The sequence below is a fragment of the Rosa chinensis genome, chromosome 2 (assembly GCF_002994745.2).
Source record: "Rosa chinensis cultivar Old Blush chromosome 2, RchiOBHm-V2, whole genome shotgun sequence".
NCBI lineage: Eukaryota > Viridiplantae > Streptophyta > Magnoliopsida > Rosales > Rosaceae > Rosa > Rosa chinensis.
Window position 1 is genome coordinate 74,149,462 of NC_037089.1, and position 60,948 is coordinate 74,210,409.

General features: G+C 38.0%; 5 protein-coding genes across 5 annotated transcripts; 1 reads left to right on the forward strand and 4 right to left on the reverse strand.

Moving 5' to 3' along the window:
* Positions 1 to 18,805: 18,805 nt before the first annotated feature.
* LOC112185957 (probable serine/threonine-protein kinase WNK11) lies at positions 18,806 to 21,421 on the reverse strand. Its single transcript, XM_024324296.2, has one exon. The coding sequence runs from the start codon at positions 20,605 to 20,607 to the stop codon at positions 19,033 to 19,035; it is 1,575 nt and encodes a 524-aa protein (XP_024180064.1). The 5' UTR covers positions 20,608 to 21,421; the 3' UTR covers positions 18,806 to 19,032.
* Positions 21,422 to 21,578: 157 nt separating this feature from the next.
* Positions 21,579 to 25,350, reverse strand: LOC112190591 (protein disulfide isomerase-like 2-3). Its single transcript, XM_024330037.2, has 9 exons — positions 25,132 to 25,350; positions 24,569 to 24,727; positions 23,840 to 23,953; positions 23,403 to 23,560; positions 23,188 to 23,287; positions 22,615 to 22,791; positions 22,385 to 22,530; positions 22,009 to 22,155; positions 21,579 to 21,919 (listed from the first exon to the last, which is right to left on the reverse strand). Exons 1-9 carry the CDS (start codon positions 25,267 to 25,269, stop codon positions 21,745 to 21,747), a joined length of 1,314 nt encoding a protein of 437 aa, XP_024185805.1. The 5' UTR covers positions 25,270 to 25,350; the 3' UTR covers positions 21,579 to 21,744.
* Positions 25,351 to 35,129: 9,779 nt separating this feature from the next.
* On the reverse strand, positions 35,130 to 37,215 carry LOC112184977 (triacylglycerol lipase 2). Its single transcript, XM_024323195.1, has 9 exons — positions 37,075 to 37,215; positions 36,763 to 36,876; positions 36,512 to 36,652; positions 36,314 to 36,424; positions 36,094 to 36,237; positions 35,945 to 35,985; positions 35,746 to 35,825; positions 35,540 to 35,635; positions 35,130 to 35,449 (listed from the first exon to the last, which is right to left on the reverse strand). The coding sequence occupies exons 1-9, from the start codon at positions 37,213 to 37,215 to the stop codon at positions 35,130 to 35,132; spliced, it is 1,188 nt and encodes a 395-aa protein (XP_024178963.1).
* A 3,811-nt stretch (positions 37,216 to 41,026) lies between these two features.
* Positions 41,027 to 53,471, forward strand: LOC121051333. The gene is made up of 8 exons (XM_040513582.1): positions 41,027 to 41,071; positions 42,820 to 42,946; positions 49,056 to 49,186; positions 49,259 to 49,334; positions 52,648 to 52,699; positions 52,812 to 52,896; positions 53,010 to 53,136; positions 53,229 to 53,471. Exons 1-8 carry the CDS (start codon positions 41,027 to 41,029, stop codon positions 53,264 to 53,266), a joined length of 681 nt encoding a protein of 226 aa, XP_040369516.1. The 3' UTR covers positions 53,267 to 53,471.
* A 3,357-nt stretch (positions 53,472 to 56,828) lies between these two features.
* On the reverse strand, positions 56,829 to 59,992 carry LOC112184978. Its single transcript, XM_024323196.1, has 3 exons — positions 59,453 to 59,992; positions 58,828 to 59,332; positions 56,829 to 56,884 (listed from the first exon to the last, which is right to left on the reverse strand). Exons 1-3 carry the CDS (start codon positions 59,990 to 59,992, stop codon positions 56,829 to 56,831), a joined length of 1,101 nt encoding a protein of 366 aa, XP_024178964.1.
* Positions 59,993 to 60,948: the final 956 nt, after the last annotated feature.

The following is a 60,948-nucleotide window of genomic DNA, read 5'->3' on the forward strand; positions in this document are numbered from 1 at the left end:
ATTTCATTGCATGCTTTTAATTGATTACATTGAGGGTAATGCAATATTTAAGTGTGGGGGAAGGGATTTATATTTTTTTTCATTTTGAGTCCTATATATATATTTGTCTTTTATTTTTGAGTCCTTTATATAAAAAATAAAAAAAATAAAAAAAATATAAAAAAAAAAAATTTGCATTCATTCAGTCTTATTAAATTCAGCTATTTACAAAAAAAAATAATAATAATAATAATAATAATAATAATAATAATACTCTATACTAAGCTATGTCTGCATTTCCGTAGGAGTTGAGGCTGAGCTCAAGGGAAATGCGAGAGCCACCGCCATAGCCGCTACCTCCCTCGGAAGTAGTCTTCATGTTGCCAAAGATGTCCTCACCATGCATGGGGAATAGTGGAAGGGTTTCAATCTCCTGATGATATTCTCCTCGTTGTTCCATGATCGATCCATCAACACCATAGCCGACACGTGACCCAAAATTTAGATCAATGGATCTGTCAGTACTAGTAGAACCAGTGGAACCAAAGTTTAGATCAATGGACCTACCATCATCAGTAGAACTAGTGGATCCAAAATTGAGATCGAGAGAGCCACCAACCCGAACGTTCCGAAATTCCTTCAACTTCTGCCTCTCACGAGCCTTGAGGTTCTGGAACCAAAAGAAGACGTTCTTGTCCTCGATCTGCCCATACTGTTTTAGATGAAGGCAGATCTCTTGAATATGCTCTGGAGTTGGGTACTTAAAACCCTTATCATAGTAAAGGCCCTTGAGGATTCTTAGTTGAGGCGGTGTGGGAGCCCACCGGTTATTAGTCCCGGCTGCTTGGTTGTTTCCTCCATCCTCGATTTGTTGCTGGGTCTGTTGCTCCATTAGTTGCAGAGTTCGTGGTTCCATGTTGATGAAGAAAGGATTTGAGTTTCGAAAGAAAGGCTGAAGGGTTGAGAGAGAAAGGCTGGAACTCGGAAGAATTTTCTTTTGGAGTGAATAGTCGCTCCCTCAGAATGCACCTATTTATAGAACGAGTGAGCGGATCTCCACCGTTGGATGGACGATCTCTGAGATTAAATCTACGCGTTGGATTAAAGTCACCTGAAAACACGGAAAAGCTGTTGGTGCGTGGAAGACACGTGGGGGAACCAAACGAATCTCGAGGAGCTGTGACAGACAAGCTACAGCAGAAAGCAGGTTTAATTGCCGTGAATCCAGGAAAAGAAAGGACACGTGGGGGAACCAAACGAATCTCGAGGAGCTGTGACAGACAAGCTATAGCCGAAAGCATGCCATAAATCCAGGAAAAGAAAGGAATATTTACACGTGGGGGAGTTTTTTGGGCCGTGAACTATCATAACTCTTCTCCTTCCCGGAGAAGCTTTGTTAAAACCGTGTGCCTGTTGAGATTTCTACCCTATTTTGTGCTTTACATATACATCATTTTTTGTCTCCTCCAGATTTTACTAAGGTTTGTCTAAGCGTGCAGTTTCAAATTCCTTCTACTTCCTCATGGCTCGAACCAAGGTTACCCCTCCCAGGGGCGTCAATCAACGCCGTGTTCTCTCTTTGGAAGAAGAAGGTCGTCAAGCGGCCACTAGAGCTGGGCTTACTCGTCCATGGGACCATCGTCCTATCCGTGAGCGTACCCGCAGTCCCCCTCCTCTGCCTCGTCGCTCTCCCAGACTGCATCCCGGAGAGTCTTCTTCCTCACCAGCTGCTCGTGCTCCTCGCCCTGTGGCCACCCTGGAAAGCTTGTCGGATTCGATTGATGATTTGCGTTCCTCTCTCCGCGATGGTATTATGGTGACAGATTGGAGAGTCAATTGCATGATCGATTACATCTCTGAGATGAACTGCTCTTTGATCCGTTGTCACACTGCAATAAACAAGCTTGCTCAGGAAGTCAATAACTTGCAGAGTTATCCTCCTGGGTTTCCTCGCAAGGACGCTACTGCATCACAACATGAGAACTCTCCTCCGGAGGCTGAAACCAGCAAAAGGGCTGCCACTCGCCCGCATACCGCTCCTCCAAAGGAGTAAATGGAGATACAAGTCTAGGCTGAAAGACTTTAAACATTAAGCGCTGCATGGGAGGCAACCCATTTCAACTGTAGCTGTGGAGGAGACATCAAACGCAGATTTGCTTTCTTGAACTCTTCCTTCTATTTTATTTTCATGAATTTTAAGTTGTTTTAGGTTTCGTTGTGTTAACTTTCTCTTCTATGCTTGATTTATGCTTTGCATGATTTATATTTATTTATACATTGAGGACAATGCATGAATTAAGTATGGGGGAAGGATTATTGCTTTATTGTGTTTTTAGTAGTTAGTATATAAAAAAAAAAAAATAGTTGATGTTGGATTGTGTTTTTATTGTGTTTTTAATTGATGTTGTGATACACCAAGGTATATTGGATTAAACATAGTCTTGAAAAAGGGTAGCTGTTTCAGTCCCATTGCACATCGAGACTCCCTGTTCCCGTACCTAAGTGTTGAAATTAAATTAAATTGTAAAAAAAAAAAAAAAAATGTTGGTTTTAGAGTGTTTTTGTGTGTTTGAGTCTTAGGATGCTCTTAACATCTAGGATGAACATGTCTCCGAATTCATGGCTGAAGGTTTTCACAATCAAAATAGGACTTAATTGAATTCTGTGGTTAATCGACGTTGTGATGCTTGTATGAAGATTTGAGATAGGATTGTAACTTGGTTCATTAAGCATGCTAGGATTAAGTCTGATTCATTTGACCCAAGTGAGCTGTTGAGCTAAAATACTTTCTTTTTGAGTGCTTACTGATAATTTCAGAATTTCATGGTTGTATTTGCAAAACCTCATCTTTCTTTGAAAATCCAATGATCATGTGCCATAGATTTTAATGGACTATTTAATGGACTAGAGAGTACTAGAACTCGGCTGTTGTGACTGTCAAAACTTGTATGCCATAATATGCACTAATCCTGGATAGGATAGAAGGCATTAGGGTAACCACCAAAGCCAAACAAGCATGTGTCCCCAATTGTGCCCGTCGTGGGACTCCTTAGAATGAACCCCTTTGAGCCTACGTTGAAAACCTTTGTTTCATCACCCTCACTACCCTACCATGAGCTTAGTACAGGATATCTCTACCCTTGTCTTAAGGACTTAGTAGAGCATGACATAGTATGTAGGGGTGACGATGAAAGACAACTGTGGGGTGGGGAAAATCCAAGAAGAAAAAATTTTGCCTTGAAAAAAAAAAAAAAAAAAAAGAAAGAAAGAAAGAGAAGCGGCAAAAGAGAAGAAAATTGAAAAGACAACTCTTGGGAAAATGTTGAAGTGTGGTTTTGGACTTGCAAATTTGTAGAAGGCTCAAGGTTGAAAATTATGCCTTTGTCCATTTCCATATTTGTTAGAGTGAAAGTTGGGCCCAAAAACAATGATAAGCCCATAAAAATGGTGACATAAGGCGGTCCTTATATGCTCTGCTAGGTCCTTAGGATTTTTTTGTATCCTTAATCTTCATTTCGAAAACCCTAGCTTAGCCCCATTACAACCTGTTTTAAGTGCTGACTTGATCCTTGAGATGGGCAGTCTTTGGTTAGTGGAGTCAGTTACGCAGTCGAGCTTATGGTTTAGGTCCATTTGTGCACTTAGTCATTTCATGAGGTCTTTAAAAATTCTTCACAAAATGTGTTTATTGATGAAATATGCAAGCTGTTTGTTGCCTTACAATTTGTTCTCTTGCATATACTTGAGTGTGAAGCTTTTAAGCATAGCCATTTCTGAGAGAAAAATCGAGAGTATGCCCTGTAAGTTTGGATTGGACTTGTTCGAAACATGCTATCATTCACTGTATAACTTAAGTTCTCCATATCTTGCTTAGTCATATGAATGTCACAGGTTTATTAACCATGGAATTATCTTTGTGATTTTGATTAAGTGTTTAACGTGAAAGCCATGAGTTTGGAGTCTCTGAGACAACAGTTAGGAGCAATAGAGTCATTTACTTGCCTTTTGTCAAGTCTTTGTTCTGTTTTGGATTTTTTTGTTTTGTTTTGCTAAGGGACTAGCAAAAGCTAAGTGTGGGGGAATTTGATAGGAGCATTTTAATGTGATATTTTAATAGTTAATTCCTCACATTTTGCTTAGTTAATTCCTTAACTGAATCGATTTTAATTCAATTTCTATTTTTAGGTACATTGGAGTAAATGAAGGTGAAATGAGCGTTAGGTCCATAATTACCTAGAAATGATGGAGAAGAATGAAAATGCACTAAAAAGTCAACCTTGAATATTTTCTTACTCCGGCTAGGAGAATCAGAGCCAAGCAAGGAAGAAGGAGCGGCCGCCTGACCAAATGAACTTCAAATGAACTGAAACCTTCCAGATCCATTCTAGACACCCAAAGGATCATTTCTTATGAAGAGTGCCAGAGAAAAATATGAGTGGAAGGCCTTCAAACAATCAGCCCAATTTTCTACAGAAGCAAAACCGGAAAACTGGACCTGTAAGAGGTCCAGCAGAATTTCCGGCCCAACCACATGGATTGAAGCTCTGAAAATTTGTCAGAATGATCTACACTCATAGTGGAACATTTCATATGAAGAAGTCAAAGGCATATAATGAAGTCTTGTTGGAGAAATAATTGAAGGAATAAAGGGGAAGAAACTGACCTGAAAACAGCTCAACACCACATATTCATGTTTCCCACCCACATGAAGAAAGCTAGATGCTTTTCTCTTTTTCCTTGGATATATTTTTTCTACAATCTCTTTAATAGATCATCATCACTTCCATGTTGCTGCACCTTCATGCTTTGCTTTCATTTCATCATTTCTCTTTCTTTTCCATATTTTACAAATCACTTTCATACTCCACTTTCATTATTTTTCTTCCACTCATCATTTCACTCTTCTTTTTCTTCCCTATATAAACACCTTCTCCTCTCATTCTAAAACACATTCCTTCATCCATTTCATCTCCTTGTCTCACCATTTCCTCTCCACTTTCCTTAACCAATTCCTTCATCCATCTCATCTTCTTTGTCTCTCCATTTCCTTTCCATTTTTCTCTCCATTCTCTAGTTTTAAGTTTATGCATTTTTAAGCAAAGAGAAGAAGAGAAGAAGAAGCCATGAAGCCTCCTAGCCGTCATCATCCACCTTGTGCCGTGATAGTGAAGTCTTGCTTTAAAGATTCAAGATCAACGTCTCAAGCTCTTCATCATCCACTCCCTTCATGGTGTAATTCTATCTTTTTCCTTGTAATTTCTTTTGGTTTTCTTTGTTTAGATTTGTAGAACTATGAATTCTAGTTAACAAATAATGTTAAGGGCAAAGTTTAAAGCCCGTTTATATGTTTTGAGATAAAGTTGTGATTTCTATATGTTGATTTTTATGTTGCTTATGTGGGTTTGTTTAATTAAATTTGCATGATAGAAAACTTTTGTATTTTAATCTTATGTGGTTGCAAACACTTAGGATTTTGATATAATTGGTGCTAGGTTTAAGAACATGAAATCGACTTTTCGTTTTGTGTAAACTTGAATCAAAGTAGTAAAGGTTTTGTGCAAAGACCGAATTTAATTAAAGAGGATTGCAATTAGGTGGACTTTTCCATACTAAGTTGTACACTTGAGTTGATAGCCTTTCTCTATGTCTAATGCGTTGAACATGTCATGATTGACTAGCTTTCTAGGGCTTGATTGCATGTTTGATAGGATTAATCTAGGTGCTTTCGCTTAGGTTAATTAGCATTGAAAAGTAAAAAATGGGAATTCATTTGCTTTCGAATGTTTCACATGATCAACTCCTCTCTCATGACATTTAAAATCAACTATAGGAATTGTAATTGGATTTCTTGCATATGGATGTGGTTTTGATCTTTGTTCTCTCACTCCATTTGTATTTTTATGTTTTTGCATTTTAATTATTTTGTTAACTTAGTTTTATTTTCGAAAAAACCAAAAACAAAATCCCCCCTTTTTCGTAAATAATGTTTATACTTGTGAATATCTTTGTGAATATTATACTTTGTTTTAAATTTTAATTGTTTAATTGTTTGACAATGACAGGTGTACCCTCAATCCCCGGAATAGAACGATCCCTACTTACTTATACTACTAACGATATTTTCAGGGTTAAATTGCACGCTTCCCAAGAGCGCATCACCGGGCTTGGGCCGGGCCAGGCCTAGTCAAAGTCAACAAAATTTAGGGCCGGGTAGGTTAGGGCCGAGGCTTAAATATGCTAACCCTTATCAGCCCGAAAAGCCCGAGTCACTAGGGCCAAAAGGGCTGGGTCAGGCCGGCCTTCCAAATAGGGCCGAAATGGGCCTAAAAGGGCTTTAATTTGTTTAACAAAAAGAAAAACATTATTATTTTTTCCTTAAAATGTGGCTCCATGGTCATATAGGCAATATAAGACTCATTGTTTTTTGTTGATCATATTTAATATATATATATATATATATATATATATATATATATATTGAGATCAACTTATAAGTTATAACATTTATAAATATTAGTTAATGAGGTTATATTTAATTAACTATCTCTCTAAATCTCTAAATTAATTTTTATTTAACAAAGAAAACAAGAATTAAAGAAAATAAAGCTTAGGAAATCAATTACCAAAAAAGAGATAAGTTGTATGCTATAGAAAAAATAGAAATTTAATTTTAAAATAGAAAAAATAGGAAATATTAGGGCTTAAACGGGCGGGCCTAGAGGGCCGGGCCGGGCTTAGCCCTAACAGGCTCAAACGGGTAGGGCTGAAGGGCCGGGTCAGGTTTCAATTGCGTGGCCCTTACCCTACTCTATTTGAGAAAGGGTCGGGCCGGGCGGACTTTGGGCGGGCGAAGGGCCAAATGATGACCCCTACCCTTAACTATAACACTGTTTTCACTTTTCTTTTATCGAAAATTAAGAAATAGAATATGAACCATAATTTTAAATGAAAAGAAGAAATTCACATTGAACTAAACCATAATACTACATGCATTTAAGTAGGATAGATCCCCTGATATTAAGAAATAGAAATTCTAAATTCAAACACTAATATAGATGAATTTGAATTATAATACTTCAAAATGCAATTTAATATAAATTAAGAGCACTTGAACTTCTTTTTACCTCATTTTTTGAAAGCTGGAATCCAGTAAGAAGCTACATCACATAGACTGAGATTAGAAGCATAGATAGTGACAAATCTAGGAACGCAAGGAAAATTGACAACTTTAAGAGGCGGAAACGAAACAAAATATCAAATCTGAAATTTTAGCTGGTCTGAGAATGAGGCAGTGAGGCATCATTAAATAGTGAAACAAGAAAGTGGATGTTTAGGGTATAACAGTAATTTTATTTAGAAGCTTGTCAAAAAATCGTGGTAACATCACTTTGTAGTTATCGCCTTTGTGACTTCCAGAAAAACAACCCTTAAAAGATGAAATTTTATGCCCCTTGAAGGGTCTTAGTGGGTCTTAGTTGAATTATCAAACATAGGTTTATGAAAGTTAAAATGGATTAATTGCCCATATAATAATTAACTAATAAAATTGGATAGGGATATGTGTTATGGGTTCACCTTATTTACTCCATTCCCGTTCGGAGTAACGGGGCCATTATTAAATATATATATATATATATATATATTTATATAATACAAAAATTAGGTCATTAATTCCCAATATTTGTTTAGTCCAACGTGATATCGAATTGACAGAGAATCCCAATCAAAATCAGTCACTTTAATTGGTCACTTAATATAATATCTTGAGAATTGAGATCACCATCAGTTTTGGTCGGTCAGTATCATTCACACCCCTGCATGCCACACCAAAAACAATAAAATGAAAAAATCTCGGCAAAAAACCGTAACAACATCAACTTAGCCATGGGAAAATGGTGACATTAGAGCATCTAAAACAAATAGGCTTTATTCAGAAACAAATAAGATGTTGCATTCCCAATTTTTGTCAAAGTGCTACATAAACATAATGCAATAGTATGGAATCAAACTTTCCTTCACTTCCCCTTCTCGAAATTGCTCCAAAATAGTGCAAAGCCACACCTAAGGCTTCCAAAGATTAATAGAACAATGAATCAAAACAACATTGGTATGATGGTATCTAATAGGGCTGGGGATCAATCCTAAGTATAAATCAAAAATGTAAATCTCTTGAATATATTAGTCTTCTACACTACTTTTGTGTATGTCTTCTTCTTTGCTTCCAGTAGTTGCATTTTCAAGATTCCCTTCTTCCTTCCTTGCAGAACTTGACGGAATTGTTTGAGACAGGGTTTCAGTCATAACTCATAAGGTTTCTTGTCCTAAAAAAGAAAGCAAACAATTGTAGCAACATTTCCATGAAGAGAAAATATTTCAAACAGTACTCGAACTTAGGCCGACTCCTAACTTCAGTACCCGACTATACAAAACTATCACTTTGGTACCCCAAATTTGAAGCCCGACTCAACAATGGTACACGCCGTCCATGACAGTGTTAAGATCCCAGCCACGCGGCAATACCTGAAGGGTAATTGGGTCATTTCAACCCAAATTCACTCTCACTCTCTCAGTCAAACCGAAATTCAAGAATTCCACCCAAATCACAGCACCAGTACCAACTCCTCCACTTCCTCCGCCTCCTCCACCACCCACTAACTCAAACCATAACCCAAGAAATCCCAACATCCATGGAATCGCAGTTCACAAACACAATACACAACCAAATCACAGTTCACAAACACAATACACAACCAAATCCTTCATGGCTTTATCAATTTCTCTGTGAAATTCATAAACCATGTTGCACAGAGAGAGAGAGAGAGAGTCCTTTTTTATTCTGGTAAAGCTTCGTATCACACAAACACACATCAGTGACCAAATGGCTGCCTCTTTAGCAGATCCCTTCTTCTTCTCCTCGTCTCCTTCATCTGGGTTTTGTCAGCTTGTGATTGGAAGTTCATGATGAACCGGTATTCAAGCCTCAATAACCACAACCCAGAAATCTTCGGAGTTTAATTCCCACACAGGGTCAGGCCTCGTCCAGAGAAGTAGTCGAACCAGAAACTAGGCAGGAATGAGTCGAGAACAGCCGGAAATGTCGCCGGTATCCAAGAACACGGCTGCGCGAGACCAAATCCAGAAACCAAGTCATTAAAACCCGATCAAATTCAAAAAATAATTGCACAAGCTTGTTGGGCATGACGAGGAGATGAGATTTCATACCACAGGTAGCCAAAATGGTGGTCGGAATCGCCGAGAATTGCAGAGCTCGCCGGAGAAGTCTTGGAGCTTCTAGTCGTCGTTGCTCCTTCTCCATTCAATGCATGAGTGATCCAAAGGCACAGAGACGTAGCCGACGCAGAGATGAAAGGAATGGTGGTTGTGCGCCATCGTGGGGTGGCCGAACATCGTTCCTCCAGTCGGATTTCTTTCTCGGGTCGCGGCTAGTGTCCGGGTCAGAGAGCAACTAGCTCTCCGATCTCTCTCTCTCTCTCTCTCTCTCTCTCTCTCTCTCTCTCTCTCTCTCTCTCTCTCTCTCTCTCTCTCTCTCTCTCTCTCTCTCTCTCTCTCTCTCTCTCTGTTTTTGGTCTCCCGATCTCCTTGTTGGAAAGGCCTTGGAGGTAGGCTGTAATGGCTTCTTCGCTCTTGGTCATCTTGGCCAGAGCTCGCGTAGGGACAAGTGGTGAGACCAAAAAATTGATCTCAATTTTTTTTTAATTAAAAAAAAAAAAAAAATTGGACCGAATTACCCCTCAAAATATGTCACGTGGTTAGCTAGTTAACGCCTTCATGGACGGCGTGTACCATTGTTGGGTCGGGCTTCAAATTTGGGGTACTAAAGTGATAGTTTTGCATAGTCGGATACTGAAGTTAGAAGTTGGCCTAAGTTCGGGTACTTTTTGAAATATTTTCTCTTCCATGAAAACTAAGCAGAACTTAAATAAGACAATTGAATGTGCATGCCTTACAGAAGAGCAGTACTTTTCAACTGCTTCTTTCTTTTCTGCTCCATACAGTATACTCCTCCTGCCATTTTTTCACAGAAAAATAAGAAAGCTTTCTAAAAATCACTAAAGAACTCTAAACTCTCTCGCTGTTTCAGAAATCTCGGATTCAGATATTTCATTTTCTCAGTTTCAGAGTCCACAAAGAACACGAGAACTCTCACTCTTAAGTCTGACACTCTCTTTCAATTTCAGAAACAAACAGAGAACAACACTGAAAGCGAGAATGCTGACCTGATCCTCTGAGTTACGGTTTCACAGCCATTAGAGCAAGTCCACCGGTTCCTCTTTAACTGGGCAAAGCATGGATTTGTTGAGGTGGTGACCGGGCAAGAAAAAAAAAATTCTCTTCCACCAACAGAAGCTTGACCGGGCAAAGGATGAACTTTCTTGACTTCAGTCAAGAAAAAAGGCAAGTGGATGACATTTTCATTGCCCAGCCAAGGCCTGTGCCAGCTCGGCCCACACCCAAACGTGGGTGACGTCTGCGGAGAGAAAAGAGGTGAGGCGACCTCGGGTGCAGCAGCAAGGAGAAACTGAAGCAGCAACAGCAAGCAGACCCGCCTGGGGTTGCTTCGATCTCGGCCTGAGAGCAGCGACTGGGCGGGCTGACGCCACGGAGCGGCAGAACGAGGTGAGGCAACCTCGGGGGGGCCGGGTCCTTGGCCGGAGGACGGAGAAAAATCCGGGTAGGGTCGGACGAAACCAGCCAGGTCTGGTGCAGCTGCGAGAGAGAGAACTGGAAGGGGGGGGAATGAAAAAAAGAAAAATTTTCGTCCTTTGAAACAAAATAGAATTTTTTTTTTTTGCTATTTATAGAAAATTTTCAGATTTCAAAAATTCATAATAAATTCATACGGACTCCGAATATTGCGTTCCATGTATGCACGAGATCGTATCGATGAGCTCTACAACTTTTATGAAGGAAGTTTTCCCAAATTCCTAACGTATAAGTGGATGAACAGTGAAAGATGAACAGTTTTGACCGGTCAAGAAAAAAACGGGTGTAAACCCATGTCCAGTAGCAGTGGATTGACTGGTCAAATTGTTGACTTCTCGACCTTAACATTTCTTAACTACGGTGAACTTGCTCTTATAGAGGGAAGTTTGGATCCTTTCTAACGGTCTTAGACTTCGGGCCTTTCTGACAGAGTTTGAATTTGATCCCACCTAAGTCTTCCCCGATTGGCCAGAATGTGAAGGCTCTGGTGGATAAGCAATATCAGAGTATGTTTCCCACTTCAACTCTCAGTCTCTGTTTCAGACAGAAACAGAGAGAACACGAGGTTGGTGATTGCTTCCAGTTTCTGTTACAAAAATTGTTGGGAAATTAATCCCCCGTCACGCAAGTACTACTAGTAGAGATGGAAATAAGAAATAAGCAAACCAATAAGACAACAAGATTTTAACGAGGTTCGGCCAATTTCCTTGCCTACGTCCTCAGAGAGTTTTCATCTTCACTAATGAGAGAATTACACAAGTACAAGATTACACCGCTCAAATTTATACACAACTTGAGCACTCGTGTTTATACCCAACCCGAGCCTTGTATCCAATCGGATACCCATTGTACACCCTCTCTCAATCCTAGAAGATTACTCTACCCCAAGAGCTATACACGCCCTTGAACACACTCCCCCTATCTTCTACATCTTGAAGACTCCTGGAGTTGTATATGAACCTCTCTCTCTGGAGTTTGGGCTCTCTGCCCTCTCTCACCCTCCTTCTGCCGATATGGGATATATATATATTCCACTCTCCAGCACACTCTCTCTCCAGCACACTCTCTCTCTAGCTCTCTCTTCAAAGCCGGTTCATGCTTTCTCCTTTTCTTCTTTTCCCTTGCATGCCTTTTCCTTTTCTTCTTTCCCTTGTCTCCTGCATGTCTCCTGCATGCCTTGTCTTCCACTTTCTTTACTTCTTTATTGCATACAAGACAAATGTCTCTAACATAAGGAGGGATCCCAACAATCTCCCCTCCCGACTTTGGTGGAGAGCTCCGCATCACCACTTCAATCCTTGAAGTCATCTCAATCCGAGACACAACTTGTTATACCCACAAGTATTCCATTGGCCTTCTAGTTGCGCAATTACACATAATCAGAGTCAATTGCATTTGGTCCTAGCTCCCCCTGATTCAATCGGCCAATACCATGTGTAACTACCCCGAGACAACGATCACCTGTTGACTCTGAAGAGGAACCTTGACTCGACCTCTTCCCTAGCAGGATTACCTTCTCACCATCATCTGGACTCGGAAACTTGTCAACGACGTCTCTGCTGTACCCGCAAACGAGACTCGCCTATGCGCACTCCTGTTTCCCATTATCCATCAAGGTCTGACATACCAGATGATACCTACCACACTGTTCTCCCTTCATTAGGACCATGCCGCCACGTGTGATTTTCATAACTCCCCTGCTGACGAAACCCTGCAGCCTTTGGAGTCTAACTGGCTCAAGGATATTAAATTCTCTGTAACTTTGGACATCGTCACACCACCCAAAGTACGCCAATCCAAATCTAATATCCAGTCAAAGAACATGTGTCACCTATGGAGATTGTGAGAGCATCTCCATATGAAAATCGGTTTCTGCTACAGCAACGCCATCCAAGCCTTTCGCTTCATGTGACCCTAGTCACGACGCTTGTAGCAACCCTGCCTCTGGATTAGACCTGCTATGATCACTAAATCCCCGACAGTTTTCCTTGCATTTTCCGCTGTCTTCTCCGGTTTCACATCCTTCCCCTTCAACACTTTACTTAGCCCTGTTGAACTAGGATGTCTTTCACTCTCCTTTTGCCATAGAGTGAAATTTCCTTTTCCATCAAACTGCTCCACCTCAAACTATGAGGCAATACTTGAAGTCATGATGAGCAATCACGATCAACATGCAAACCTTCGGCGAACGAAAACCACGAACGACGAACAAGCACGATCGCTGACACCACGAACCACCGTAGTGAGATATACACTCTCACCAACCATCATTCCCTTGAGTCATATCTTGGTCTCTTGCAACTCCACTTTAATTAGGATTTTTTTTTCTTCTGAGTCTGGCTCGCACCACCTAGCCTCCGAGTCACTCCACCTATCAACTGCCTTTGATTAGGACTTTCTTGAGTTTTGACCCGCTCCACGTTGCTAGGAATTTTCCTCGAGTTGGCTCCACCTAATGCACTTTTGAGTTAACACCTTAACCATTTAACTGACTCCACCTTGAATGATGAGGTGCTAGAACTTGCCATGACAAACAACCTCACCAGCCATCATCCCCTTGAGTCATATCATGATCCCTTGCAGCTCCACTTTTGAATAGGATTTTCCCGAGTCCACCTTGCTCCCCTTAGCTCACGAATCACTCCACCTATCGATACACCATCGATGAGGATTTCTTTGAGTCTCCGACCCGCTCTTCTTGCTAAGAACTTTTCCGAGCTGACTCCACCTATTGCACCTTCGGGCTGCCACCTTGACCATTTGCTTGACTACACCATGGATGCATGACTTGTCCCAGCCAAACCATCGGCTCTGATACCACTGTTGGGAAATTAATCCCCCGTCACGCAAGTACTACTAGTAGAGATGGAAATAAGAAATAAGCAAACCAATAAGACAACAAGATTTTAACGAGGTTCGGCCAATTTCCTTGCCTACGTCCTCAGAGAGTTTTCATCTTCACTAATGAGAGAATTACACAAGTACAAGATTACACCGCTCAAATTTATACACAACTTGAGCACTCGTGTTTATACCCAACCCGAGCCTTGTATCCAATCGGATACCCATTGTACACCCTCTCTCAATCCTAGAAGATTACTCTACCCCAAGAGCTATACACGCCCTTGAACACACTCCCCCTATCTTCTACATCTTGAAGACTCCTGGAGTTGTATATGAACCTCTCTCTCTGGAGTTTGGGCTCTCTGCCCTCTCTCACCCTCCTTCTGCCGATATGGGATATATATATATTCCACTCTCCAGCACACTCTCTCTCCAGCACACTCTCTCTCTAGCTCTCTCTTCAAAGCCGGTTCATGCTTTCTCCTTTCTTCTTTTCCCTTGCATGCCTTTTCCTTTTCTTCTTTTCCCTTGTCTCCTGCATGTCTCCTGCATGCCTTGTCTTCCACTTTCTTTACTTCTTTATTGCATACAAGACAAATGTCTCTAACATAAGGAGGAATTAATCAAATTATACAGATTACAGAAGAAAACAGAGATACTCACGCCATGTATAAATGGACAAAAAATAACTTGTATGGAATTTGGTCTTATCCCACCCTCTCTTCACGAAACGTACTTCGATTTGGTTGCTATCTAAGAATTCATGCTGTAAACCAGTAAATGTGCACAACTGAAAACTTGAGTGACGCGGTCACGCGAGCATTTTGTTTTTCCTTCAAGAAACCATGCGTCAATAGTCAACACATTTCGAAATCTGAGGAGCATGGAGGCCATGACTGTCAAGCTTTAACTGATAAGTTGACTAACTTGTTCCAGCTTGGAAGTGAATAGAGTTTACAGCAAAAAAAAGAAAATTACTGCAGGATTCATGTTGTCTTCAGTCAATGCAAAAGACATTCGAAGATCTTGATGACTGCAAATGTGAGTTGAAGAAAGAAAGTTCTGTTCACTCACAGAATGATCTGACTTTGACAGAGTCTGCTTTGCTCAAAAGAGCCTGTACTAGTCTTTCCAAAGAGCGGGGATAAAATGCAGCAAAAATATATGGTTTGAGGAGTTAAAAAAAGAAGGTAGTCTAGCTATCTCTGCAATTCTATCCAAATGAAATGGCCGGATCATGTGGAAGGTGTCTGTAATACTTTCTCCAATTTCATCAAATCAGGATACTGCAATGCAAAAGATATCTGATTACTTGGGTGAATCAAATCCTCCTAAGTCCTAACTCAAAACCATCCAATCAAAAACAAAAGACCCACAATCGAAGATCACAAATTCACCATTTCTACATTAAACCACAAACCAAAATTGCTGCAAAGAATCCAATCAAATATCACTATCAAGATTGAACAACACCCAAATTCTTACCATTCTTCAATTCACTAATGAACTGGGTTTGCTGGGATTGCAGTTGTGGATACTATAACTGAGAAAAATGAAAAACTTGCAGAAGAGTCCAGACGGAGTGGGCAAAGTGAAAAAGATGAGACACAGTGGCTATTCTGCTGGAGTGGGCAAGGGGTGTTCAGTATTACTTGGTTTCTAGTATTTTTATATTCAAGTGTTCAAATAATCTCTTACTACAGTTTTCATCAATAGCTATGATTTTGTCACCACATTTTGTCATGGACATCAATTTTCAAATATTTGGGATTACAAATTCATACGTCATATCAAATGCTAGCCTACGTTTTCTTTTATTTCTCAAAAAGTTTAATTTTGGTGGAGTCATTTTAGTCGTTTATAAGTCTTAGCCAGGTAGATGATACTCAACTCCATCATCTCAGTATCTTGAAACTTTTTTTACTAGCGCTCAGTTGACAGTTCTTCCATATCCAACATAGATCTGACCTAATTTGGACCAAACTTAGCCTATACTCGGCCAGATATATCTAATTTGTCTATTCTCGGTCATATCCCAAGACTAGACCTGGTACATCTGTATGATTTTTCGTCGAAGATATACAATGAGAAGGAGAGGAAGAGAAAAAAAAAAAAAGGGTGAGAGAACAATTCGATAATGATGGTCACATCAATATTTCCGAAGGTCTAAAACCGCTTCGAGGCAGTTTAGAGATTTCTTGTTGCCTGAATGTCCACATTTATCCTTCCTTAACTATTAAACAATTTTTATTTTTTTTCCTCGAAAACAAAGAAACAAATGCCAACTAGAAATATATGGAATAGTAATTTCTTTGATACCAGTCACACGAACTAAAATGTCAACTAATACAACAATTTTGCAATCTATATCACATCAAAGCGCTAAATCAAACAAGTCAAACGATGCTGGAAACGTAAAAAAACCCTAAGGCAACGCTCTGTGTGTAGCCGCCCAACCCTAGCAAACTGAGCGACGTAAGTCGCTCCCCCTTACAATCTCTGTACTGCCAACATGTCCAACATCGACGCCATCACCTCCTCCTTTGCTGTGTCACTGGCGCTTGCTAGCAGCGACGTCATTGATGTTTCCAACACCTCCGGTGGAATCCAACGACGGGACAAGCAGTCTTTTCTCTTGGCACGTCCTCTGGTCAAGAAGCCGGTCGCCTTGAATGATCTGAAACGCTTTCTTCGGCGAGTATGAGTCCTGGTTAAGGACTTTAAGATTCAAGAATGAGCACCAGATTGTTTCGTTCTGGCTTTTGATCTGAGGAATGATCGAAATAAGGTTCTAAAGGGTGGACCTTGGAGATTCCACCAAGCCCCGATCGTTTTTCAGGAATATGACAGAGTTGCGCCTATTGAGGACATTGATCTGACCCTACTCTTCTTCTGGGTTCGCATCAACAACATCCCACCGCTGTTTGAAAAGCCTAACATGATTAGAAACATTGCTTCGGTAGCTGGTAAGTTCCTTGAACTGGATGATAAGCTTTTTGCGAATCAAGGCAAGGTTCGAGTGCATGTGGCTCATGATATCTCAAAACCATTTTTTCTGAAAAAAAAAAAAAAAAAAAAAAAAAAAAAAAAAAAAAAAACCCTATGACTTGCATCTGGGGTTGAAGCTGAAATTTTTATATTTTTTTGAGAACTTGGTGGGAAAGTGTGATCATTGTAATCTAATTTATCATGGGGGTGATCATTGCCCTTTGCTTGGGCGTCATACTACACCGTATACGGGTGAGCAGAGAAAAGACATTGTTGGTCCTTCGTTGGGTTTTGCTGCTAACAAGTTTGTTGATGGGACCTTTCGTTTTCAGGGTGTGAAAACACCGATTCTACAAAATGTTTGCAGGTCACTCTTCCAACCCAAGGAAGCAAGCAAACCACGCAAGCCTATTATCCTGCGTGCAAGAGACCTCACTCTCTCTGAGACTGACAAGGAAGTTCACCAACCTTTGGCATTGGCAATGATTATAGCCCCAACTAATCATGCACCAAACTCTGAGTCGACATGCAACTCCGGATGAGTGCTTGGAGCTTGAGAAGGTGTTGCCATATGAACCTGCAGAGAGCACTCAAAGCCTGAAAACTTCTGAAAACACAGGTATACCTGCAGTGGTGGAGGCAATGGCCAAGGAGAATAGGGGTGACAAGCGTCAACTACCTCCCTCTCCTACAAAATTTCCCCCTAAAGCTCACGTTCCTGCTACCGGAGCTGTTCAAACCTCTCCTCCTCGAGGTTCAAGCGAAGAAACAAAAGATGCCAATGTTCACCAGCAGGTTCTCTGCTAGGTCCATAGGGATGGTTGAAGTGCCTGACAATATTCTCGTACCCAAGGAGCTGGTCTCTGCACACTCTGAAGCTAAAAAGAAAAGAGGAAGGCCATTAGGGGCAAAGAATAAGAACCCTCCAAAGTCGAAGAAGGTGACTGATGCACAAGAGACTTGCTTTGCTTATCTTTCTAAACCTCCTAGCCCAACTGTTAAGGGCAAGGAGCAAATTTTATTTTGTTATGTCTTCTAAACTTTGCCTAATTACTATGCGCTAGTTTTCATAGTTCTTAGGCTCCCTTTTGAATAAGTGAGCACTGGTTGTCTAATGGGTGGTGCTAGCATACCATGTCCTAAACTTGTCCTTGGTATGGCAATGGAAGATATGTATCCGTGCCATTCTGGCTTGAGCATGAATGAAATTGATGGTTTGGTTCACAAAAAAACAAGTCAAACGATAAATGACCTGATTCCCAACGAGTAAAAATACTTTCATTCCAAAATTATCAACCTAACAAAATATGAATCCCTTAATTTCAAATAATAAAGTTGAAATTAACATAGATTTAAACCATCATACTACATGCATTTATATCGCATAAATCTCCTGTTACTATGAAATAAAAAATCTAAATTCAAACACTGATATAGATGAATTTGAATTGTAACCCTTCGAAATGCAATTTAATATAAATGAAGAGCACTTAACCTTTTTTTACCTAATATTTTTTATGGCTGAAATCCAGTACGAGGCTAGATCGTGAAACCTGAAATTAGAAGCATAAAGGGTAACAAATCTAGGATAGAAGGGGATATGGATAAGTTTAAGAGGCGGAAACAAAGCAAGCTAAGATTTGAAAGATTCTGCCTCGTTTGAGAATGAGTCAGTGAGACATCATTATATAGTGAAACATGAAAGTGACATTCAGGGTTACAAAGGGTATAATAGTAATTGAATTTAGAAATGTGTCAACAAATTGTGATAGCATCGCTTCCTAGTCATCGCCTTTGTGACTTTCATGAAGACAACGTGTCAACAAATTGTGATAGCATCGCTTCCTAGTTATTGCCTTTGTGACTTTCATGAAAATAACCCATATATTGGGCTATTAATTACCGTTCCCAATATTAAACCCAAACAAGCCCAAACTGGTATCAGATTGATATAGAAACCGAAATACAATCAATCACTGTAGTTGATTACTCGGTCGTTACTTAATAGACTACCTTAAGATCACCATCAGTTTTGGTAGGTTCAGAATCAATCCCCACCCCATAATCTCATATAATGAAAATTAAAAAAATTAAATAAGCAAAAACTAGGAAAAAATCATAGTAAAAGGAAAATTTGGTTTCACTATATCTAAACCAAAACAGGCTTTATTAAGAAAAAAAAATTAAACGTTGCATTCCAAATTTTTCACAAATGCTACACAAAATAAAATGCAATAGGATGGAATCAAAATTTTCATTCACTTCCCGTTCTCGAAATTGCTCCAAAAAGACACACATAAGGCTTCCAAGATTAAAACAATCAATCAAAACAGCATCGGTATCCAACAGGGGATTGATCGATCCTATACCCCATTTTGTTATGAAAATTTCTAAACTAGACTAGAAATTAAAGTACACAAAGTTATTACAAAGAGGATGATCGAAGTGAATGTTATATCATCACATTTCTAAATGCTGCCAATCTGCGAATGGATGCTAGACTACACCAACCAACTTCTTCTTTGCACTTCGGATCGCTTCTTCCTTCATCTTCACCAGCTCAACAAAACGTTGTTGATACTGTGCATCAATCAAGTCAAGCTCCGCTTTTAAGTGATCATACCGATGTTTGTCCATTGGAGATGACTCAGACTGCAAGGAACAAATGCTTGACGTGCTAAAGCTTTTCCATATCTCCATGCTTGAGATAGTAGAGTTCTTTGACGAATCGCCGGAATTAGCTCCACAGCCACACTTTGTAGCATCTGACCTAGTAGTGGTACATGAGCAATATGCTACAGACGAAGTAGGTTTCCACTTGGGCACAAGCTTCATAACCAATTTATCAATCAACTCAGCCACGGCTGACACATCTTCAGTTGAAAGACCAAGCTCCTGATCAACCATCTCCCCAGCAATCGAAATAGCAGTATCGGAATCAAGATAGAAATCAAACTCAATAGTCTTCTTCCCACGACGACCCCGTGGATCAGCAACACTCAAGGTCAAAGCAATAGTATTGCTACTATCAGAATTCCGCTTTGCTCTTAAAGTCAATTCATTACTCTTTGTGGACCTCTGACACTCCAGAATCGAAGAGCTAGATGATGTGGAACTCTCTTTGACACTTCTGCTATCCATTTCCATGGGAAAAGATTTAGGCACCCTTGAATCATCAGCTGCAAGGAATGGATCTTTCAGGAGCTCCATTGCAGACAATCTCATCGATGCAGGAACTAGACACTTCTCAATGAACTGCTTCACTTGAGGATCCTTCACTTTATTCAGAGAAGCCGGCATTACACCATTGATAACCTTCTTGTAAATATGAGCCGAATTTCGACACTCCTTGTAAGGGTACTCACAAGTCACCATTTCTAGCAAGCACAACCCAAAAGAATAGATATCCACCAACTCATTATACTCCTCGTCATACATCTCCGGCGCTATAAACTCCGGCGTGCCAATCACTCTAAACTCAGTAGTAGGCTGCTGCATCACCAACGCAAACCCCAGATCTCCAATCTTCACTTCCCCATTAAACCCATTAATGAACACATTGTCACACTTCAAATCCCTATGAACAATCGGAGGGTCATGACAGTGCAGATAGCTCAGCCCCTTGAGAATCTGACGCGCCCATTTCTTGATGGCCTTGATCTCAACATGGGTGTGCTTCTTTCGATACTGCTTCAAGCTCCCGGAAGTGAACAGCTCCGTTATCATATTCACAGTCTTCTTCTTCTTCTTCTTGTTCTTCTTGGATTTACAGTCACCATTATCGTCATCATCCTCCACAACCCACCAGCTAAAAAGCTTGATGATGTTCTCATGCTTCAAAGACTTGAGCAGATTAACCTCCGAAAACAATCTCTGAAGCTCAGCCTCGTCCTCAGTCTTGACTTTGCTCCACGCCACTTCAATCCCTTCTTCCTCATCAAAAGCCTTGTACACAGTCTTGAACGCCCCCCTCCCCAAAACGTCGTCGTACCGGAAGTACCTCCCGGCCGGGTCTTGCTCCACAAACTCGTCGTAGTCACACTCACTCGTATCAGATTCGGTCCTCTCCATTAATCTTTCAACAATCTTTCTTTCTTTCTTGGTCTTCAAGAAAACGAAACCACGGCGGGAAAATCTTCAAGAAACGGCGATCGGAAACCGGCAGTGGTGTTCGGAAAAGGCTTCACAGGCGACGGAGTACCAATCGAATTCCATATTCCGGTTGGCGAGGGAGCTTCTTGAACTTATCGGAGACTGACCGGCCATATCTGCATAACTTGGATTGCCAAATTGAGAATTGAATCCCAAAATCTTGTTGAGACCTAGTTAAATTGAGGAGGAGCCCTACAAACAGAGACGAAGAAGTCGAAGGAGATTGGAGCAGAAAGAAACCCTAGAAAATTGAGAGCGAATGTAGAGAGGAAACCCGAGAAATAGAAATAAGGGTGATGGAGAATGAAGGGGGTATATATATAGGTTTAGAGGGGAGATGATGATATAGTACGAGACTATCAGGGACCCTGTTTTCCGCTTCCTAATAGGATTCGTAGCAGAGTCGGAGGCGACTTCAGTTTCAATCTTCCCAGTCATGCCACGTCATCATGATTACATGGCATCACCTTCCAATCAAATTTTTACACCTAAACTATTTTTTTTTTAGAGCAGCTGAAATTCACTAGGTAATATTTTCTGAAAGACTTCTATGGTCTTCTTCCTCCTCATATTTCGATAGTTTTTATATATATATATTCAAAACCGAAATGTAATACAATTCATTAAAAGAATCTGTTCGATATTTCACTATTTAGCAAGTTCAGACATATTCTAGAAATCATACTTTACAAATGTTAAATTTTGAATACATAGAATTCAGAAAATGACACCATAGGGGTAAAACATGATTTTCAAAATATATTCCAATTCACTTGTTTGTTTTTAACTATTTTCCTAATTCTTCGATTTTTTTTAATTTAAAAAAAAAAAAAAAAAAAAAAAAACCAACAACAACAACATGCTTCTAGTACCATGTTATCAACATAAAGGGACCAAAAGATGGCACTCCTCATAAGAAAGCTCTTGATCGAATTAACTGTTATCCAAGTATAGAAACACCAAAATGACTGGCAAGACCAGCATCGCTAAAGTCTTCCAAAATCAATCTTACCCTGATACACCATTTATACTCTCTACTACAATGCTTTGAATTTATCACAATTCATCCTTGCTCTTAGTATCTTCCCCCATCAGTTCGTCAAGGGAGAACTCATCCTCTTCAATGATCTCTCCGTCTTTACCATCCCATGGTTCGCTCTTCACAATGTTAGGGGTGCCGTTCAGAGGCAAGTTTCCCTTTCCACCACGCCCAGCTTCTCTCACAAATTCGCTGAGAAAGAAAGTTGCATGAATTAATTTGGGTTATTGTTAGCAATTTGCAACAGTGGTTCAGAATGAGGGTAGAGACACAGGACTTACGTGATCTGATCAAGCTCGAAGGCACTCTTAAGTGGGGCATAAGCACCTTTTTTCACATTTAAGGCAACCAATGCTGGATATCCATAACCACCAACACCTACGCGATTCTCGAGGTCTTGCTGCTTACCAGCTGCTGCCCAGACATAGCTGCAACATCCATGAACATTCATTTTCAGTAACAATATATTTAGCTTCTCAAGCCAAAGAGGGTTTCATCGCAGGTGCTTTATGCATTATCACAGATGTTTTCACTTTTTTCACTTAGCATTTTGGGGTATATGCCTCGTTGCAGATATAATTACTATTAAATTTAAACAAGATTTCTAGTACAAAATCACAGACAGAAGAGTAGTAAAGGGAACTCCTAACAACTTACCTATACGGACTCTTCTTGAACTTCTCTGCAACAGATAATAACTGCTGAAGGTACTTGTTCCTCCCTTCTGCCTTGGAATCCAAGATATCAGGTAGAAAAGCCACAAAACAGATGGCGGCCGAACCACATTTCTCTTCCAATACATCCTACAGGGAAGATCAATGAAAAGCTTTAGTCCGCAGAATACGACGTCAAACAATTTAAGTACACAGAGGAAACCAAGAGCTTACAGGGCCAGTTAGCTCAGTCACTTCAGGAGGTGCAACATTTGTTTCTAGTTGTTCGAGAGAAAATGATTCAATTGCTGAAGCAGTCCTCGCACCCTCATAAGGTACTGGGCTATCTTTGTCAGCTCCAAATACCAATATTGTTGGGAATCCTTGAACATTGAACCTGCTCATAAGAGACTGGTAAAGTGGCACCTCATTAGAACCATATGATACAATACAAGATATAATAACTTACAGGTCCAAAGCATAATACTTCATGCATCCAATTTATAATACTTCATGTATCCACATATAACATGGTCAGGTATATCAAAAAGAAAAACATGGACATTATCTCTCAGCTAAATCTAGTTATCTAGGGCGGAACGTAACCCATCAGAGTTTATGAATTAGTAGTACATTGGAAAGAAAACACAAATTCAATTAGTATATTTGAAATTCTAATGAGTTTTTAGCTCAAACTTAAAACTAAACTTTGGCAGCAGAGGAACTCAGACACCAATAATGCAGTTCCCACCCAAAATAAAATAAGTAACAACTCTATATGCCAAGTTAATGCCTGAGACCAATTACCTTCTCTGCATCACAGTCAACGTGTCCCAACTTCACCTTTCCCTTCAAGTTTTTGGCAGCCTTCTTCCACTCAGGTGCCAATTTTTTACAGTGCCCGCACCTTTAAGAAAAATGGGGAAGGATGTCAACGATTTGCTACAATATGTTCAATGTGGTTCATAATACAGTCTAATGACTACAGATATCATAAAAGACTACAGACAAAAAGCACTTACCAAGGCGCAAAAAACTCCACAACCCAGAGATCTTTGCTTTTAACAACTAATTCATCAAAATTCTGGGAATTTAGTTCTACTGAAGCATTAGGTTCAGGTTTTTCACTTGATCCTCCAGTTGCTTTTCCACTTAAGCGGTCCTTCAATAGTGCCTTAATCTGTACAAGACCAACGGAATGGTCACGTATACTAATTTTCAGAGAATTTTATGCAAGAGCATTTTATGGCCAAATGAGACGAAACATCATCAATTCATCAGTATCTGACCAATCCATTAATATGTTAACAAAAGCAAATTAACATACTCAAGCAGAAATGACCACAAAGATATGCATCTGGGCATCCACGTACAACCCAGGATTTTCATTTCAACAATATCACAAACAAGGAAATAAACTTGAGAAGTGAAAGAATTTGTGCAAGAGATCATGTTGAACCTGTTTGACTGCAAATTCTGCAATGGGTTTCACTTCTCTCGCTCCCTGATAATCAACGGGAGGCTGTCCAGGTACGAACACCTTTATTGTCGGGAATCCTCTAATCCCATATTCCTGTGGATCTCACAAACAAATGTAACTATTATTACACAAACTAAGCATATAAACCAGAATATCTTCACCAATTGACCTGTCCATATACTATGAAACTGTCCTACTACAGGGCAAGACTTCTAGGAAACAATCAAATGGTTCTCTTTATATCTTCTTTTTTCTAATTTTATGTTCCTTCATATGCAAAGAATACTCAAACTGAACAGGCAGCAACTCAGAAACATGGTCATTAGAGTTCCATATATGTATTTTGACTATTTTCGGAGTTGCAATCCTCCGCTGAGCACAGAACCAGCAATGAAACAAAAAAATTTGAACATTGGGAGGGGAAAAGATAATGTAACATGTGAAATTTGGAGCAGCCTCCATATCCTTCATTCTATACTATTTCAAAAATGGTAAATGAGTACCCGCAACACTGTTGGCATATTCACAGGAGTGAAAACAACCACAAAATCCAAATCTTAATGCAAACATCAGTTCGTTACCAATCTTGAAAAGCATGGGCAAACAACAAGTCCAGCGAGTTTTAAGGCCGAGGTACATTGTCAACCTAATCCTAAAACTCAAAATTTGATTCAAAACTAGTCATTGCAAGAGTGACGATGAAAATACCTGAGCAAGGGACTTGTGCGCATCAGCATCAAGGGCAGCTACGGTTGCCACACCCTTCAACACAGTAGCGGCTTTCTCCCATATGGGAGTCAGAGCTTGACAATGTCCACACCACGGCGCAAAGAATTCAACCAGAACAACTCGGTTCGAGTCCAGAACCTGCCACCATTCCAAACGATTCAATTCAAACCAATACTAGCTAGACTCCATTATGATCCAATCCACCATTAACCACCCAAAAATGATCACAAACAAACATGACAACCTATTCAAACAATTTGTAAGCATTATCCTGGGAATAAACAGTTATCTTCATAAGAATCAAACTTGGTGAGCATCGAAAAAGTTCCAATTTGTGCAAAAATTGACCAACTTTATTTATCCCCTACAATTTATAAACCGGATCTAATGTTCGCACTAAGAGCTCAAGGAGCACTGAATTACTTCTAAAATGAAAAACAATTCGATCAAAAAGACGACGAATTGGAATACAAAAAATGGCAAAAATATGAAGAACTGGGAAAAGGGTACGCCAAAATATTGCGAAAGATTGAAAATTTAACCTTGGACTTGAAGTTGGTGGGAGTCAGCTGAAGCACTGGTGATGACGGTCCGTAAAGCGCATCACAGCCATTGAAGACGAAGAAGAACAAGAAGAAGAAGATTGGTACAGCTCGAAATTGATTCTCTCTCATTCTCATTCTCAATCTCAGAGATTCAATCACTCACTCACTTTCTTTCTCTGCGCGTAAGATTTGTTCTACGAATCACAGAAGAAACCTCTCGAGGCACAGAAGACAAAAAAAGCCCAATATGTTTCTGCTGCTACGTGTGTTGGCCAATGGAAGATTTACACGTCATCTGGCCATAATTTCTCGTCAAGTTTATTGGTGTTTTTCTGTGAGGGATGTGACCAATGGGGTGCTCTTATCTTCATCATAAATGGTTTTTTTTTTTTTTTTTTATCTTAAATTCCTTGACCTACTGGAAAAGGTTTTATTTGTGTTCGGGTCTGTATCTAAAGACTTCACCACATAATGTTTATTTCTTTTAATTAAAATTTAAAAAAAGAATTTAAGTTTGACATAATATAAATAAATAGAGTCACTGTAAAAGTAATTTCCGATAATAACAGATTAAACAAAAAATTTGTAATCCATTGATTGCGTAAGGATTGTGAAGAGAAATGAAACTTTGGAAATTATTGAAATCATATGCCCTGGTAGTGAGGGAAGTGTTATAGTCCCAAGGAGCATGACACTATCGAGCACGTTTGATCATTATTTTATTTTTTTAAAGAGTTTGGAACTCAATCTAGTTTTTTTTTTTTGACCTTATTGACGCCGATAATGGAGATTGAGTGCAGCTTTTGGTTGATGAATAATTTCCTAAGGTGGAGGCAGATTTACTTAGGGGTCGTCAACGGGCCGGGCCGGGCAGGGCCTTGCCATATTTTTAAATAATTGCGGGCCGGGCTTTATTAAAAATCAAAGGATCCAAGCCTGTCCACATAAAGCGGGCCTTGCTGGCTTTTTCAGGCCGGGCCGGGCTTGGCCTTGAGGGCTTTTTTGGGCCGGGCCTTGCGGGCTTTATTTATAAATAAATATTTAAAGACACAAGTTTTTTTTTTAATCAAGCTTTGGAAATTCAATGGATAATGATCAAATACAACCAAAGATAATAGATCTATATAACTATATTGTACCCAAAAAAATCTATATTTATATATAGATACTAATTTATTGATAAATAAATTTTTAAAGACACTAATTTTTTATAAACCTATATTTATATATCATACACTCCAAAGAGCAACCCCTATCAATTCAAAGAAAATGGAAAAACCGACCGTTGGATGGGTTTATTACAATAAATTATGAGTATGGTAAAAAAATTTAGCCAATTTCACCATATTTTAGAATCCGATCGGATTGGTCAACCGTAGTCACTTATATGTTTTATTGTTTGACCGATGGCGTGGCAACCGCGAAACGTGCTTATTTTTTCACATCACGTTTGTATATATTCCATCGATGGATGTGCGTGGACATAAGATAAAAAAATTAATTTTAATTACAAACACATTGGTGTATACCAATTTTATTCCTTTAGTTGTATGACTTATACATTGCATTTAAATTGTTTAGGTTCATTCTAAAGCAACCATGAAGTAGAAAATGAATTCGGAGAAACCAACCGCTCGATGGAGAGATTGTAATGTTTTATGGTGATTGTAGAAAATCTAGCCAATTTCGTTATTGTTTCGAATTCGATCAACTAGGTCAAACGTAGTTACTCTTATAAACCTATATTTATATATCATACACTCCAAAGAGCAACCCCTATCAATTCAAAGAAAATGAAAAAACCGACCGGTGGATGAGTTTATTACAATAAATTATGAGTGTGGTAAAAAATTTAACCAATTTCACCATATTTTCGAATCCGATCGGATTGGTCAACCGTAGTCACTTATATGTTTTATTGGTTGACCGATGGCGTGGCAACCGCGAAACGTGCTTATTTTTTCACATCACGTTTGTATATATTCCATCGATGGATGTGCGTGGACATAAGATAAAAAAAATTAATTTTAATTACAAACACATTGGTGTATACCAATTTTATTCCTTTAGTTGTATGACTTATACATTGCATTTAAATTGTTTAGGTTCATTCTAAAGCAACCATGAAGTAGAAAATGAATTCGGAGAAACCAACCGCTCGATGGAGAGATTGTAATGTTTTATGGTGATTGTAGAAAATCTAGCCAATTTCGTTATTATTTCGAATTCGATCAACTAGGTCAAACTTAGTTACTCTTATAAACCTATATTTATATATCATACACTCCAAAGAGCAACCCCTATCAATTCAAAGAAAATGGAAAAACTGACCGTTGAATGAGTTTATTACAATAAATTATGCGTGTGGTTAAAAATTTAGTCAATTTCACCATAGTTTTGAACCCAATCTAATTGGTCAACCGATTACCGATATGTAGAATATATATATATGCACATATTCTATATAGAATAATAGAAGTATAAGAACTTCCACACACACACACACACATATATATATATATATATATATCTCTATATATATTATTATATTATATATATAAACACACACATATATAAATATATATACATATATATAAACACACACACACACACATATATATATATATATATCTCTATAAATATATTATATATATAAACAAACACACACACACACACACACACACATATATATATATATATATATATATCTATATATATATCCTCTATATAAACACACACACACACACACATATATATATATATATCTCTATATATATATATTATATATATAAACACACACACATATATAAATATATATATACATATATATAAACACACACACATATATAAATATATATATACATATATATAAACACACACACACACACATATATATATATCTCTATATATATATATTATATATATAAACACACACACATATATAAATATATATATACATATATATAAACACACACACATATATAAATATATATACATAATATATAAACACACACAAATATATATATCTATGTGTGTGTGTGTGTGTATATATTTATAAACACTAAAACACACACACACATAACTACAAATATATATATATATATATATATATAATATTTTACGGGCTTTTACGGGCCGGGCCTACGGGCCGGGCCGGGTTTTTGAGGGCTTTAGGCGGGCCGGCCCTCGGCCCACCAAGGCGGGCTTTTGCGGGTTTTTTGACGGGTCGGGCCGGGCTAAAAGCCCTCCGGGCCGGCGGGCCTCCATCGACCCACTTGATCCGCGGGCTTTTTGATGAGGCCTAGATTTACTTTTGAGTACACTCTGAGTTTGCGGCAACTTGATGATAGAATGGTTAAGAAGGTTATCTGTGATGCCCCAGAAATTCGTATTTATTTTCCGAGGAATTTCCGGAATCTAATTTATGATTGTTGGACGGTTTCGTGACTCGTGGACGGAGCGGAAGTGTTTCGGACGAATTAATTATTTAAAAAGTATGGTTTTAGGGGGGTTGCCAAAGGTTGACTTTTTATCTGTTGGGATTCTCCAAAAACTTCCTTCACGAAAGTTGTAGAGCGCGTCGATACGAGTTCGTGGACATGCGGAACGCGTAAATCGAAGTTTGTATGAGGAAGTTATGGCTATCGGAAGAAATTTCCATTTTAGTATAAATATAGAAAATCAGAATTTTATTTCATTTTCCTCATTTCCTTTTCCGGAAACCATCCTCTCTCTTTCTTCTCTCTCGTCCGCGTCTTCTGAGTCGAAGTTTTTCGACTGACCCGACCCGGACCCGGTCAATCCGACTCGACTTTTCCGGCCATCTCCGGCGATGAAACTTTCCAGACAGGATCGCCTCCGCCGTCTGGTGGTCCCTGTGGTGTTCTCTAGCGCCGATTCTCGGTGGTAGCGGCAGTAGAAGGCGGTGCAGGTTGGTGTTTTCGAACCCGGCCTGAAAACACAACTCCGGCGACTTCATGGCTTCAATGATTCCTTGGTTGAGTTCATAATAGCCTCGCCGATCGATTCTTGGTGTTTGTTTGGATCGATTGACGTGAAACTTCGATCAACTCGGATTGGATTACTGTTCACGGCTTGTGAGGTAGTTTTCGATCTCTTAGGCTTGTTTTCTGACTTCGATCCAGTTATGAAAGTTCACAAGCATGCTTAGATGAAGCTTTTTGATGTTGGGAGTTTTGTGAAATATTGAGTTTTGGCCAGCGGCGGTGCGCCACCGCTTGTGGCGGCGTTCCGACGGTGTTCCGGCCACGTATGGGACTGTTTCTGGTATTATATGTCTTCTACTCGTCGATACGAGCGTTTCGATATATAATATGCAAATGTTGGAGTTCGAATGGATTTGTTATGATTTTTGCAGTTTCATACCGATCGATTTATTTGATCCATGAGGATTCGAGCGTCCGATCGACTTGTGGTTTGGTCACATCGATCGTGGACGTATTCCGAAGACTTTGGGAGGTCTCGGATGTGGTTTTACCTCGATTGGCGCCACTTTGGGGATTTTAGTTCAAAACAGGGGTTTCGAACTTTAATCAAATGTGAATCGTTACTGATTTAAGATCATTGGTGATTAGGTGCTTCTAAAGGTGAATTGGACGAGTTGTTGCTGATAGTGTTAGTTCCATTCTGTATAGAAGACGCAGCGGGATTCTGAGGTGAGTAATCTCACGAAGTTCATATCACGAACGGGTTCACCATACTGTTTTGAGAATTATTTAGTTAATTGCAAACTATAGTTGGTATTAGTAGGCATTCCTGAGCGGATGACTACATATAGATATATATTTATGTGAAATATATATGTTTTGGTGGTTTGTGGATTTATGAAAACAATGTGCATGAAATGATGCTTTTTATTGTTTTGGGGTGTGGCTTTTCGGAAAACAAATTGTGGGAAATGGTATTTCTATTGTTTTTGAAAAGTGTTTGATGATTGAGAGTCACAGGTTGTGATTTCTCCTTTTGATTTGATTTGACGTTTTGATCTGAGGGTCAGGTTGGCCTAAGGATCAGGGGTTGCAGGTTGCATCCTCATGGAAATATTATATCGTAAGATTGAACCTTGGCCGGGTGACAGGTTACGATTCAGTTAGAGCTCTAGTCTGTCTGCCATCGTACTTCATGGATCTAAGTAGGTTACTTAAGACTCCTGGGTACATATCTTGTCCAGGTTGGACCCAATTATTGTTTTGTCCAGGTTGGACCTAAATATTGTTTTATCCAGGTTGGATCGAGTTATCATATTCTATTTGTTAGGTTAACGATAGGTATGATTGATTTGTGTTGATGTTTTGTCCAGGTTGGACCTAATTATTGTTTTATCCAGGTTGGATCGATTTATCATAATTGAATTGTTAGGTTAACGATTTATATGATTTTGTCACAGTGTGACTTTCGTTGTTTCTCTTGGGAAAAGAGTATTGTTTTTGGAAGCATGGTATGTTTTCTTTATTCGCGAGTTGAAAGGTTTTCCTCGTCTTTGGCGTGAGTTGTGCATGTGTGTTTTGAGTTACTCATACGGGCTTGCAAAAGCTTACCGGGTTTGTTGTGTGGCAACCCGGTGCACCATTCCAACGGTGTAGGGGTTAATCCTGCAGGTTAGGATAATCGAGGTTGAGGCAGCGAGCTAGCAGCTTTACGGTAGGAAGCAAATTTTGTGACTTTACCGTTATTTGGACTTCCGTTGTAGTAAGCTCTGAGGAGCATTTACGTTTTATCTTGTTGTTGACAATTTAATTCGTAAGCTTGTGTAATATATAACTCTTTGGAGCGAGTGTATATTAACTTTGAGGGTTCAGGGCATCAATATGTGTGTAAGTTTAAGGGAAAAAGATTTCAGGTATTTTGTATTGATGACTGGACGTTCACGCATATATAATTATGGGGTTATATATATCGATTTTCATGTGTGTAAAATCAGGGGCGTGACATTATCGATAGTGTTAAGAGAGGGTATCGGATTGCTTGTGCGACTGAAAATATGTTGGTATGTGCCTTGACATCGTCGGCACCAGCTTCGTGCTAGAAGGTAGTTTGGAAGTCTCATGTTTCACCCAAAATATGAGACCAACCTTTTTCTCTCATGGCCAAAGAACAAATAAAAAAACATTTCGAGCTGGTGGTGACGGACTCAGAATTTTATTTATATGAGAACATATTGTCATATTTTCTTTATTTTAAGTTGCTGAAGGGACATATATGTTAATATTTAAGCTAAAATTTTGTTTGCTAACTAGTAGATCATCAATTAACTCCACTATAGATAAAAATTCAGTGGGCGCATAATTCTTCACTTGCTCTCAGCTAGATCTACCAGGGACTAAGGATGGTAGCCTGAAAGTAGTGGTAAGGAATGAACAGGGTGATTTTGTACTTTGCAGCCAAATTCTATCTTTATGTGAAAGGAGCCTCCTTCCGTCGCAAGTGGAAGCACCAGCTCTAAGGGAGGCGCTAGACAATATGCGCAACAAGCATGATTGGTGCACGGTAGAGGTTGAGACTAAATGTGCAGCACTGGTATCCACCCAGTGTCAGCAAACGGAGGACTTATCTCCTATTGGTCAGTCAGCGGAATATTGTCGTGCTTATTTGAATGTAACTCCTTCAATTTACTATCGACTGTCATTGAGAAGCTAATGGTGTTGTACTCTCGATGTAAGGGAAGCTCATGTTATTATTTCGGATGTATTATTAGAAGATTTATGTCATAATACACCGTCTTGAAAAAGAAACAAATAAATAAAGAAAATTAAAAATACAACAACTCTCAACGGTTACGTCGTATGGAAAGGGTGTTTCACTTATTTCATTTAATTTTCTTAACTGTTTTTCAAACGAATTGAATTCTTTTCTTTCCTGACAGTTGGCTGGGGATCTTGGGATTCTAAAATAGATGTGTCCTGCAGTAAAGAAATTCATGAGAAGCATGTCTAACGGTAGAGAAATTCATGTACTCTCACGCAAGTCAAATGTTATAATTCTTTTTTTGGTAAAGGCTTGGATAGGCAAGGAACAGATCGTTTCTATCCTCTTATGCCCCGTTTGGTAGACCGAAATGTTACCGTGGGAAAATGAATTGTATTAATTTTCCTTTCAAGGATGGAATGGAATTGATTTAGCATTTTCATTTGTGGTGTTGGAATTCTAGACTTGAGATTAGACAATGGTTTGAGAGAATTAATTTGTTAATGATTTTCCAATAATGCCTAATCGAATTAAATATGGAAGATTAAAAATGAATGAGTGGAGATCAGAATTGTTAATTGACAAGATTTTATGAGAGGCTAAACAAGTAAATTTTCAATTTCATTGAGTGAAGGAATTGAAATACCACACTCTAGATAGTATTTCTATTCCACCTCTTTTATGAAATTGAACTCCGGTCAACTTATTTATTTTACTTTTCTTTCCAAACTTATGATTTAACCAAACATGACAATTTAATGGAATGGGAAACTATTTCACATTCCTGATTTGATTTCCTGGCTAACAAACGAGGCCTTATATTAAGAAAAAGAAAACAAGAGTACAGAGGGGGGTCAAAACTAAAACCTCTCAAATAAACCAAAAAAAGCAAATACGAAACTAATGAAACGGAAGTTCGGAAGACCCGAGTGGTCTCTATTAATTACAGTGTCAAATGATGAAAGGTGGAGCAGAGTCCTACCAAAGCAAAATAAATGTTTTAATCTCTACTTTGAGAATAAAGGTGGGACTTTACAAACTATTTTTGTAGTTTGAAGTGATCTAGACGAACAAAGTATTTCTGTATATTTGTTTGTTTGAGGTGATCTAAGAAACCAAAAATCGAATCATCAATGTGAAAGAACCAAAGAGGTCCATAACAAAAAAGCAGAGCCCTAGGGTTTCTTAGCAGAGGGTGGCAGCGTGGTAGTCTTCACCGGCGAGCCCGCATCATTGGTCGTGCGTGGCAGATCTCAGGGTCTGTTTGGTGGTGGTAGAGGTTTCCAAAGGATCCGCTTGTCTAGGATCTTGGTGGCCGGGTCTTGGTGCTGTGAATTGAGGCAGCTCAGTCGTAGGTTCGTCGGACTGGTACCGCCGTGATTGGGGTTTGGGTGAGGCTAACACAGCGGCATTGGACGATTGCTGGCGAATTAACAGATCGGATTCTCATCTAGTCTGGGTGCAGTCGAGGTCGAGGCGATCGACAATCGGAGTTGGAGGTCCACTGATCGGTAGGCACTGGTGTAGTAGTGCAGTGCTGCTTCTGAGGATGGCTGCCTGGGGTGGACGACCCCTAGACAGGGAGGAGATGGTAGCGGGGATAGGCTGGCTACGCCATGATGATCAGGCCAGCATCCTTGCTTGGGTTTGGGCCTCTGGGCTTGGGCTTGGATCAAATGGGCCTGATCTCTCTTGGGCCTATTTGAATAGGTTTGAGAAGTGGGCTTGGGTCATTGGGCCGCTCCAGCTTGGGCTAGTTGAGTTTGCTGCAGTTGCTTTAGACAAGAAGAGCAAGACCAACCTGTTGCCGAGGTTGTTGGCTCCTGAAGAGGCTAAAGATAGTGCTGGCTCCAACCCTAAGGGGGAGGAGCTAGTATTTTCCTAAATCTCTGCTATTAGACATCTGGTTACAAGCCTTGTAAGGTTAGAGTAATCTCTATGTGTTGTTCTAAGATGTTTCTAGTTGTTATTTGTACCACAATGGCGTGCTGGCAAATTAGACTAGATGAATGATTTTGCCTTAGAATAGTGAGGTTGTTCTTGCTCGTTGTAGGCTTGCTTTCCGGCAAGCGTCCCTTTAGACTCTAATAATGAGTTTAGTATTAGCTTAGATAGGTTCTCCGGTTTCACCGGATTCTTATGTAAGTGCATGTTAGACTCTGGCCTGTTTTCATGGCTTTGATATCTAATAACATCAAATCCTTTAAAAAAAAAAAAAAAACCAAAAATTGATCTCTAGTCTCTCAATAGACGAGACGTAAGTACGTAACATTCTCAAAGCTATAGCTACAATCAGTTCTAAATCAAGAAAAGGACAAGGCCAATGGAGCTTCTCATTCATTTATGAAATAACAGAAAAAAGGAAATTTTTAAGCTAGTTTCATAGATACAAGCTAGCTAGCTCTATCTTGATAAGCTTACACAAAATACATGTGATGCCAGCATTTGGTTGGAGAGCTGTTTAACACATTCTTCCATCTCAATCCCCTCTGTATAAATAGAAACAAGCAGTTGGTCTTAAAATACATTATGAGCAACAAAACAAACAAGCCTATGAGGATGGAGAAGCTCATCAACTTGTTCAGCAAGATGAAAAGAATGTTCAGATCCTCAGTTAGGAGGAACCTTATTGATCATCGAGTTAATGTAGCTTCATCGACTTCCGCTATTTGTTGTGAGGATCTTTTCTTTCCATCAAAAAGCATAAAGATTCATCATAAGGGAAACGATTATGCTAATGATCCATTTATAGCAGCAGCTCTTACTGCAACCCATAATCATTTTGCTCTTAGACCAAACATCTATGTTTGAGAAAAGAGAAAGTAGAGCCTATTGGTGTCTTCAGGTAGCCGGCCTATTTGTTCTTTTTGATTTCATATCATGTTAGAATTAATGTTAATTCTTACATTTTCATCGATCATGGTGCTCATCAATAAAAACATGATTTCGATCTGTTTTGTTATTATTTCTTCTTTGTTCTTCATATTTAACATTCTGAGGCTACCTGGTAGCATTTGAAAATTTACTTTTCTTTCACATTTTTGTCCTTTGTTTTGTAGCTATATATCAATTACTATTAGTGATGAAACAATCCAGCATTGTGACAAGGGCTAGCTAATTATTAGAACTTCATATATTCCCAAGAAATCAAAGTAATACACAATGAGAAAGCTATTATGAAAATATGCATATCTAGCTATTACTACTACTAAAGGAAAAAAAGTCTCTAAAATTGATAAATGCAAGACAGAAGGAAGATCTAGAGACTACAAATTAGGGAGTCAAGACGCTCAATGTTGCCCGAAGAAAGTGAGCAGAGGATCGTAGACTTTTTTATTGGCATTCCCACCCATAATGAAATCCATATGAGCATACTCCTCCACGTATTGTTCCACAAGCTTGTCCTTGTCATGATCACTAAGGTCATTAAGCAAAGCCTTCACATCATTGACGTCCGAAAGTGCATCTCTCCCTCCATAGCCAAAGAAAAGAGGAACGTCTTTCGAAATGCTTGCCATGTTGTACACCGGAGGAGTAAGCTGATTGTAGTGTTGCATGTTAATGGCCGGAAAATTGTAATCAAACATTGTTATTGTTCCTCTCCTGATCACTGTCCAAAACCCATAAACACAAATCAAAAATTGAAATTTTGTAGCAATTAGTAGTACGCAGCTCAGAACCTAGGACATGAAAGACTTACTTTCAGACAAATGTACCATATTTTTTGTGGAAGTGGATTGTGGTATATGCTGAAAGATAAGATTTGAACTTGTTGGAGTTATGCAGCAATTAGGACCTATAGAATGGAACACAAAATAGAAAAATGCAGGTCAATCAACAAAAAATGAAAAGTACAGCAGTGACTTTGGTTATGACTTATGAGAAAAGGCTTAACATTAGGATTACCGGTTACAGCCGCCATAAAATTGGAGCAGTCCACACCCGGTTGTGAGCAGAGAAATGTCACCAAGTTCTGTCCAGCTACCCTGTTGGGATTTGGAGAAAAGATTATGAAAATGTACCAAACTGAATTAGGTAATACATTTCATGCCAACTAATGACCTTCTACTGAAGCAAAATTGGTTAACATTGTTATCATTCTCACCCTTGAGGAGGATATTCGCGGATACCAGAGGCGTAGAGTCCCTGTTGAATGAAACAGATCAGATTCTAGTAAATTCATCAATAAATTTCAGAATACATATTTGACTAATTACAAAATTTGTAAGTTGAGTCAATATAGAGTAGTGTTACATCAGCAGAATGTGATTGAGCAGAAATTTTTCCCAACACTGTGGTGATCTGACCCAGATAAGCAACCGGGCTAAGTAAAGCAGCTGATCTTAGTGTGTTACTCAGCTTTTGTTGTGACAAGGCAGCTAATACTGACAATGTTCCCTATAATTCAAATACATCAAACCTCAGTCATCCTTTTTACATAATTTTTTTTTAAATTAAAAAACTAAATACTTACCAGTGAATGGCCAACATAGTGTACTTTCTGTCCTGTTTGATTGTTCACATAATTAAAGAAAGCAGGAAGATCATAAGCAGCCAATTGATCCCATGTCCATTCCCAATAAGTCTACAGGATCCATAGGTGATAATGTCGATATCATTAGTGAATGATTAGAATGCTGATCATTGCCATTTGTAAAAGCAAAGTATTTACCGGATCATTAGTACTAAGTGATTGGTGTCCACGGCTAGCCTGCGTTCCTCGAGCATTAGCAAGCCATACATCAAACCCCTTGTCGGCTAAGATAAACGCCAAAGCTTGATCTGGAGGATTGATTAGCCATGCGGCAGCATCCTATTACCGCACACAATGTTTCTCAATCGGTCAGTGTGTGACATTTACATGCAACATGTTGTACTGCAAGCTCTCAAATATGTAGTTCAAACATATAATAAGGTACGAACCATCGTAAGTCCATGTTGTAATAAAACAGGCAGCTTCTGAGCAGTCGAATTGTTACTGGAACGTCCAGATGGAATCCTCTGCAATCCAAGGATGTAACCATCTCCTGTCGTTACCTGAAATATTCCATCATAATTTTCATGATAAAACTTAACTTGTAACTAAATGAGTTAACAATATATATCAAACTAATACTCTCTCTTACATGCAACTCATATACAACTCATATACGTGGAGAGATAAAGAAGTAGAGTGAAGGAAACTGATAAAAGTATAATTAATTAAGGATCATTTTGCGACAGTTCATGAATTACTTGATGGTCTTGGCAAGTATAGCCTTGTGTCTCCACCAATGATTTGCAAATACCATTTTGATCAAGACTGTTGATTCCTGCAGCTGCAAAAGCACAAAGTAGAGCCACAAGAAGCAGAGGGTTTGAAGGGTACTTGGCCATTTTCGAGCTAGATCAATTGGTTCTCTCTGATTTGGTGCAACAAGTATCCACAGTTTGTGCTATTTATAGCAAACGAAGGCCATGCATATAGAGATCCATCAGAATATTAACTTACAAAAACCGTCACTTCGGTAATGAATATGAATATGAATATGATATAAATAGAAACTTTGACTTGAGAATATACAGGTCAAACTTTGAAATATTTTGCCCAAATGAAGTAGAGATCAAGTACCCGCAAAAGCCATTCATGTATTGTATATAACTCCTTATTCAAATTTGCTCACCACAAATATAAAACTGTCATGTGTTATAATTATAGTTAATTATGATGTTTTATTAAAAAAATAAATCTTAAGTATTAAATTAATTCTACATGACGTGACAAGTTTTAATTGGGTGGTGATATCAATACAAAAATAAAAATGGTGAGCAAATTTGAATCCGTATAACTCCTCTACGTGAATTACTATGAGTTTTAATGAGTTTCCATTACTATTATGAATTACTATTCATGAACATATTAACTTGTAATTTCAATTAACTCATAAATTGTAATATTTAGATTCAAATTTTTGTAAAGGAAAATGATTTGTGGCCTCAATGAGACCTAAGATTTATGGCCTCAATCTTAGGTGTCATGCCATGTCACCTACACACATCAACTATTTGTCAAATCATGCGATGTAACTTTTGAGAAAAATATAATTTTATCCTTCCAAAATCTAATTACTGTGTTATTTTGGCTTTCTAAAAAATATTTTAGTTTTTTTTTTTTTGCATTTTTTCTTTTCATTATACTCATACTTAGATTTCAATAACAATTTTTTCTCCAATCAAGAATAGAAAAATTTCATGTAATTCAGTCAATGGATTTGCACATACATTCGATCACAATAGATTTGCTTAACACATGTATATGAATTCAACCTTTGTTGGATTCTTGTAAATTTTGAAAATATATATAGAGTGAAAAATACATATTCATACGATTATATATATATTCTTTTGTTCATTTCTTCTCTTTATGTAGCTGGGGTTTAAATGTTATATTTGAGTTTATTATTTTTTTTATTTTTCCCCCATATATTTAGATTGTAGATGATAATTAATGGCTGCTAGTAACATGAAATTTTTTCTTACCTCTTAATTTAGACATATGTATTTTCCAAAATCAATTTATTAATGCTAGTTTTTTGGATGAAATTAATCAATGTTTGGAGAGAAAAGTTAATGCCTATTTCTTGACACCTAATTCAATATATTAATACTATTTGGAAAGAAAAATTATAGGAAAGAATTTAATTAAATTAAGAAAAATATTGGTCAAAGAATTTGTAGACATATCTCTTAAATTAATACATAATTAATAGCTTATCTTTTTTTTTTCGTCACCTAATTATTAAATTCATTATTGTAAGTAATTCACCCCCTAACAGCTAAAAGGAAGTATAAAAGGGTAGAGTTGGTGTTGTAATAGTATGATATGGCAAGATATATTATGTGAAATTAAAAATAAAATTTATATTTGCTTACATGGCATGACACATAGGATTTGAGGCCACAAATCTTAGGCCTCATTGAGACCCTATATCATTGCCCTTTTTGTAAATTAATGGATTGAGCAGTGCAATGGGGAAGAGAGAGATTAGAAAACGTACTTACGTTTAGGGCTGTCAATTTCGACACGACCTGATAACACAACTCGAAACTGGCATGAATTAAAGCGGGTTGAACCCGCACAATTAAAAAGCCGGTAGGCAGCGGGTCAACCCATCATGACCCATTTAATAAACGGGTCGGCCACGGGTCAACCCACCAACACGAAGTGAACCCATATAACCCGATTATGCTATACTTCTTCTTGAAATTTTGGACGTTGGGAGTATTTGATCCTAGGTTTGGATAATTTGAAATATTTTGCTTCATCATTATTGGATTAAATTATTTATGAATTATATATAATTATTTATATTCTTCGTCTTATGAAATTTTTAGTGAATTTAATCAATTTATGCATGTTTTTAGTTAAATGGGTCGCCGTGTTAACCCTTAAATGGGTCATTTTGTCCAACACGACACGGCCTATTTATTAAATGGGTTAAGCGGGTTGGAAACGGGTAATCCGTTTAATAAATAGGTTGAGTTTGGGTTTAAATTTTTGACACGATTAATAAATGGGTTGGGTTCGGCTTTGTCTCTTGTGACCCGACACGAACCCAACCCGACACGACCCATTGACAACCCTACTTACATTTTTAAGTGATAAATCAAAGTAGAAAATCATTATTAGAGTGAAACATCTTTTCCTAGTCTTGTATATTCTATTGGGTGGTTCTAGTTAGACCTCCAAATTTGATTTGGACCTCTAACTTTTTTCAATTATTAATAGACTTTATTAAGTCATATAAAAAGACAAATAAGGACAAACAGAGAAAAATGGAGAGACAAAAAAAATACTATTCTTACCTCCCTAAATAAGTAAATATAATTTTTTTTATTTATTCTGGAATTTCCTTCTATTGCCATGTAGTTTTGTAATTTACCTAAAATAATTACGTAAAATAATAATTTGTATACATAGCCCATCATTTAATACAAAAATAAATTCAAAACAATCTGATTTGGAATTTCCTTAAACTAAATTCATTGAATATATATATTTTTTTAATCAATCGTTAAATGATTGTCATTATAATTATCAGGCCAGAATGACCATCACATACCCCTCCGCTACCATTGACAGATAGACAAGAGGTTGTGGGGGTACCACATGGTACATAGGGACTAGACCATTCATTATACATCTAGTGCTCACTTATGAAAACAAGCCTATTACTGCGATAACCTAGGACGTAGTAATACTCTGTAATAGACCGAGTAAAACTATACTCATTAGTGCTCGAAAGAAAACCTAACAAGCATAGTCCCAAGTGTTTGGACTTAGGGCTATAGATTGTTAGTAGTATTGCTTTCAATTCATTGAATATTATGATATAGTAATTACTTGATCTTCCAACCCAAAACCCTTGAAATCCTTCTTTTAGCAAATTCAAAAGGATTCCAACAACATATAAAGATCGAGAACCTCTGATTAATTTTGGTGGAGGAGAGACATAATCATAAGATAGCAATATTATGTGATTTTGATTCATTCTTCTTCTCATGGTTGAAGATAGAGATAAAAAGTAGAGTGACAGATTGTTGTATCTCATGTTCAAGGGTGTTTTGGTAAAAATAAAAATAAGGAGGTCTACTTAACTTTTCAAGTATTCTAAAAGGTAAATTAGATGTGCACTAAGTATGAGAAGTCCAAATAGCAAATTTAGAGGTCCGACTAGAACCACCTTATTCTATTTATCAATTCAATTTTCTATAATCAAATGAAACAAAAATTAGTTCAACGTGCCGTCCACATCAAGTTTTGAACATCATCTTCATAGAATTTCGTGTGTTATACCTTCAATGGTGCCGTAGCCAAAAATCTCACTTAGGAAGGTCAAATTGGTATTAACTAACAAATTAAACTCATTTTTAGTCATCCTCTAGGAATAACACAATCTTTTACCAAAAATAAAAATAAATAACATTTTCTTCAAAACATACAAGTATAAGAAAATTAAAGTTTAATATATTTTTTTGTACTAAATGCATAAATTGAAAGACCATTAAATTATGTTGAATAATTTTGGGATTTGAGATGAACAATAAATATAGGAAAAAAAATATTTGCTACTTCTTTTATAAAAAATAATAATAATACATGTTACTTCGATTTAGCATACCAACAAAGAACCATAAATATGCGCATATGGCAAGGGTACAACGCCATTATGGGCATATATCGATCAATAAGGTAAGGGGACCTTGAAAAGATTTGTATCAATTAGATTTAGCTAGTGTATTAATAGTTTACGCTTCATTCCATTAAGGTTCAAGGATAATTAAAACTAATTTTCAACCCAAAAAAAAAAGGATAATGTTTTAGGGAACCGATATTTGAGAGAGAATTGTTTGTGTTCTCATTGATAATAGGGGCCTCTTTATATATAGGATTACAATGCATAGAATTTGAATTGTACAAGGAAAGGTAATCATACAATGAATGGATATCTCTAAGATATTCTCCGAGATTTTCTCTAATTAAAACCCTATTACCACTACACTAAGCCAAAATGTGCTTCAGATGACACACTTCAGACGACATAAGAATTGTTTTCTGTCGTCTGAGTTTTTCAGATGACATAATTTTTTTTTGTGTTGTCCGAATATAGACTAAAACCATACTCGTTCAATTTGAAAAAAATGGTCAGCATTCAGACAATACATTTCTGTTGTTGTAAAAGATGATGATTTCCTATCTCAAATGTGGAGGGATATCTAAAATTTGATTAGGTACTTTTCCCTCTCAAATAGCCGAACTCTAGTTGACTAGAAAATGTGGTGACATTTATACAACATTTAAATGTCGTCTGAGTGTAGAACTTGTTTTAAAATTTTCGAAGTTATTTTGACTTGTGCTTTTTTACATAGATCCCTTGCAATTAAATCATTTTCTATTCTTCTCACTCCAACACCAGCCCGCGCGCTCTCTTTTGCTCACTCAGCTCGACCTAGAACCAGCGAAACTGGAAAACTCGAACACTAGACTCTCTCCTTCTCACTCAGCTCTCTCAGATCTCTCAGATCTCGATTCTCACTCTCTCCTCTCTCCTTCATCTTCTCACTCTCTCAATTCTTCTTGGTCTCTCCTTCTTCTTATTAGTCTCTACTTCATCTTTCGCGACCGGATTAGTGGACCTCCCCAGCAACAAGCAGAGCTGTTTTTAATTCGGATATTGGTAAGCAATTAGGGTTTCAATCGTTTTTTAGTTTAGGGTTTCGACTGGGTTTAATCCTAGATCGATTTAGGGTTTTATCTGCAAATTTTAGGTTTGCTTATTATCCAAAATTTCGATTTTAGTTGATTTTGATTAGGTTTTTCTTCTATTTGGGGATGGGGTGATTGAAATGGATATAGCTATATATATTGGGGTTTTGTCTTGGGGGTTTCTCTTCGATTTAGTGCTGTGGTTTTCCTTCGATTGATATGGATTTATGTGTTGGGGTTTTATTTTCCATGTTGTTTGACAAGAACTCTTCCTTCTTTCAATTAAAACTCATTTGGGTTTTGGGGTTTTGAGTTTGGATAATAGTTCTTCTGTTTTGTAACATGTTTCTTCTATTTTGTTGGCCTTGATAGGGAAACATGGTGCTACAAAAGGATTTGTTGGGAAGGATATAGTGATTGTGGCTTGAGTAATTGACTGAAATGAGAAATTTGTTTACTCTTTTGCAATCTATGTCTTTTGATAATGTTTATACCTTCCCTGTGCTTAATATTGCCTTGAAAATCATGTTAAACAGGGCCTACCGAACTGCCATTTACAAAGCAAAGTGAGGCGGTTTTAAGGATACTTTAGCTGATGATTTGCTGGCACCTGTTTTGAAGGTAAGATAAACGTACAGTTGAAATTTCATAGGAAAGAATGTCGAGTCTCGGGATTTGTATGTTTCATCTTAGGTCTATAGGGCCAATTTATCTGTGATGTACTTGTTATGTAGGCAGTTATAGAGAGAACAAATTTGAACCCAAGTGAAGTAGGGGATATAGTGGTTGGCACAGTTCTCGCACCTAGCTCACTTAGAGCAATTGAGTGCAGGATGGCAGCATTTTATGTTGGTTTTCCTGGTAAGTCTTTAATTGTACATGGTATTTAAAGGGGCACCTTATATTCAGTTTTATCTATAGTCAGAAGTTTATAGTCCATCTGCTTTATCCAGATATAGTTCCCATCAGAACCGTCAACATGCAATGTTGATCTAGCCTTCAGGCAGTTGCTGATGTAGCTGCATTCATAATGTAACAACCGAGAAAAAAAAGAAAAGAAAAAAAAAGATTAAAAAGGGTTTTGTTTAAGGGCTTTTTGGTATTTGGCCACTAGGTAGGAGGGTTTGTTGTTGTCGTGCTTTTCCTATTTCACCGTTGGGTTTTGATAGATATGGATCGGAGGATGAAGTTAGAGAATTGGGGAAAAGAAGAGGAATTTTAAGTTTGGATGCCCACGGTAAATTCATGCTCTAATTCCCTTAGTAAGGCTTCATTATGTATTTTTAGATGCGTTTGATTAATTCTAGGTTTGGATTTATGGAATTCCCATCATATTAAGGTCTTTCAAAGAAATCCAAATTTGGATATTTCAGTGATGAATTCTGGGAGATGACACTAAGTATTCATGGAATTCATATAATTGTCTTAGGCTGAGAAGGTTGGTAGGGATTCAAGGGGGATGCTTGCCCTACATTACCTGTAAGTGATCTTTACCTTAAATGGTGTTTGTTTTTCTATTGCAAAACTTAGTTTACAGAATAGCTTCCTGATAGCTATATATATATATATATATATATATATATATATATATATGAATGAAGCCATTGCAATATTTTGGTCTCACAGTGAGAGATATGGATTCCAATAAATGGTATGATTACTAGAAGTGTCGATTTCTTGAGTCTTTGGTGAAAAGCTAACAGGGATCAAGCATGCCGTTTCCTTTTCATGATGAAATTTATGATTGTAATTACTATCATCTTGTTAAAGAAGCAGCAATCTGCACAAATATATGCACAGAGGTTTTGCCATCCCATTATATGAATGCCCTACACTAAACTAAATTGTTATCACACATGTATAATCATATATATATATATATATATACATACATCTGTCTTTTCTTTTATATATATATATATATATATATATATATATATAACACTGCCGTTTCTTAACTTGCGGTTTAGAGAGTTGAGTATGTATTGTTAAGATTTGCATTTATTTATGTATACTGCACATACTAGACTAGGCAATTAGCAAACAAGAGTAGACCTGGCTTAATTTTTCTTTTCAAGGTCCTGAGAAATAAAAGGACGTCTGAAGCCTATGGTAGTGCGGAGTTGGAAGAGTTGTGTGAAAGAGTTAAGATTTGGGATTCTCATTGGGCCTCTATATTTGGGGAGTATGAAGATTACACTCTTTCATCTCTTATTCTAAATTGGCAAGCATGTTTACTGTCAGTTGAGCATCTTGTTCTGTTCCTCAAACTATCTTTCTTTTCATATATGGACTTCTTGTCCGCTTCTTTGTATTATGGTATTTGTTTTGTCAATAAAAAACTGTTTCCTTTCAAATAAAAGAAAAAAAAGGGTCCAGAGAAAATGTAGAAACAAAAATAAAATGTATGAGACTAAAATGTCAAATATTCATTGCTGCATGTGCCTGTGTATGTGTGCGCGCGCGGGTAAGATTGCTATCTGGAAGGCTGGTAATATGCCTATCCAGTATCGCAGGTAGGTAGCCAAAGCAACAGTTCCTTCATTAGCTCATAGCTTAGCCTAGCTTTCACTGCAAATAGTTTTAATTTTACTTTACTGTTTCATATTCAGTTATTCGCATCAGGACAGTCATCAGGTGTGATGTTGTAGTTGTATTCATCTCGTTTTCAATCACGTTGTAGATGCACATTAAATGACTAAGACAGAAGGATTGACTGACAATGTACTTTGATAAAGGTCCACTTTGTTGATCATACCAAAGTGGTTTCTTTCTATTCTTTTAGCTTGCACTCATGACCTAGTTACATTACAAGTGTTTTTAGAGTTAGGTGCAGTTATACTACGACCAAACTTAGTTTTATATTGTTGCATGTGCTGCAACAGTTTCTGTAGTTCTGCGGGAACATGGCATTGTTATTATGGCATTCCTTGAAGTGCTTGAAAATTTATGTTGCATAGATATGTTGGAGAAACAAAACAGTGTTTGACAAGTGAGAAGATAGGAGAATAAAAAAAATATATATCTCCTTTTCAATTAGAGTGCTATTTGCTTATTTTGGAGGACATTGAGATGATTTGTCTTGCACAGATTTTATTTTGCAGTTTTGTTTTGAAGGCAGAAAAATAATAGTTGAGTTCTTGTTCAACGTGTGTACTTGTTAGTGTTTTACTTTCATCCATCTTCCTGGACTTGGTGAAATCAATGGTTGAAAATTATAGAGATCCCTAGTCAAAACGGGTTTCCATACTATCTTATTCCATTTATCTTAAGCATTCCCTCTTAAACTACTTTTGACTTGGCTAATAAGATATAATCGTGAGTAGTAGTTGAGTAGGAAAAGTGTGACATATTTACTAACAGACTTCTTGGTACTAGGCAATATAAGTTTTCTGAAAGCTTCCTACCTCCTATGAAATTCAGACTCGTTACTTAGAGAATGAGTACACAGAAATGAAAAGTTATGTGGATACTCACAAAGAAACCTGGAAAATATATGGATGCACTATCATGTGTGATGGATGGACTGGCCTAACCAAAATGTCTATTCTAAATTTCACAGTGTATTCAAAAGGTTCAACTGTGTTTTTGAAGTTTGTAGATGCTTCACATGTGAAAAAAAATGCTCAGTACATAGAACTATTGTTAGATGAGATTATCCAAGATGTTGGACCAGAAAATGTTGTCCAGATTGTCACTGACAATGCATCAACATTTAAAAAGGCCGGAAGGGAACTACAGAAAAAATATCCACTGTTCTGGATCCCGTGTACTGCCTACTGCATCGATTTGATATTTGAAGATGACAGGACCCGACCCAGGAATCACCCCAATTACCTGGATACGAGCCTGCGGGACCCACGTTAAGCGAAATCCTACCGAAAATTCAGCAGAACCTCCCCTAAATATGGGCTACCCAAAAATTTCACAAACCTGGATATGATTTCAACTATAACTTCTACTCAACCTACTATATCAAATTTACAATCCATGCACATATATTACATCCGGAAAGTTCAAATCCCAACATAACCTCCGTAAGCAACCACAATCCGAACAACATCATCCATCAAATTCAAAAGAAAAGGCTTATCAGAGCAACACTAAAACTAAGCCGATATCATACAAGGTAGGTTAAGTAATAACCTACAGACAAAAACGGAAGCGCTGATTTCCAAAGTCCTTGAGCCTGGATGCAATCTCGGCTAATCTGAAATCTGGGCATTTGAAAACGAAGGGCCCAGGGGAAAACATATAAAATCCATTAGAGTGAGTGGACAAAAACGAAACGAGAATCAAAACAATTTATGGTATGCTTCCCCATTTCTCTTTTTAACAAAACCATCATATAGCGAGACTTCATGAAAATTTTCAACTCAATCTTTTTCCAAGAAACTCATTTGATTACTAGGAAGGACTGCTTCCTAGGCATCTCATGCCATCGGGGAGGGACTGCCACCCGATGACGCATCGGAAGGGACTGCCAACCGGATAGGAGGCGGTGATTAGTTGGGACTGCCAACTAGCCACAGGTAGTAGACGAGACTGCCGACTAACTACCTCAAGTCATCTGGAAGGGACTGCCAACCAGATGACGCTTCGGATGGGACTGCCAACCGAGCTGTAATCTGGACGGGACTGCCGACCAGACTATTACCTAGAAGGGACTGCCAACTAGGTAAGACACGCATGCGCCAAAACTGGCCTCCTTGTCAACTGTTACCTTTTTAATCCTTTTCTTTCCACAAAATCACATTTCAAAACTTAATATCATGCTGCATGCATTATTTAAATAAAATAAAAGTCCACTCACTAGTGAGTCCCGCAGCTAACCCTGCTGCCTGCCTGTGTCCTCCTCGCTCGAGGGCTCAGTACGTCCTGTCACAATAGAATAGGATATAATTACCCATATAATGAAATACTCTAAAAAACAACCCATTCCCCTCGGAAAAAGCATCCATTAATCACAAATTGTCATAAAACTCCCTCACTTAAACTTAGGATTAAATTCTATAATTCTTTACAATCTCAAAGCCCTCTAATTCAAACTACTCAACCGATTTTAATTTGATTTCTCAATCGCTCAAAGACTTCACTTAATCTATCCCTTCACAAGAACCGTTCGATAACTTAATCAATTTAATCTCACTTCCTTTATCACAAATTACCACCAATTATAACATAAATCCTTTCCAAAAAAATTCCCACATTCATTCTTAATTTTTCTTCTTTGCAAAATCACAATTTCAACTTCAACAATAGCCCTTCACCATGAGTTTTCACCCAACAGTACAAGCATGACAAATCCATCAACCATGTTCAACATCACAAACCAAAGAAAACTCAATATCCAACCAACCTCAAGTTTAACACAAACTCAAAAATTAAATTCAATTCCAACCAACCTATTTAATCCAAAATCAACTCCATAATACACACAACCATTTCTAAACCTACAACAGTCGACAATTTCCTACAAAAACAACCCTCACAAGCAGTTAACTAGCTTAAAAACAATTCAACAATCTTCAATCCTGCAACAATAGCTGAAACTAGGCAGAAAGGGTCGAAAATTCAACCCAAAGCGGAAAATAAAACCCGACCGCCACTGTTCATCAACCCTAACACCTCCTCCGGCCAAAACAAGCTACAAGGAGGTTGATAAAGTGTTCCATCCTTCCCAGCGACCCAAAAGCACAAGGATTTCCTGCCGGAGACCGCCGGAAATCGAAAACCAAAATATTGAAATTCGGTGTTTACTGTTTATCACCACACTTCAACATCAATCTCACTTCCACAAGCTGAAATGAGGTTGAAAACGTATCTAGCACTTCACAGGGAACCAAAATCATGAAGATTTCCGGCAGAAACAGCCGGAAATCAAAAACCCAGTCGAAAATTTCCCAAACCCCCGATCGGTAATCCGCCAGAAATCAATCCACACAAGCTTACCCAATGAAAAATTCTTACTTGAGGTGAAGGAGAAGGAAGAAAGGAAGCTTGCCGACCGGTGAGACGACCTGGGGTTGCTTGATGGCGCCGGATTTGCCGGATTGGTTTTCCCGGTCACTGTGCGCGCGAAGAAGGGGAGGAGGAAAATAGATCGGCCTTCCCGATCCTTGTTTCTGTTTTTAACTCACTCTCACTTCCCAAAAAGGGAAACCCCCCCTTAACAAAAACTTCCAAAAGCAGTAATTTCCTAATTTCTCCTTCTTTTTTTTTTTTTTTTTTTTTTTTTAACAAAAGTATCGTAACACTTAAATCACCACTTTCCAGTAAAAACTCCGACATAACCGACGAATTAAAAGTCAACTCCTCGGTCAAACCCGATAAAACGTACTTTATAAGAAATATTAAGGTACGGGACCTTACAGAAGATATCGGGAAGCAAGAGACTGTTTCCACTGTCGTCAAATGGGCTCAAAGTGTAACTAACTACATCTACAATCATGGTTGGGTACTGGCTGAAACGAGGAGCATCAAGAAGGGAGATTTGATTCGACAGGGTAAAACTCGATTTGCGACAAATCACATTGCCATCGACAGTATTTTGAAGAAGAAATCTAATTTGAGAAAATTGTTTACAAGTAGCACATGGAATGAGAATGCAGCGAGCAAGACCAGAGATGGCAAAAGGATAGAAAAAAGAGTCCTCGATGGGACATTTTGGGATGGCATGGAAGCAGTCCATAAAATTTATAAGCCATTGTATGAGATTCTTCGAATTGTTGACACAAAAATTCATCCAACCATGCCCATATTATATGATATGTTTGAAAGAGTGAAACAACAAATATCACAGATGAGAGGAAAGAAATGGGTGCTTAAAATCATCAATGATCGATGGGATAACACATTAAGTCAACCATTGCATGCAGCAGATATTATTTCTCTATCTCGAAATACGTTTGTATCTTGATAATTACTTAGTTAGATCTATATTATATAAGTTTTGGTTTCTTGTTTGTAGCACATTTCTTAAACCCAAATTTTCATTATCGACATGATGTTGGTTATAGCCCACGTTTCACAAACTCTCTGGCAACAGTTGTTGAACAATTTAACATAAATGGAGAAATTGCAGATACATTTGTGGATGAGGTAACTTCTTATTGATGACAACCTTAAAAAAATTTGGATTCGAAATGACTAATTTTCAAATGGTTAATGCAGATTGTATGCTTTAGAGATGCAAAAGAATCATTTGGGTCAACCATAGCAAGAAAAACAAGAGAAACCAGAAATACAGGTTTGTGGTATATCCGTATATGTATACATTAAAACACACACACACACACATATAATTTCTTTAATAGAAAATGTTGATCTATTATAGTAGTAACTCATTGTAGTAGCTTTACATCTGATTGGTGGACACAATGTGGGTATTCTGCACCAAACATGCAGAAAATTGCACTGCGTATTTTGGCACAAACGGCTTCTTCTTCTGCGTGTGAGAGAAATTGGAGTACATTTGCTATTATTCATACCAAGCAAAGGAACCGTTTGGCATATCAGAAAGTGGAAAAGCTTGTATACTGCTACTACAATATGAAGCTGCGGCTGCGAGATAAACAGGCAAAGAATAATGTGGTCAATGAAAACAACTATATAGATCTACTTCATGTTGCAAGCGAGCTGCTTGATAATGGCATTGATCCACTTCATGATTGGATTATGCTTGCACACCTCGATGATGAAGCTGGAAGACCTCTTCCACAAGTAGTAGAAACTGCAACTAATGCTGGAATCAACGTAGAGAGAGTCTTATCTGAAGAAGTTGTTAAAAACCCAAAAGATAATTCAGATAGTGATGATGCGTGGGGTAGTACAGCAACTCCAGATAGTTCTGATGATGGTGGAGAGGGTGGAAGCGAAACAGGTGGTGGAGGTGAAAGATATGAATATGGACAATCTTCTGTGGATGGAGGATTCCAATTTACCTGTGAAGGTAATTTTGATCATGTCACCCAAGATGAAGACCACGGAGTGTGAACAGCTGGTCATGGTGCTCAAGAGAAGACCCGATATGGGAGGAGGACTAGAGGTGCAACCGATGATCAAAGTACCTCATCTGATGTTTCTTCAATTGCCTTGAGTTTTGACTCTATCAGTTTAGGCACAGAGCGCAGTGGGATCTCAAATGAATCTCATTAAGGCAACAATCAATTTGGTTATGATGCTTATGGATATAATCAATATGGATAAGTATAAGATCAATCATCTAGTTGGGTTCATCCTTATTATCCCCTTATAGGGGAAACAGTCGGCAGCTCTAAAGAGATCTATAACTATATATCATGTTCATCACTACAATTCGAACTATATGGGTCATATGTCTTGGTCTGATTATTGCATTTTAGTAGACCAACGAGCGGCTTTTCAACCGCCTAGAGTCTCTTTTTGGATGTAGATGAAGTTTACATTCATATGTATTTATATGTAGTTCTAAATTTCTAATAAATTGACTTTTTTCAAAAACGATATTTTCATAAACTGTATCCCCGATATATCCGATATCTCCCTATTTCAAAGTACCGATAGCTAGATATGAAAATACCGATATTTAAAACCTTGCTTATGGTTGAAGATAGAGATAAAAAGTAGAGTGACAGATTGTTGTATCTGATGTTCAAGGGTGTTTTGGTAAAAATAAGGAGGTCTACTTAACTTTTCAAGTATTCTAAAAAGTAAATTAGAGGTGTACTAAATATGAGAAGTCCAAATAACAAATTTAGAGGTCCAACTAGAACCACCCTATTCTATTATCAATTCAATTTTCTATAATCAAATGAAACAAAAATTAGTTCAACGTGCCGTCCACATCAAGTTTTGAACATCATCTTCATAGAATTTCGTGAGTTATACCTTCAGTGGTGCCATAGCCAAAAATCTCACTTAGGAAGGTCAAATTGGTATTAACTAAAAAATTAAACTCATTTTTAGTCATCCTCTAGGAATAACACAATCTTTTACCAAAAATAAAAATAAAAAACATTTTCTTCAAAACATATAAGTATAAGAAAATTAAAGTTTAATATATTTTTTTGTACTAAATGCAGAAATTGAAAGACCCTTAAATTATGTTGAATAATTTTGGGATTTGAGATGAACAATAAATATAGGAAAAAAAATATTTGGTACTTCTTTTAAAAATAATAATAATAATACATGTTACTTCGATTTAGCATACCAACAAAGAACCATAAATATGCGCATATGGCATGGGTACAATGCCATTATGGGCATATATCGATCAATAAGGTAAGAGGACCTTGAAAAGATTTGTATCAATTAGATTTAGCTAGTGTATTAATAGTTTACACTTCATTCCATTAAGGTTCAAGGATAATTAAAACTGATTTTCAACCCAAAAAATAAAGGATAATGTTTTAGGGAACCGATATTTGAGGGAGAATTAATGTGTGTTCTCATTGATAATAGGGGCATCTTTATATATAGGTTTACAATGCATAGAATTTGAATTGTACAAGGAAAGGTAATCAGACGACACACTTCAGACGACATAAGAATTGTTTTCTGTCGTCTGAGTTTTTCAGACGACATAATTTTTGTTGCTGTTGTCCGAATATAGACTAAAACCATACTCGTTCAATTTGAAAAAATGGTCAGCATTCAGACAACACATTTCTGTTGTTGTAAAAGATGATGATTTCCTATCTCAAATGTGGAGGGATATCCAAAATTTGATCAGGTACTTTTCCCTCTCAAATAGCCGAACACTAGTTGACTAGAAAATGTTGTGACATTTAGACAACATTTAAATGTCGTCTGAGTGTAGAGCTTGTTTTAAAATTTTTGAAGTTATTTTGACTTGTGCTTTTTTACATAGATCCCCTGCAATTAAATCATTTTCTGTCCTTCTCACTCCAACACCAGCCCGCGCGCTCTCTCTTGCTTACTCAGCTCAACCTAGAACCAGTGAAACTGGAAAACTAGAACACCAGCCTCTCTCCTTCTCACTCAGCGCTCTCAGATCTCTCAGATCTCGATTCACACTCTCACCTCTCTCCTTCATCTTCTCACTCTCTCAATTCTTCTTGGTCTCTGCTTCTTCTTCTTAGTCTCTACTTCATCTTTCGCGACCAGATTAGTGGACCTCCCCAGCAACAAGTAGAGCTGTTTTTAATTCGGATATTGGTAAGCAATTAGGGTTTCAATCGTTTTTTAGTTTAGGGTTTCGACTGGGTTTAATCCTAGATCGATTTAGGGTTTTATCTACAAATTTTAGGTTTGCTTATTATCCAAAATTTCGATTTTAGTTGATTTCGATTAGGTTTTTCTTCTATTTGGGGATGGGATGATTGAAATGGATATAGCTATATATATTGGGGTTTTGTCTTGGGGGTTTCTCTTCGATTTAGTGTTGTGGTTTTCCTTCGATTGAAATGGATTTATGTGTTGGGGTTTTATTTTCCATGTCGTTTGACAAGAACTCTGTCTTCTTTCAATTAAAACTCATTTGGGTTTTGGGGTTTTGAGTTTGGATAATAGTTCTTCTGTTTTGTAACATGTTTCTTCTATTTTGTTGGCCTTCATAGGGAAACTTGGTACTGCAAAAGGATTTGCTGGGAAGGATATAGTGATTGTGGCGTGAGTAATTGACTAAAATGAGAAATTTGTTTACTCTTTTGCAATCTATGTCTTTTGATAATGTTTATACCTTCCCTGTGCTTAATATTGCCTTGAAAATCATGTTAAACAGGGCCTACCGAACTGCCATTTACAAAGAAAAGCGAGGCGGTTTTAAGGATACTTTAGCTGATGATTTGCTGGCACCTGTTTTGAAGGTAAGATAAACATACAGTTGAATTTTCATAGGAAAGAATGTCGAGTCTCGGGATTTGTATGTTTCATCTTAGGTCTATAGGGCCAATTTATCTGTGATGTACTTGTTATGTAGGCAGTTATAGAGAGAACAAATTTGAACCCAAGTGAAGTAGGGGATATAGTGGTTGGCACAGTTCTCGCTTCTAGCTCACTTAGAGCAATTGAGCGCAGGATGGCAGCATTTTATGTTGGTTTTCCTGGTAAGTCTTTAATTTTACATGGTATTTAAAGGGGCACCTTATATTCAGTTTTATCTATAGTCAGAAGTTTATAGTCCATCTGTTTTATCCAGATATAGTTCCAATCAGAACCGTCAACATGCAATGCTGATCTAGCCTTCAGGCGTTGCTGATGTAGCTGCATTCATATGTAACAACCAAGAAAAAAAAATATTAAAAAGGGTTTTGTTTAAGGGCTTTTTGGTTTTTGGCCACTAGGTCGGAGGGTTTGTTGTTGTCGTGCTTTTCATATTTCACCGTTGGGTTTTGATAGATATGGAGGATGAAGTTAGAGAATTGGGGGAAAGAAGAGGAACTTCAAGTTTGGATGCCCAAGGTAAATTCGTGCTCTAATTCCCTTAGTAAGGCTTCATTATGTATTTTTAGATGCGTTTGATTAATTCTAGGTTTGGATTTTTGGAATTCCCATAACTTTAAGGTCTTTCAACGAAATCCAAATTTGGATATTTTAGTGATGAATTCTGGGAGATGACACTAAGTATTCAAATAATTGTCTTAGGCTGAGTAAGGGGATTAAATTACCATCCTCATACCCGACTTCATTCCTCATCCCCGTCCCCGTCTCCATGGGGAATTAGGTCCCCATACCCGCCCCAATCCCCGTTAACAATTATTACTAATTTATTATATAAAAATTCTTACAAATAATTATTGATTGTAAAATATGAACTTAAAATCAAACATCAATATAAGATAAATTCTTTATTTTAATCAAACAAAAACAAATATAAGTCTCGCTTAAAAAAAGAACAATAAAAGTCTGCATTCGACACAAAAATTCCACAATCAACTACTTGTATAACTTAACAACTCTAACAAGGTGAATTGAATAATATCAAAAATATATTGACAGGATTTAAATACTGACAAAAAGATGAAGTTTACATAGATATTTATTTATAAATAATATCAAAAATATAATATATATATATATATATATATATATATTTTAGATAATTCTTATTGGGTGGGTATGGGGATGGGGATCAAAATATCATCCCCGCCCCGTACCCGATTTCAGAATTCAAATACTGGGGATCCCCATCCCCATTACCTGATTTCCCCCAAATTGCTCCCCATTAGGGTCGAATACCCGATGGGGATTATTGCCATCCCTACTGAGAAGGTTGGTAGGGATTCAAGGGGGATGCTTGGCCTACATTACCTGTAAGTGATCTTTACCTTAACTGGTGTTTGTTTTTCTATTGCTAAACTTGGTTTACAGAATAGCTTCTTGATAGCTATATATATATATATATATATGAATGAAACCATTGTAATATTTTGGTCTCACAGTGAGAGATATGGATTCCAGTAAATGGCATGATTACTGGAAGTGTTGATTTCTTGAGTCTTTGGTGAAAAGCTTAACATGGATCAAGCATGCCGTTTCCTTTTCCTGATGCAATTTATGATTGTAATTACTATCATCTTGTTAAAGAAGCACCAACAGAGGTTTTGCCATCCCATTTTATGAATGCACTGCACTAAACTAAATTGTTATCACACATGTATAATCATATATATATACATCTACCTTTTCTTATATATATATATATATATAACACTGCCGTTTCTTAACTTACGGTTTAGAGAGTTGAGTATGTATTGTCAAGATTTGCATTTATTTGTGTATACTGCACATACTAGACTAGGCAATTAGCAAACAAGAGTAGACCTGGCTTAATTTTTCTTTTCAAGGTCCAGAGAAATAAAAGGACGTCTAAAGCCTATGGTAGTGCGGAGTTGGAAGTGTTGTGTGAAAGAGTTAAGATTTGGGATTCTCTTTGGGCCTCTATATTTGGGGAGTATGAAGATTACACTCTTTCATCTCTTATTCTAAATTGGCAAGCATGTTTACTGTCAGTTAAGCATCTTGTTCTATTCCTCAAACTATCTTTCTTTTCTTATATGGACTTTTTGTCCGCTTCTTTGTATTATGGTATTTGTTTTGTCAATAAAAAGTTGTTTCCTTTCAAATAAAAGAAAAAAAAGGGTCCAGAGAAAATGTAGAAACAAAAATAAAATGTATGAGACTAAAATGTCTAATATTCATTGCTGCATGTGCCTGTGTATGTGTGCGCGCGCGGGTAAGATTGCTATCTAGAAGGCTGGTAATATGCCTATCCAATATCGCAGGTAGGTAGCCAAAACAACAGTTCCTTCATCAGCTCATAGCTTAGCTTAGCTTTCACTGCTAATGGTTTTAATTTTACTTTACTGTTTCATATTCAGTTATTCGCATCAGGACAGTCATCCGGTGTGATGTAGTAGTTGTAGTCATCTCGTTTTCAATCATGTTGTAGATGCACATGAAATGATTAAGACTGAAGGATTGACTAACAATGTACTTTGATAAAGGTCCACTTTGTTGATCATACCAAAGTGGTTTCTTTCTATTGTTTTAGCTTGCACTTATGACCTAGTTACATTACAAGTGTTTTTAGAGTTAGGTGTCGTTATACTACGACCAAACTTAGTTTCATATTGTTGCATGAGCTGCAACAGTTTCTGTAGTTCTGCGGGAACATGGCATTGTTATTATGGTATTCCTTGAAGTGCTTGAAGATTTATGTTGAATAGATATGTTAGAGAAACAAAACATTGTTTGACAAGTGAGGAGATAGGAGAATTAAAAAAAGGAAAATTCTTCCAAACAGTGTGTGAACTTTTCCAAACTATTAATTTTCATACCTATACTTTGAAAAATGTCATAATGGTACCTGAAGTTTTGGCCCACACCCAATTTTCGTACCTAGCAACAGTAAAGTCATCAACGGCGTTAAATTTTGAGGGGTAAATCTGGAACTTCAGTATTCATCCTCCTATCTCTCTGCAACTTCACGCTTTGTTCTCTCTTTTGGACCAAATTCTCCACACCACCCTCGCATTTAGACCAAATTCTTATCCTACAGTCTCCCCATCCTCAAAATCTCAGCTATGAATTCTCTCAACCCACCTTGTATCATTAAAAACTGCTAATGCTTATCCAAATATCCTGTTATGAGAATAACAATTGATCCCACGTGATCAAATCCCTGATGGGCATTTGATTAAACAACAAATCTGCAGACTCCACATTACCAAGTCTCACATAGCCGTCGATCATAGTATTCCAAGTAGTTGTACACCTTTCTATAATCTCGCCAAACAATGTCCTCGCCGAAATCATATTCCCTACACGACTACAAGAGTATGAGAAGAAACCATTGTAGTCCACGCAAAACCATCTCTCTCAGGCATTTGATCGAAGACATTCTGGGCTTCACCAATTCGTCCCAGCTTCTAGTCCTGCAGTCTGAACAAACAATGGTGAACTAAACCCATTGAAATGGACGGAAATCCCAAATCAGATCAACAAAGAAAAGTGAATTTATGATGCCCATTTCACAAAGTAGGGTTCTTGGACTACTTGGATTTTCTGCCTGGAATTGAAGGGCTTGAGGGAGATGAAGGCGTGCCTATGGATTTGAATGTTGCTTCGGCATCGGAGGAGGAGTCGTCAGCGGCGACGGCGGCGATTCTGGCGACAGAGTTGAAGCTGGGCTAGTCGAGGCCAGCGCTCCAGCCGACCAGAAAATAGGAGATTATTCTTGTTGAGGCTGTCTCTCTAGCCACCCTAGATCGGAGATCTTTCTCATCGAGGCCGATGCTCAAAAACTTGCAACCTTGTCGGTGAACTGAAGAAGAAGGCACGATTTGCCAACTCCTGCAAAAACAAATTAGAATCTAAATCGAAATACTAGAAAGGGTTGAATCAAATTCGGGGGCGCAGAGACACCTCCGTGGGTGGGCGCATCTGGAGAGGGTTGTGGCCGGGTTTGGGTTCACTGGTGGCTCGAGGCACGAAGTAGAGAGAGAGAGAGAGAGAGCTTTGTCCTTGGTTCGATGCAGCAACAATTCGAAGAAGAAGAAGAAGAAAGAAAGACATGGCAATTGCAAATCGCGAGTTAGGGTGCACAGTTCGAGCCATAGCCATCTCTTTTTTTTTTTTTGGTCGAGAATACCTGAAGTTTCAGATTTACCCCTCAAAATTTAATGCCGTTGACGACTTTACTGTTACTAGGTACGAAAATTGGGTCGGGGCCAAAACTTCAGGTACCATTATGACATTTTTCAAAGTATATATAGGTATGAAAATTTATAGTCTGGAAAAGTTTAGACACTGTTTGGACGAATTTCCCTAAAAAAAAATATCTCTTTTTCAATTAGAGCGCTATTTGCTTATTGTGGAGGACGTTGAGATGATTTGTCTTGCACATATTTTATTTTGCAGTTTTGTTTTGAAGGCAAAAAAAGAATAGTTGAGTTCTTGTTCAATGTGTGTACTTGTTAGTGTTTTACTTTCATCCATCTTCCTGGACTTGGTGAAATCAATAGTTGAAAATTATATAGATCCCTAGTCAAAACGGGTTTCCATACTATCTTATTCCATTTATCTTAAGCATTCCCTCTTAAACCACTTTTGACTTGGCTAATAAGATATAATCGTGAGTAGTAGTTGAGTAGGAAAAGTGTGACATATTTACTAACAAACTTCTTGGTACTTGGCAATATAAGTTTTCTGAGATTAAACTTGCTTTTGGCTAACATTCTAAGAACTTAGGTATGTGAGAAGAATGGTAAGACTAATGTTCGTTACTTGCTGCATATTAGAGTATGCACCCTATCGTGAACCAGTCAAAAAAGTCTCCAGAACAGTCCCAAAGTCCCTAATACATAAGTATCCTGGAATTCAAGCAAGCTGTTCTTATTCAATCATGTTAGATATATATTGTATCTTAGTTATTTAATATAATTCTATAAATCCCTAAGTCTGTGAACCCTTCAACTATGAATCCCATAATTCAAGCAACCAGCTCTTGAATTCATGGACTTTGAAATTTGAAATGCCTTTGCAAAAAGTTAGTATCATGATACATTAAAGAGTCAACATGTCTTTGGCTTACCTTTGTTTCCCTGAATATTTTAATGTTTCTTAGGAGCACACAAAAATTGTAAAAGGATAAAAGTGTTTCTGATATTCATTGATGTGCATGTGTGTACGCGAGCCATGTGTAAAAGAGACTGAGAGGGAGAAAGCGAGCAATGCATTGCATATATTTTGAATCTCTGAACAATCATCCCATGTTTACATTTCGGCTAGGTCTGCCAGGGACTAAGGAAGTTGGCCTGAGAGTAGTGGTAAGGAATGAACAGGGCTATTTTGTACTTTGCAGCCATATTCTATCTTTATGTGAAAGGAGCCTCCTCACCGTTGCAAGTGGAAGCAATATCTCTAAGGGAGGCGGTAGGCAATTTAGCGCAGCAAGCATGATTGGTGCATGGTGGAGGTTGAGACTAAATGTGCAGCACTGGTATCCACACTGCGTCGGCAAGCTGAGGACTTATCTCCTATTGGTTGGTTAGCGGAATAATGTTGTACTTATTTGAATGTAACTCCTTCAATTTACTATCGACTGTTATTGAGAAGCTTTTTTTCTGTTTTTTTTTTAATCAAGGGAGGTCAGCCATTTATTAAAGGAAGAAAAGATTACACAGTACAAAGGTCAACTGCAATTGCAGCTTGTAAAAATTCTGGAGTTGAAAACTAAAAAACATTATGTCTAATAGAACAAGCATGGTTAGCCAACAAATGTGCTACCCCATTACCTTTCCTACCCATATGAGTCACCTGGATAACACTCTGAGCCTCCAAGAGAGCCACAACGTCATCATATATTCTGCCTATCCCTAATAAATTGATAGAGTCATGTAAAGAAAGTTGACGCTGAACCTCTAAAGCATCAGTCTCTAAAATAATAGGTCCAAAACCATGCACCTCCGCAAACTCTAAAGCAACCTTGCATGCCAAAATTTCAGCATGTTCTGGGGAATTCAACCCTCTCAAGGGCCAGGCGCCACCACCCAGCATTATTCCATTCTCATTTCTAAAAACAAATCCCAAGCCACCCTTCTTAGAAGTGTGATGGAATGCCCCATCAACATTGACTTTCACCACCCCCACAGGAGGAGCTTTCCACACTGCTTCACGTTTAACCTTAGGTTGGTAGCGTTTCAAATTGTGAACCCTAAATTCCTGCAGCCTAGAGACAATCCCCAAACTCACATCCCTGGCCTCACACCTCTTTTGATTCCAAAGCCGATAATTTCTTTCCTTCCAAATTCCCCATAACGAGAATAAAAGTTCTCTAAAATGTATTAGCGATAATTCATTCGCATACTAACTCAACCAACGAATGACATCACCAAGCATATTATTCGGATCGTAGCATACCTGTTGTAGCATAGCATTTGTGTGAAGCACCCTCCTAGTATAAGGGCAATCCCGACAAAGGTGGATCGTCGTTTCAGTATGAGACTCACATAAAACACAAATATTCGAATCCAAAACTACTCGCTTTGAAGCCAAGCTACCTAGCGAAGGAAGGATATCCAGACAAGCTCTCCAAACATGAATTTTTGCTTTATTCGGAATAACCACCTTCCAAAGCTTTTTCCAAAAGCCTGAGCCGACAGGAAGTTGCAACGGAGAATAGCTTGCAGACTTCATAAACGCATATCGATATGTCGTCTTCACTGAGAACTTTCCATCCTTTGAAAGCTTCCAACAAAGCCTATCAATGACTACTCTCCTACTCAATGGAATTGCAGCAATTGCCGTGGCTTCCTCCCCTGTGAAAATTTCTTGTAACAAAGGAAAATCACACTGCCACCAAATGAGTCTGATCATTGCCCCATCCTTGTTGAAGTGCGATTTGAGCAACATCATTTCAGGAAAACTAGCAGGGGATTTAGGTTTCAAGAAATATGTCATGGCAACGAAAAATGCAATGCCATCATTTAAAAGAACTGGTCAGCCCCTACAACCGACAACATGCTACATCAAATTGGACAGAAAATTTCTAACACATGTACACAACTTTTACGCTGGCATACCACAAAATTTGAGAAGCAAAAGGTAGAGCTGCGTGTAATTCGCGAGAAGCTAGAGGATATTATGAAGCAACCCTTCTCTTTAAACCAATATGAAGAGCAACGTTTGTTGCATGTTAAGCATAGTCAGATTCTCTCCCAACAGGAAAAATATTGGAGACAACGTTCTCGAGCTGTTTGGTTAAAAGATGGTGATAGGAACTCTGCCTTCTTTCATCGAAAAGCTTCAAACAGAAAAAGCAGAAACTTAATTAAAGGGTTAGTCAATGAAGTAGGCCTATGGCAGAATGAACCAACTGAAATTAGAAGAATGATTCTAGAGTACTACAAGGGAGTCTTTACTACAGATGGAATTGACGATGCTGCCCTCTCTGAGGTCTTTGGTGCCACCCCAATGAAGGTTATGCAACACATGAACTCGGACCTATTACTACCATACACAAATGATGAAATAAAAAGAGCTCTTTTTCAGATGCATCCTTCGAAAAGCCCGGGACCGGACGGTATGTCTCCTTTCTTCTTTCACAAATATTGGGATATTGTTGTTATGGATGTTTGTGTGGCAATCAGAAATTTTCTAGAAGAAGGTGATATTTGGGAAGCTTCCAACTTCACGCACATTTGCCTTATTCCGAAAATTAAAACTCCCACAGAAGCCTCTCACTTTAGACATATAGCTTTGTGTGATGTAATTTATAGAAGGATAAATTTCAATTTAGTACCCTGTGGTTTGGAGGTAACATCATGTCAGTCCCTGCTCTTTTAATTTGATCAGCAACACCCCTGTGCTTTCAATTTCAATTAGCCGTGCCCAAATTTTACTGTTCCGTCCAATTT

Excerpts from the sequence above, each read along its gene's own strand:
- LOC112185957 (XM_024324296.2), bottom strand. The coding sequence starts at position 20,607 with ATGGAGAGGACCGAATCTGATACGAGTGAGTGTGACTACGACGAGTTT.
- LOC112190591 (XM_024330037.2), bottom strand. The coding sequence starts at position 25,269 with ATGAGAATGAGAGAGAATCAATTTCGAGCTGTACCAATCTTCTTCTTC. Across the intron at positions 22,531-22,614 it reads TGACTGAGCTAACTGGCCCT|GATGTATTGGAAGAGAAATG; the intron begins GTAAGCTCTTGG and ends TCTTCCCTGTAG. Across the intron at positions 21,920-22,008 it reads TTCGAGCTTGATCAGATCAC|CGAATTTGTGAGAGAAGCTG; the intron begins GTAAGTCCTGTG and ends TTTCTTTCTCAG.
- LOC112184977 (XM_024323195.1), bottom strand. The coding sequence starts at position 37,215 with ATGGCCAAGTACCCTTCAAACCCTCTGCTTCTTGTGGCTCTACTTTGT. Across the intron at positions 36,425-36,511 it reads CACTTAGTACTAATGATCCG|ACTTATTGGGAATGGACATG; the intron begins GTAAATACTTTG and ends TGGATCCTGTAG. Across the intron at positions 35,450-35,539 it reads TATGGTACATTTGTCTGAAA|TGATCAGGAGAGGAACAATA; the intron begins GTAAGTCTTTCA and ends GGTTTTGGACAG.
- LOC121051333 (XM_040513582.1), top strand. The coding sequence starts at position 41,027 with ATGGCAAGGGTACAACGCCATTATGGGCATATATCGATCAATAAG. Across the intron at positions 41,072-42,819 it reads GGCATATATCGATCAATAAG|GCAGTTATAGAGAGAACAAA; the intron begins GTAAGGGGACCT and ends CTTGTTATGTAG. Across the intron at positions 42,947-49,055 it reads ATTTTATGTTGGTTTTCCTG|CACATTTCTTAAACCCAAAT; the intron begins GTAAGTCTTTAA and ends TCTTGTTTGTAG.
- LOC112184978 (XM_024323196.1), bottom strand. The coding sequence starts at position 59,992 with ATGACATATTTCTTGAAACCTAAATCCCCTGCTAGTTTTCCTGAAATG. Across the intron at positions 59,333-59,452 it reads CAAATGCTATGCTACAACAG|GAAAGAAATTATCGGCTTTG; the intron begins GTATGCTACGAT and ends GGAATTTGGAAG. Across the intron at positions 56,885-58,827 it reads GACTCATATGGGTAGGAAAG|GAGTTGGCAAATCGTGCCTT; the intron begins GTAATGGGGTAG and ends TTGTTTTTGCAG.